The sequence below is a fragment of the Olea europaea genome, chromosome 1 (assembly GCF_002742605.1).
Source record: "Olea europaea var. sylvestris chromosome 1, O_europaea_v1, whole genome shotgun sequence".
In the NCBI taxonomy this organism is placed as follows: domain Eukaryota; kingdom Viridiplantae; phylum Streptophyta; class Magnoliopsida; order Lamiales; family Oleaceae; genus Olea; species Olea europaea.
In genome coordinates this window covers 29,985,933-30,058,021 of record NC_036237.1, presented here as the reverse complement: position 1 = coordinate 30,058,021, position 72,089 = coordinate 29,985,933, and the positions used below count along the sequence as shown (strand labels likewise).

General features: G+C 32.4%; 4 protein-coding genes and 2 long non-coding RNA genes across 8 annotated transcripts; 2 read left to right on the top strand and 4 right to left on the bottom strand.

The window, feature by feature from the left end:
- Positions 1 to 3,849: 3,849 nt before the first annotated feature.
- LOC111400494 (ABC transporter F family member 1) lies at positions 3,850 to 8,720 on the bottom strand. Of its 2 annotated transcripts, none has more exons than XM_023027908.1 (6): positions 8,577 to 8,720; positions 8,279 to 8,497; positions 6,762 to 6,835; positions 6,462 to 6,672; positions 6,140 to 6,374; positions 3,850 to 5,314 (listed from the first exon to the last, which is right to left on the bottom strand). In XM_023027908.1, exons 2-6 carry the CDS (start codon positions 8,495 to 8,497, stop codon positions 4,257 to 4,259), a joined length of 1,797 nt encoding a protein of 598 aa, XP_022883676.1. In that variant the 5' UTR covers positions 8,577 to 8,720; the 3' UTR covers positions 3,850 to 4,256. The 2 variants fall into 2 exon arrangements, with proteins under 2 accessions (XP_022883676.1, XP_022883681.1); XM_023027913.1 differs by lacking the exon at positions 8,577 to 8,720 and adding an exon at positions 6,951 to 7,010 and having other exon boundaries at positions 8,279 to 8,419.
- Positions 8,721 to 8,917: 197 nt separating this feature from the next.
- Positions 8,918 to 10,871, bottom strand: LOC111400504 (ABC transporter F family member 1-like). The gene is made up of 3 exons (XM_023027919.1): positions 10,728 to 10,871; positions 10,430 to 10,648; positions 8,918 to 8,986 (listed from the first exon to the last, which is right to left on the bottom strand). Exons 2-3 carry the CDS (start codon positions 10,646 to 10,648, stop codon positions 8,918 to 8,920), a joined length of 288 nt encoding a protein of 95 aa, XP_022883687.1. The 5' UTR covers positions 10,728 to 10,871.
- A 14,504-nt stretch (positions 10,872 to 25,375) lies between these two features.
- On the top strand, positions 25,376 to 28,144 carry LOC111400489. The gene is made up of 4 exons (XR_002703839.1): positions 25,376 to 27,334; positions 27,415 to 27,621; positions 27,725 to 27,906; positions 28,010 to 28,144. It is a non-coding gene; the product is annotated as an uncharacterized LOC111400489 (long non-coding RNA).
- A 2,423-nt stretch (positions 28,145 to 30,567) lies between these two features.
- Positions 30,568 to 31,218, bottom strand: LOC111407196 (heavy metal-associated isoprenylated plant protein 5-like). Its single transcript, XM_023036538.1, has 3 exons — positions 31,156 to 31,218; positions 30,990 to 31,048; positions 30,568 to 30,889 (listed from the first exon to the last, which is right to left on the bottom strand). The coding sequence occupies exons 1-3, from the start codon at positions 31,216 to 31,218 to the stop codon at positions 30,568 to 30,570; spliced, it is 444 nt and encodes a 147-aa protein (XP_022892306.1).
- A 31,240-nt stretch (positions 31,219 to 62,458) lies between these two features.
- LOC111400476 (lactoylglutathione lyase-like) lies at positions 62,459 to 67,924 on the bottom strand. Of its 2 annotated transcripts, XM_023027891.1 has the most exons (9): positions 67,781 to 67,924; positions 67,540 to 67,642; positions 67,387 to 67,448; positions 66,438 to 66,498; positions 66,201 to 66,280; positions 66,043 to 66,113; positions 64,993 to 65,082; positions 63,429 to 63,547; positions 62,459 to 62,685 (listed from the first exon to the last, which is right to left on the bottom strand). In XM_023027891.1, exons 2-8 carry the CDS (start codon positions 67,624 to 67,626, stop codon positions 63,450 to 63,452), a joined length of 549 nt encoding a protein of 182 aa, XP_022883659.1. In that variant the 5' UTR covers positions 67,627 to 67,642; positions 67,781 to 67,924; the 3' UTR covers positions 62,459 to 62,685; positions 63,429 to 63,449. The 2 variants fall into 2 exon arrangements, with proteins under 2 accessions (XP_022883659.1, XP_022883664.1); XM_023027896.1 differs by lacking the exons at positions 62,459 to 62,685; positions 67,781 to 67,924 and having other exon boundaries at positions 62,695 to 63,547; positions 67,540 to 67,635.
- Positions 66,505 to 67,300, top strand: LOC111400485. Its single transcript, XR_002703838.1, has 2 exons — positions 66,505 to 66,972; positions 67,229 to 67,300. It is a non-coding gene; the product is annotated as an uncharacterized LOC111400485 (long non-coding RNA).
- Positions 67,925 to 72,089: the final 4,165 nt, after the last annotated feature.

Sequence of the window (72,089 nt, the reverse complement as noted above, 5' to 3'; positions counted from 1 at the left end):
TCTGTTGATGTGTATCAACAGGTGGTATATGGAAGAAAACAGGGAATTCTCGCGCCATATTTTTTCTAAAAGTTAGGGACAATATTCACAAATATTTCTAAAAGGTAGGGACGTTATTAGCAAATATTTCTAAAAGATAGGGACTTTACTCGCCAAACTTTTTATAGGTAGGGATGTTTTAAGCCAAAATTATAACTACGTAGGGATTATTAGCGCAATATTTATTCAATTCCCAGAAGAAGTGAACATGACCCGTTCATCTTCACCAATAAGCCAAAATGGGTCATTCACCATTGAACTGATACATAGAACCGATTTATACTTTACAGCACCCATTTCCACTCGACCTCCTCAATTTACCCCATGGTCACAATAAGCATAAACTAGAAATAAACATCTAGCATTCGTCTATATAAATTGACCACCCTTTCAATGTATATCTTACTACATTTTTCCAAAAATCCAACATAAAAGCAGCAGTGATGGTTGGATTTCACCATTATATATGCTCTTTAATTAACAACATTTTTTTTCCCTAATTTAATGTAATAATTTATAGTATTTTCACACCCATTTTCCAACTGCTGTTATATATACTACGTAGAAGGCGGGAATAAGGGGTTCAATGGGTGAGACGATTTTACCCCTGCTGACTGGACAAAAATTGATTCTCTCTCTTTGATTAACGGTAAAATGGATGGCACTTGGACGGAAGTACTTTCATTGCAACGAAAGGTTGATTTGAGGGCAAAAATGCCAAAAAATGAAAGGTAGGGATATTTTCCATAATGAAACTGAAAGATAGAGACGTTTTGTGCCAATTGAATTGAAGTACATGCATCTTGAAATATACTTTTTCAAAATCAAAACTTGACAAGATTTTTCATGACCGCATCAAACTTCACCCACATGCACTGGTCTCCCAGATAAATATTCACCAAAGTCAGCCCACATACCCCGCACCCACCGCGTCTCCCGGCCCCGGGCGACCTATGTAGTCGAAGCTTACACATGAAGGAAATGCAAAGAGAAAATGGAAAAATATATGGCAAAAGTAATGCTCAAATTCAGTCTAAAATTTCATTTTAACATGGTCAACCCTCAGCCACAATCCAAGCTTCATGTTAAATTATCCAAATTTAGTTAAAAACTTGGTTATTCCTCATGTATAGTGAGGAATATACATTGATAATTACTTATTCATTTCATTCTATTTATTCAACGTGAATATTTCGTTATCACATTAGATATTTTATTTCATTCTATTTGACTAAGATAAAAAAAATTCACATATGATTTAATAAGTAAATTTATAATAAATATTTCTTATTGATTAAAACTAAAAATAAATGAGTTTTTTTAATATTTGTAAGCGATGCTACATGTTTAAATAAGCCCCTAATTGTTTCCAATTTTTCAGCCCAATTATAATCCATTTTCCAACCGTTGCTAGACTGTTAGCCACCATTGTTGACTTCTCTTACTAGGGGCCCCACATGCTAACAAAAAAGTGGCAAAATAAGAATTATTTTCTTCCAACAATTGGAAACAAACAGGGGCTATGCTTAAAAGTAAGAAAAAAGCTCTGTGTACAGAAGAAAAAATTTCCAGAATGTTTACAGGCTCTCACACGGGGGTGGTCCCATGTGAATATTTTATTGCAAAAAATAAATCATCCATCCCACTGTTGTGTGTTATCTGTAAAAGTTCTGTGAAGTTTTCCCATGTACCTGTAGATTGGTTCTAAAAGTAACTAATTTTTTTGTGTTTCAATGTATATTTTTATATGTGACTTTTTCGTACTTAGAAGTGAAAAAATACCTATTTTGATCACGAAATTAATGCTATTATCAAATTATTTCAGTATAAAATAATATTTGTTAAAAATCTTATTATTATTATTATTATTATTATTATTATTATTATTATTATTATTATTATTATTTTATAAATGAATTTCATTATAAGTATATCATTGAAGTGAGCTAAACATGGACTTTAATAAATCTAACTTTTTTAGACCCTCGATATTCCTTGTAGGTTTTCTACACACTGTGAACTTAGATTGTATTGATTATTGATATAAAAGACTGATGCCACATCAAATAGTATTTTAAAACAGACACATGCAATCATGTATTAGTTATTGTGTTTTGTTCAAAATTTTCAATTGTTTGAAATGATTAATTTTCAAAGTTCTTCAGAACTTGTGTGTCCTAAGAGTACTCATTACATTTTTAAAATTTTTAATGTATGTGTATATATCATTAATTTATTCATGTCCGTCTTGCTTTCATGCATCGAGAGAAAAACAACCTAAATCACCAGCTAAAAAGCTTAAAAAAGGGAACCATGACCATTTAACTTACCTTGCTACAATTCAAATCAGGCCTTTTTCAATAAAGCAAACAATTTGTTCTGACAACTTCGGACCAGATTAACTTTGGCCAATAGATAAAATGTTAGCGAAGACCAAGAGTCGACTTTGGAAGCAAAACACGAACTGATTTCCACTATTCCGGGTTCTTATTGAGCTAGGCTTCTCGACTTGCCTTCATAAATCAAAGTGTTGACGTGAGAGATACTCTAAGTCATAATGGGGAATGCCGGAGACGTCGCTCAAATGAAATGAGACCTGAATGATCTTGATCTTTGCTCCAATTCTCATGTGTTAAGATGCCATTGCCACCAAACCAGTGAAGGCCCATTACTATTCACCAAAGGTTAAGGCTTTCTCAGATAAGGCGGGATAAAACTTTAGTTTCCATTTTTATTTTTATTTTTATTTTTATTATTATTATTATTTTTTTTTTTGTGGAATATGAAAGCCTAAGAGAGCGAAGCTCTTTCTTTTTTTTGGCCGTGTTGTGGAGTGAATTCTATCGCACGTTAGTTAGAGATAGCAGTATTTTGCGGATTCTTGCCATCACTGGGAGTTTCATAATTTATTTTTTAAGCCGAACGATAGAGAATTACGTCAAGATAACTCCACCTTTGAAACTCAAAAAATACTCTTTCTTTATCCTATGTCGCGTATTAAATGTTTAGTGTCTTTTATATCATTGTGTTGAATATATTAAACCCGTAACATAGCAAGTTGGGGGAGTGGGGGCTCCTAGTAAATGAATGGATATTGAATTAAGCCACTCAAACAGGGAGTTTTGACTGCAAATATTGACAGAGTTGACGTAACGAATTGTGATTCGCCATTTTTTTTTTCAATGAATGCATGCCAAATGTTGTTTGTCAACATTTTCTGGCAAAATTCCCTATTTGAATAGCATGATTTTTTATAAAAGTTAATGGAATGCATGGTTCAAGTGGACTTTGATTTAAATTTTAATTAAATTTTTTAACGCTAGAAAACAGGGGCTAAATTCTAAAGGTATGCTAATAAAAAATTTGCAGTATCAATTTTTCTTTTAAAGTCAATTTTGCAGATTCATTTCTAGTGTCGGCTATTGTACTTTGAAGAAAAAATTAAAAATAAATAAATAAAACTCAAGTATCAATAACAATTTTGCAGTGGCAATACCACCGAGAAACAAATAATGTTAAAAATTGGACATGATATTTAATGAAAATATTTTAAAATAACAAGTTATTTCGTGTTTTATTATAAAAAAAAAAAGTAGCGAGGAACTGTAAGATTGAAGCTTCAAGCGAGATGAACTGTAATTTTGTTTGCAGCCACACAGAATTCAAGAAATTTTTTTGGAAATTAGTGTGTTCTGATAAAAAATTTTGAATTTTGAAGTAAAGTTATTGTAGATATCTTTGATAAACACTAAATTAAGGAACGATAGCACCAATACGAGACATCATCCAAATGCTTAACCTCACTGGTCATGTAATAAGATAAGTCGTTGATAAACTGTGATAATATTCAACAACAATCAAATTCATATAGAATATGTAAAATAAGTATGACTTGCTCCACAAAAAAATTATTCATTGGAGGCCGCCTTTTCTCAATAGGTCGTGAACAATGATAATAAGGTAAAATATAGAAAATCCGTAATAGAGGAAGTAAATGTGAACTCAGCTTGTAATTGGCTCACGACTTAAAGGCTCAGGCTCAAAAGAATGATGAAGAAGCTACAAACTCTTTCCCTCCCTCGGCTCTAGTCATAATCCACTTGCATAAAATATTGTAATTTTTGAAGATTCTTGATGCACTGCATCGGAATCTATAGCCAGGATAGCTAGCTGTATAGCTTAATTCTGATACAAGTCGACCCATCACATTATCCGATTCAATAAGACAAACCAGACCTTGCCTTCAAGTGCTCCTTGAATTTCATGATGTCACCCTCCCACCGAGTCACGGCCTGATTTTCACACACCCATATCTCCTCGGCCACCTGGTTTATGAGCCTAAAATCATGACTAACAAGAACCAGGCCACCATCCCATTCATTCAAAGCCTCAGCCAGGGAGTCAATTGTCTCGATATCCAAATGGTTAGTTGGCTCATCCAACAGCAGCATGTGTGGTTGCCTCCAAGCTAACCATGCAAAAATCACCCGGCTCCTCTGACCATCTGACAAGTTCTTCATGGGCATCACTTGAGCTTTACCGGTAAGCCCAAACCTCCCAACAGCTGCCCGCATCTTGTCTTCCTCATTACCAGGGTACTCTTTTATCATGAACTGTAGTGCAGATAATTCCACGTCAAGTTTCTCAGTCAAGTGCTGATGGAATTGAGCAATCCTCAGGTGGTTGTGACGCCGCACCATTCCATCAAGAGGAACTAAATCACCTGTCATCAGCTTCAGTAGCGTACTCTTCCCAGCCCCATTGGGTCCTACCAGTGCCACTCTTGAATCAAGGTCTACACCAAAATCAAGATTCTTGTAGATGAGATTATCAGGAGTGTAGCCAAAAGTTACTTCCACAAATTGAAGAACAGGAGGAGGCAGCTTCCCCACATCAACAAATCGGAAAACCAGAACCTTGTCCCTGGTCACTTTCTCTGTAAGCCCACCACGCTCCATCTTTGCCAGTGTTTTCTCTTTGCTCTGTGCTTGACGAGCTAGTTTGGCAGATCCATGACCAAAACGTGCAATATATTCCTTCATAGACGCTATCTGCTCCTGCTCCCACTTGTACTGTTTCATCTGGTTCTCTTCGAGTTCAGAACGTGTTTGAACATATTGGTCATAATTACCAGTGTAGATCTTCAACGACTTATTTTGCATATGGATGATATTAGTACAGACTCCATTTAAAAAATCCTGGGAATGTGAAACCACCACCAGAATTCGATCAAACTTCTTCAACATTTCCTCTAACCAGACACAAGCCTCTAAGTCTGCAATGGAGAGAAGTTTCTTGTCAACCGTCAACAGCAATAATTCAAGAACAATCGATTGTTAAAATATCTAGGCATTGACCATTATTGCATGAGAAGGTCTGATATATCAATTAGGAGATTTTGTGCTTTCTTTAATAAAACTTTCAACCAGTGAAAATTCAATTTTAATGATATATTTCATGAGACCCACAATTTTTATCAACTTATCAACGACATATTACATCAATTTTTATTAAAATCAGCTAAAACTTTAATAAAATCTTAGTCAAATAAACCCTATATGAAAATAATATGATTTTAAGATCATAATAAGATTATGCAATAAATAAATCAACTAGGTTCAATCTAATAAGGAAAGATAATACATTCACCTGCAATCTACTATTGTAATTTATATAAAGAAACGAATCAACAATAGATATCCCTCAATGCTGACCAGATTGGTATGGAAAATTTTACAACTCAAAAGGCTTACCAAGATATTTTTTGGGTTCATCAAAAGTCTATAATAAACAACAAAATAGTTGGGTTTACTATGTAATGGTCATGCCCATAGCAAGCGTAAAATCATCAACTATTTATCAGACATTTCAAATTCTAAAACCAAGTGACATCCACAATATGATCTACTGAACTGCAAATCCACCAATATAGACAAACTCTTTAACTCATTGCAATAAATATGCATTTATCTATTTCCCAAGGCAATCAGATGATATTATGAACCACAAATCCACCTATAAACTAACTTTTTAACTCATAACAATAAATATGCATGTTACTGATATCTCAAAGAAATCTGTATGGACTCAGCAAGCTTACCAAGATGATTGGTGGGTTCATCGAGCAACAATATGGTGGGGTTCATAAATAGTGCCCTTGCTAGAGCAATCCTCATTCTCCAACCACCAGAAAAATCTCGTGTTTTCTTCGCTTGCATCTTCTTGTTGAATCCAAGACCATATAAGATCTCAGCAGCACGCTTCTCGGCAGTTGATGCATCTAATGCATCCAAACGTTCATAAATGCGATCAAGTTGTTCTCCACCGCCATCCTCCTAAGAACAAAATAAATGCTAAATAAGCACTTCCCGAAATGCTTCCATTTCTAGAGCACTACCATTCGTTGGGTCAGATAGTCATACCTGTCCAGCCAAGGCTTCAACTTCTTTCTCCAATTTCAACCTTTCTTCATCACAACTTATAACGGCCTCAAGAGAAGACATGTCAGAAGCTTCGATCTCCCGAGTAAGATGAAAAATATCCATGTGCTCTGGAATGGGAAGTTCTCGGCACCCCATTGAAGAAAGAAGAGTAGACTTCCCACATCCATTTAGCCCAAGTAAACCATATCGTCTGAAAATAAGAAGTATTAAAAATAGACTAACATAGATTTAAAGTCATACCACAGTACATCATCCTGGTGTTGTGAAGTCGAAACGCACCTGCCGTAATTGAGTTCTAGTTCAGAATCAACAATAAGATCATGGCCATGGAAAGTGAGCGACAGAGATTCAATCTGCAAAAAGCATAAACCATAAATAAATCAAGATATCCTCATTTGAACAACAAAAACAACTGTAGGGATAATCTATAACAGTTAAAGTGACACAATATTTGATACACAAAATTACCTCCTATTCATGTATCCCAACAACGTAGGAGACATACCAAAGGCATCATATATGTTCACGCTGGCAGCCATAAGGTAAAGGTGAGATTTATGACCCAAGGAAAATAATCTAAGAGTTATATGCTGTGCATGGTTAAGACAGACAGCTATACGTCCCACGTTACCTTCATAGAAGTTAAGTTCCATATCCTTAAGACATGATAACATGAATTAATCAATCTTTTACAAAAATTAGATATTTATCAGTTGCTGTTTTCCTGACAACAAAACACACTTGTTTCTACAACTACAACCCATTGTTTTCCAGTTAATAAAATGATAATATTAACAATTCAATTTTACCAGTTAAAAATGGCCAAGAGGCTGATGCAAAAAGTTAAGCTACAAACGATAACTTTGCTTGTCTTGTGAGCATTCCAAAGCATCGGCTCTAAATGAGACTTTAAAAAATGATAATAGACATGAGAAACAAACAGATAAAAAAAACCCCAAGTGATAACTCAAAGATTCCAATTCTATGGGATACAGTAGAGGATGAGCAGGATTATCAAAACATAATAATTTCCACAAACTAACAAAAAATAGAATATAAACATTTGACTAATGAAAACCAATGTAACTTTATATAAAGACCAGATCTTGAAACCCCTAATAATTTCCCCAAAAAAATTAATCTATAATATATATATTAAAATATCAAATCAATGGACGATCATTTTTTGGACGATTTTAATCCCCTTACAATTCAATTATTTCAATAATACCCTACTTTTCGTTTTTCAATATAATAATAAATACAACATAATTATAGTGAAATTTGTGTTGATAAATCTCAATTAATTAACATTCACATTAACCTAGATTCAATGAATTTTTACTTGATGAATCTTGAATCACATGAATTTAGAGTCATTATATATGAATTTATTCATATTCATGTATCTAGAAATTTTAATGGATGTTTAAATTTATATATTAATAATTAAATTTTATGTATCAAATTTAATATAAAATCATTACTCATTTACAGTATTTCATCATTACAAAAAATTTTAATAATAGAAATTGAGTTTTGAAAATACAATTTTAGTATAATTTTCTTCCCATAAATTTCTATACTAAAATTTATTTTCTTTAATTCGTCCAAATCTCATCAAATCCTCCAACAAATTGGTACCAAATATTAATTTTACATCACTTATAAAGTATTTTAGAATAACATGCTACAAAACAACCAAGAAATCTAAAATAATAATAATAATAATAATAATAATAATAATAATAATAATAATAAAAGAACCAACGCTAAAATTGGATCTGAAAACTAACCCGAATATCTCTGGAAAGAGGATGCGAGCATAAGACTCCGGTACATGTCCGATCGGATATCAGAAGCGCTTCGACCTCGTTCGCCAAACTATCAACTTTACTTCCATTCTCAGCCGTCTTTGACGAGGATGAGGACGCCACCGCTGCCTTGCCACCTCTCTTGGCCGCCGCCGCCGCCTTCTTCTGCGCAGCCTTCTTCTTGCTCGCGTCCGACACCATCTGTAATTATATTACAAATATGTCCGTAATTAATAAATTGAAAAAGAAAAGAGTATGAAGAAGATTTTCGAAAATTTACCGTGAATTGACTAGGAGGGGGATCTAGGGTTTCGGAAATACGCAAGAACAGTTATTTACTTTTTCTCGTACAAAAAATTGGTAGTGTTCGAATGGAGCCAGAGTTTGAGGGTTTGGAAATATGTATACGGAATCGATGGTTCATTTTCCTTTTCATTATTAGATTAGTGTAGCTGTCTTGACTGATGGGCTCCTATTTTGAAGTGGATTTGGTTTTGAGCTGGGCTGTGTTTAGGTATGGGCTAGATATTCAAAATGGGCTAAGCCCAAAATCCATTTTCATCATGGAAATTACATGAATTAAGTAAGTGGAAATTACACTAAACCATAGTTTTAGTATTCTTAATTGAGTTCTAGTTCAGAATCAACAATAAGATCATGGCCATGGAAAGTGAGCGACAGAGATTCAATCTGCAAAAAGCATAAACCATAAATAAATCAAGATATCCTCATTTGAACAACAAAAACAACTGTAGGGATAATCTATAACAGTTAAAGTGACACAATATTTGATACACAAAATTACCTCCTATTCATGTATCCCAACAACGTAGGAGACATACCAAAGGCATCATATATGTTCACGCTGGCAGCCATAAGGTAAAGGTGAGATTTATGACCCAAGGAAAATAATCTAAGAGTTATATGCTGTGCATGGTTAAGACAGACAGCTATACATCCCACGTTACCTTCATAGAAGTTAAGTTCCATATCCTTAAGACATGATAACATGAATTAATCAATCTTTTACAAAAATTAGATATTTATCAGTTGCTGTTTTCCTGACAACAAAACACACTTGTTTCTACAACTACAACCCATTGTTTTCCAGTTAATAAAATGATAATATTAACAATTCAGTTTTACCAGTTAAAAATGGCCAAGAGGCTGATGCAAAAAGTTAAGCTACAAACGATAACTTTGCTTGTCTTGTGAGCATTCCAAAGCATCGGCTCTAAATGAGACTTTAAAAAATGATAATAGACATGAGAAACAAACAGATAAAAAAAACCCCAAGTGATAACTCAAAGATTCCAATTCTATGGGATACAGTAGAGGATGAGCAGGATTATCAAAACATAATAATTTCCACAAACTAACAAAAAATAGAATATAAACATTTGACTAATGAAAACCAATGTAACTTTATATAAAGACCAGATCTTGAAACCCCTAATAATTTCCCCAAAAAAATTAATCTATAATATATATATTAAAATATCAAATCAATGGACGATCATTTTTTGGACGATTTTAATCCCCTTACAATTCAATTATTTCAATAATACCCTACTTTTCGTTTTTCAATATAATAATAAATACAACATAATTATAGTGAAATTTGTGTTGATAAATCTCAATTAATTAACATTCACATTAACCTAGATTCAATGAATTTTTACTTGATGAATCTTGAATCACATGAATTTAGAGTCATTATATATGAATTTATTCATATTCATGTATCTAGAAATTTTAATGGATGTTTAAATTTATATATTAATAATTAAATTTTATGTATCAAATTTAATATAAAATCATTACTCATTTATAGTATTTCATCATTACAAAAAATTTTAATAATAGAAATTGAGTTTTGAGAATGCAATTTTAGTATAATTTTCTTCCCATAAATTTCTATACTAAAATTTTTTTTCTTTAATTCGTCCAAATCTCATCAAATCCTCCAACAAATTGGTACCAAATATTAATTTTACATCACTTATAAAGTATTTTAGAATAACATGCTACAAAACAACCAAGAAATCTAAAATAATAATAATAATAATAATAATAATAATAATAATAATAATAATAAAAGAACCAACGCTAAAATTGGATCTGAAAACTAACCCGAATATCTCTGGAAAGAGGATGCGAGCATAAGACTCCGGTACATGTCCGATCGGATATCAGAAGCGCTTCGACCTCGTTCGCCAAACTATCAACTTTACTTCCATTCTCAGCCGTCTTTGACGAGGATGAGGACGCCACCGCTGCCTTGCCACCTCTCTTGGCCGCCGCCGCCGCCTTCTTCTGCGCAGCCTTCTTCTTGCTCGCGTCCGACACCATCTGTAATTATATTACAAATATGTCCGTAATTAATAAATTGAAAAAGAAAAGAGTATGAAGAAGATTTTCGAAAATTTACCGTGAATTGACTAGGAGGGGGATCTAGGGTTTCGGAAATACGCAAGAACAGTTATTTACTTTTTCTCGTACAAAAAATTGGTAGTGTTCGAATGGAGCCAGAGTTTGAGGGTTTGGAAATATGTATACGGAATCGATGGTTCATTTTCCTTTTCATTATTAGATTAGTGTAGCTGTCTTGACTGATGGGCTCCTATTTTGAAGTGGATTTGGTTTTGAGCTGGGCTGTGTTTCGGTATGGGCTAGATATTCAAAATGGGCTAAGCCCAAAATCCATTTTCATCATGGAAATTACATGAATTAAGTAATTTCAAGATCTCAATTCAAATTTAAGAGTTATAAGTTTTTCTTTCAAAAATCAGATATAATTAAAATTATAAATATTAATAATAATATTTTAATTGGAAGTTTGTTATTTCAATAATCAGAAATTTTATTTTAATTAATACTTTTATAAATTAAATATTTTTACTAATTAACCCACCCAACAGATTTTCACACTAACCCTCATCCCTTTTCTCTTCATTCTCTCTCTCTCTCTATATCTTCCTTGTTGCCGGATGAAAGGAGGCAGTTTGGCAAGAATTTTCATGGCGAAGGTTGGCTACATTGAGGACGTCAGCGTCTGATGTGGGAGATCTACACGAGGCGGCACTGGCGTAGGCACAGGAGCTGTTAAAGATGAAGGCTATCCATATTACCCATTTGCCTCATCCATTCTCTCCCTTCGCCGATCGTCTATCCATTTCAGGAGCAATCGCCGGTGACCAGCAGCACAGAAGCAGTATCTCGAAACAGATCTACAACCGCGCGCAAAGTGTTGTTTCGTCGTCGCCCGCCCACCATCCATTTCAAGAGCTAATCGCAGAAGCAGTAGTTGCGATGCAAATCTATGACCGATGCTTGAAGTAGTGTTTCGTGTGGTGGTCGGCGATCGAGAAGAAACAGAGGTGTGTTGCAACGATGGGTATCGTGGCCTTCGGCTGATGATAATGAATCTGTAATTTTGGTTGTGTGTGGTGGTGGTGTGGTTGAGCGGATGTAATGGCAGTGGTGGTGGTGGTGGTTGATACTGGCGGTGGTGGTTGATACTGGCGGTGGTGGTTGATAAGGTGTCTGATTTAGGGATTTTTCTAGTGTGGGTTGTGGTGGTCGTGGGTGCGGTGTGGTGGTGGTCGTGTTGTGTGGTTCGATGGTTGTGGTTGTAGACGACGGTGGTCGTGGCAGTGGGTGAGGTATGGTTGTGGTGGTGAATTGCGATGGTTGTGGTGGTCGTGGCGATTTGATTGATTTTGTGAGAAATAATTGGACCCGTGACCTCGAAATTGTGATTGTAACCCCCACTTGTAACTCACAATTTGGGAGTCACAGTTGATCGTGGCGGTAGTTGTGATGGTTGAGGTGATTTAGTTGATTTGTGACTCACAATTGGATATGTGACCTAAAAATTGTGATCGTAACTCACAATTGGACACGTGACCTATAAATTGTGACTGTGAATCGTAAGTATTGACGTTAATTACAAATTATTTGGTTGACTATGACCATTAAGTTGGTTAATCTGTGACCAATAAATAATATGTGACCAATGAAAAAGATAAATTGTGACAGAAAAATAATGTGTGACCTAAAAAATTGTTAATTTGTGATCGATAATTTGATAATTTGTGACTGTATAATAAGCTGTGACTTGTAATATTTGTAATTTATGATCAATAAATAAATCGTGACTTATAAATTTTTCGATTTGTGACCGATGAACAAACTGTGATCCATAAAATTTTTGAATTGTGACTGTAAAATAATTTTTGACATAAAATTTCTAATTTGTGACCAAAAAATAATAAGTGGTTAATTAAATCATCAATTTTTTGGTTATTTGTGACCAATAAATTGGTTTGTGACTTGTAATTTATTAATTTGTGACCATAGAATTAATTGTGACCAATTATTTTGATATGATTTGTGACTAATCAATGAATTGTGACCTAAGAAATTTTTGATTTGTGGCCAACAAATTAGATGTGACCAATAACAATTTTGATTTCGTGACCTATAAAATTTTTAATTCGTGACCGAAAAATAATATGTGACCTATAAAATTTGCGTTTGTGACCTATAATTTATTGAGTTGTGACTGAAAAATTAATCTATGACCTATAAAATTTTTGATTCGTGATCAAAAATAATATGTGATCTATAAAATTTGTGTTTGTGACTTATAATTTATTGAGTTGTGACCGAAAAATTAATGTATAGATCTGTGACCTAAATATATTTAATTAATAAAATAATTAATTAACTAATTAAATTATAAATAATTTTTAATAAAAATCTAATTTTAGAAATTTGAAACTTGTTTTCTTGCTTTTGAAATGTGCCATAATTAATTTCTTAGTTATGAAATTTTCCCATTAAGTAATTTCAAGATCTCAATTCAAATTTAAGAGTTATAAGTTTTTCTTTCAAAAATCAGATATAATTAAAATTATAAATTTAATAATAATATTTTAAAAATTATTTTACATATTCACCCCACTACCATCTATCGTACAAAACCCTAATTATTTATTAATCCCTTCTTTCTCTCTTTGTAAAACCATAGCCGTCCCCCCCTCTCTCTCTCTCTACAACGGCTAAATAATGACAACGATTGTAGCTGAAGAGACAGGGACGATACCGAGCACGGAGCTACACTATGAATGCTGCTTAGCCATTGTGCGACGATGCAAGCAAGATGTGGCTATGTTTGCTGTTGCTTCAAATCAGTAATAGCAAATGCGCTGCCGCAGGTGAGACCACCGCTAGTTTAACCCGCTGACTCTTACCTCTTATTCCTTTATCGATTTAGCCCCATCGCACGTCGTGGTCGAGATTTGCTACGCTGTGGCTGGAATCTGTAGCTCTACGATCTAATGTGGGTTTTAGGTATGTTTTCCGTTGGTGGGTGGGGTTGTGGTGGTAGTGGTGCTCGTGGTGGTGGTTGTTTTGTTGGATCCAATGGTAGCAGAAGGTATGTTGGATTTGGTGTGGCTTTGGTTTTATTGGTGGCGGTGGCGGTGGCAATGGTGGTGATCTGTGGTGGTGGTGATGTTGATGTTAGCTACGGTGTTTGAAATGATGATTTTGCTGTCGTGAGGTGGTGGCAGTTCTATTGATGGTGGATTCTACAGTGACACAACTGGTGGTGTGACGAGGTAGTGGTCACAAGTGTTGGTGATAGTCACAAATGATTTTGTTGATTATGATCAATAAATTGGTTAATATGTGACAAATAAGTAATATGTGACAAATGAAATAGGTAAATTGCGGCCAATAATAAGGTGTGACCTAAAAAAATTGTTATTTGTGACCAATAATTTGATAATTTGCAACCTAAACATAATTTGTGGTCAATTAATTTGATATATGTGAGTTATAATATTTGCAATTGTGGCCGAAGTATAATATGTGTCCTATTAATTTGATAAATGTATGATCATGAAATAATCTTTGACTCATAAAATTTTCAATTGTGATCGAAGATTATTTATAACCAATTAATTTGATAATTTGTGACAAACTTGTATAAAATTGTGACATTATATTTAATTAATTATTTCAAAAAAATTTTAATAAATATTTGACTTTTGTTTTAAACATTTTATCTTAGTTTTGAAATGAGTTATAGTTAAATTATTAGTTATGAATTTTTCCTTTTTTCATTAGAGGAAATTACATAAACACAAGTATTCAAGTTTTTCAATTCAAAAATCAAGTATCAAAATTATTTAATCAAAAATCAAGTAATCATTCAATTTATTTAAAATTAAATTAATATATAAAACGACTCGCCTCACCCATCTAACCAACCCAATTTCATTCACAAACCAGCTCCCGTTTGAGCCACATTATTATAAAAATGAGAATGAAAAATATAATCGTTATGGACCCCACATAAGAGATAAAAAGTCAAATATGGTGGCTTGATGTGAGGGATAACGGTCATAGTTTTCATTTTAATGAGGAAATAATGGAGTTCAAATTATTTCCCAACATATTCCCTTTCTATCATCTCTTCGGTGCCAACAGGAGGACCGGCACCACTACAAGAGAATGGCGCCGACTATGAGGACCTTTGTTCCCAGGTTCCTCAACCCAGGAATGCTACGGTTGTGAAGACCTCTGCTTCCAGGTACGTCGCGTGACCTCTGCCCAATTTCGAAAACGCCGTCAAAAGAAATGACGTCATCGAAACACATCGTGTCGTGGTACTATGATGCGGCTATAGGTGTGGCGCCGTGCCGAAAGAAGAGATTACATTATGCGCTGCAGTCAATTGGATCTCGTTTTAGGCGTACGCAATGATGTCGCTACCAGTACAATTGATGCGATCTAATTTTTTATTGGGTTGTGCAGTGATTTTGTTGACAGTGTTTGTAGTTGGCGGTCGTGATGTTGGCAATGATGTTGGCTTCGTTCTAGACTTTGATCTAGTTTTGGGCTATGGTTTGGGATATGAGTTTTGGTGGAGGAGGAAAGTGAGGAGGCGGAAGTGGTGTAATGTTGGTGGTGGTTGTGGCGATGATTGATGAATTTGGATATGATTTTTTGGTGGTGTTTGGGTGGTCGATAGTGGTAGGTTGTTGTGGCTGTGTCTATATTGCTGGTGGTAGGGCTATGTTGGTGATGGTGGAGCTATTAGAGTATGTTGGTGGTGGTTGTCGCAATGGCCGTCGTCGTGGTGATATATGACCAACCATTTGATTATTTATGATGAACTATTTAATTGTGACCTAAAAATTTGATAATTTGTGATCAATTAATTTGAAGATCTGTAAATGACAAATAAATTGTGATATATAAATTTTTTAATTTGTGACTAATAAAATAAAATGTGACCTATCAATTTTTTTATTGTGACCATAAAATAATTTGTGATCAATTGATTTGATAATATGAAATCAATCAATAAATTGCGACTTACAAGTATGCACTTGTGATCATTAATTATATAATTGTGACCTTAATATATTTAATTTATAAAATATTTTCAATTAATTAGTTAATAACCGAATTTTGAAACTTGAAACCTGAAAATTAAATTATGCCATACTTAATGCCTGTCTTTGAATTTTTCCTTTTTCCTTTTTTTTTTTTTCATTATTGAAGGTGTAACAGTTTTAATTGATGGGCTCCAATTTTGACGTAGATTTAGATTTGGGCAGGGCTGTGTTAGGGTATGGACTAGATATCCAAAATGAGATAAGCCTAAAATCAATCGTTGCAAGGCACTTTTATAGTTCTCAAGTTTTGTGACATAAGAATAGATCTTACATCATTTTTGGTAGAGCCCAATCAACTATGTGAAAATTACCCCCACATTTACACCTACATTTCAATTGAAACTTAAAAAATGGATTAATATATGTGTACAAAATAATCTACTAAAAGTTTGACAACCTTAATCCATTGTAATTGAGACTCGATAATGGCACTGCGTTCGACGCTATGCAGCGATGATGGTCTTGGGATTTTAGGATGGCTTCTTCCTTCTCTGATCTGATCTGATCTGCTTAATCGAAATTTTGTGGTGATTTTTGTTGATGGTTTGGTGGTGTACAAATGGTGGTAGTTGTTTGCAGTTTTCAAATTGTGGTTGTTAATGGTGGCGGTGCAGATGGTTGTGGAGTTGTGGTAGTTTTTGTTGGTGGTTTGCAAATGGTGGTGGTAGTGGTGTAGGCAGTGGTGATGTTGGCGATTGTAGTACTCACAAATGGTGGTACGATGCTGCTGCTGAGGTGGCGCGACATTCCAATGTTGTCGATGGTGGAGTCGAGGTGGGTGGGATGAGATAAATAGTGTTTGTGACCAATAAATAATGTGACATACAAATGTAATATCACAACTAAATTTGTACAGTAAAACATTGATAAATGAATGTTCAATAAATTAATAATCTCGCTTAAATAATAAAATTCTTTTGTTTCAACTTGGGACTGTGTACAAAATTAATAACCCTGTTAGATGCCTAAGATAATAATTTTTAAATCCTTAAGGGCCAACTAATATAAGAAGTAATGACTATTTAAATTCGTAAGAGTTCATACTAAATACAAATTAACAATTTTTTAATTGGACAATTTTTTTATTTTTTATTTATTTTTCAATTCACCTCCTTTTCAAAATAGTCATCTGAAATCTTTTACTTTTTCTTTGCACCCAAATCAAACTCAACTGCATTCCTATATTTTTTACAATGCACACATATACATTTTGCCTTTTATTATTTTGTACAAAAAAATTATTTAAGGTTACGGCTGCTTGAAATGCCTCTTTTGAGAAAATAGTTGGTAAAACACAACTATCGTCTGAATCATAAATCATCATTGATAGATGTATTGAGAAAACCTTCAATAATTTTATTATTATTATTATTATTATTATTATTATTATTTTCAATATAAGGTTCCATCACCGTGTAATTTTCACCATATCATATTTCTACATCGTAAACTAGAAATAGCTTCACACAATCTATTAATTTCTTCATCTTTACTAACTTTTGATTCAATATTAATATCTTCATTTGACCAAATCTTGTAGAACTTTAACTCCTTTCAAACGAGACACCGTGGTAGAAAAAAGGTATGAAATTTGAAATAACTGGGGATCTTAAGTTAAAACTAATTAGTGTAGAAATTATATTTCATGTGTACATGAAATAACTTAAACAATAAATCTTCCAATATATTAAAATTTGAAGCCAATGCATAAACATTAATATTTTCTCTTTAATGTATGTATGTGTACATTTTTGTGTGCTCACAGATTAAATTTTGAATTTCACTACATTAAATATTTTATTTTATTTTTAAATTTTCTTATATATATTATGGTAAAATAATACATGTTATAAAAATATAAAATATTCTATAAATTAATAAATATTCGTTTATCGATAAATTAATATATTATTCATTTATCGACAAATTAATATACCATTTAAATATTAATTTTTATCAATTGGTGATCAATTAATTTAATAATTTGTAATGAGGAAATAACTTATAATCAATTAATTTGATAATTTGTGATCTACAAAATTTGTGATTTAAAATAATGTGCGATTGTTGCGTTTTTTCTATCACAGGTGTACGATATCATGACAAGTAATATAGTGAAACTTTCAGTCCAGATTATCATTCCCATGAGGACTATACTTTAATGCCTAATTTAATATTTCTAACTACTATTTGACAAAAGCAAACAAAGCATTTTGATTGTTGTTTTTGTTTTAAATACTTGAAAATATCAAAATTTCACACAAAGGTTGGTTAAAGATTCAAATATAGGATACATGTTAGAGCATAATAATTTCGTCTATTGATCACCTTTAAATCTCAATTCAAAATTCACGTCTTGTGTAGTGTTCAATTGAATTATTATATTGTATTCAAATTACACATCTCGAGAATGGAGCCTATTTAACTAATTTAATTCCATATTTCTATGGGAATCAAGCTTAGTTAAACAAAATACTAGTTCTAAAAATTCATTTAAAATTGTAGTAATTAATATAGTTATCTCTACATGTTATACTAATTTCTAACACCTTCTTCTCTTTAATTCTTCCATATGTTCACTACATACATAAGAAAATATAGTAACGGGTGAATTAAACAATTAGAATAGTAATATCTAGGGGTTTAGTATATTGACTTGATGTACGACTGAATTTCTGGATAATTGTTCAATACATACCAAAAAGCTCTCTTACAATCATCATCTCGTAACTGTATCACATTCTTTTTTCCCAGTGGTCTAATATTATTCTTGAAAATCGATAATTCTTTAATTTAATCAAATAGATACATCAAATCCAATGGCTGTGATGATGATATAAGTAACCAAACGGCATCACATAGACACATCAAATCCAATAAATTGACGCCTTTAATATACATAGCTAGTTATATACTCATAAACATAAACACATAGATACATCAAATCACCAACCAAAATAAATCATTTGTTTATGAATATACATATATACACTATCAAACAACTTGATGATGGGATACTTGAATTTACGAACTTACCTTGTTGCAATTTGAATTGAAGGAAGCTCTGTTATCCAAAACACTTTTATAGCCCCTACAAGTTATTTCAACTAATAGTCAAAACTTTTTATTCAATTAAGAAACAATACAATAACACATGAGGTCAAAAATAAACATGAGAATATAACTTTTCATTATGAATGATTGATACGAACAAACAGAAGGTGTGGAAGGGATATAAGTTACAGATGCACAGCATAGTTGTAATTCTCCGTCTACTAAGTTGTCCATATGAAGAAAACATAGCATGTCAAACAATTCAAGTTAAAAAAAAAAAAAAAAACAAAAAAAAAAAAAAAAAAAAAAAAAAAAAAAAAAAAAGGTCCATGAAAATATCTACTTTTCTACAGCGTTTCAACTCTGTTAAAAAAATGGGATTCATGATCGCTGTTCCAAAAATGAACTTTTGAACAATAACTTGCCCCATTCTTAAATTATGCATTAAATCCTTCTCGCTTTTTATTTTACGTGCATGAACATGGTTTAAAATCTATATACTAAAATTTATTGGATTCTAAAAGCCTTAAATCAGTGCCTAAATACCAGGAAAGAATTTTAAAAAAGGCATCAATAAGTCAAAATCCTGCCATTATTTGACCTCCTACTGAACGTGTAATAAAAACAATTGAACATTATATCAGCAAACTAAATCCAAGAACGAGGATAAACTGCTTCACTCATAGTCGAGTTATGCACATTTTCCAAACTGAATGACAGCCATTGGCATGAAATGGCTTAATCCACAATAAGTTCAAGCGATCGCTCTTTTAGAGCCACTGTCAAGAGCATATAAGCATCCATATGCAGAGGTGTTCGAGTATATTTATAGTCAACATGTTTTTTAGCTCGAAAATCAAATGCTTAATCGAAAAGTTGTCAATCATGAATATGATTTCTTCAAGAAGTCATGAATCTAGGCCAACATCAAATAACTTGTTATGAATCAATTCCGTAAAACGATAATCTAAATCTAATTCCCTTGTCCAGAATACAGAAATAAACACAAATTTTCATGTCATAATAAAGATACAACATTTCCCAAGATAAACAATTATCACAAGTTAAAGCATACTAACTAATTCAAACTTATGAACGTGGTTTGAGCCAAGCAGATGCAACAAAGAGAGTGAATGGATAATTTTCAGGAAAAATTTTTGGTGTCAAAGAAGAGGGGAAGATGGCAAATCATAGAGAGGGAATGACAATTTTGGGGAAAAACTTTGGAGGCAAAGAGAGTGAAATAAATTTGGGTGCAGGAGGAAATTGAATAATTCCAAAAGGATAAATATTAAACAAATTCCATTCTCTTTTGGAATAAACGTGGGTGAAGGAGGAAAAATTTAATATTTATCTCAATGAATAATTCAATTATCACTTTTGGAATTTGTTAATCCCAAAAAAATGTATTTTCTCTTTTTCTTTTTACTTATCTTTTAAACTCAAATAAATATTTTGTGGGGATTACAATTACAAATACTAAAATAGCAATTGGAAAATATTTCGTTAATTATTAGCCTATAAATATGTCAAATATTTTTGTTGGCAAAAGATATATTTGAATTAAGGAAATATTGTGAATGGAAGGAAATAAATTAAAAGGGAATAAAATGACACATCATTTACTCTTTTCACAAACTTTCCACCACAAGTTGAATGTCACCTTCAACGACTCTGTCTTATTAGTCGTTAAATGCCGAAAACTATTTTAGCGCCAAGTTGAAATTGAGGTTGTCATAAACCTCCAGTGACTAAAACATAATCTATCATTGAATGTTTGTAACGACCACTAAATAAATAATCATTAAGTATTGAGTTTTCCTTTAGTTTTAATAATAAGTTAAAATTAGTTATTGTTTTACTATATCAACGACAAAAAACAAATATTTTGACAGGAATATTTTATTTGGCACTCTCTCAGAATGACCAATATTAATTTGGTCCTTCAAAATATGGATTTAACAACCATTTTGTCGATCGTCATAGGATATTTCCAACTAATTTAAAATTCGATTATTCGTCATCCAATTTCTACGACGAAACGTATAATTTGGTCGTTGAAAATAATTTTTAACAACCAGATTGATTTGGTCGTTGAAATATTAGTTGTTAAATATCATTTTTTTTTTGTAGTGTTTGCTTTGAGTAAATCATCGGGCTTTGAATTGAGATGCAGAAAAGATGATGAATCTTGCACCAAATTCTCTTCTTGCCTTCAATATTGATTTCAAAACCTAGATCTTTAATTCTTTTTTTTTCCTTCATTTTGATTTTCTCTTGTGATCTCAAATTGTATCTTGTGCCTCTATTGTGTGGAATCCCTAAAAAGTGACATTCTTCTTGTCTTGATAGCTGCCATCACATTTTTTATTGTTATAGAATTTTTAGATGTTTTAAAAGGGTCAAAATCACATCCTGATCCTCATCAGAAGGCCACGAAGACAAAGAGGCGGCAATGGGGCACCATCTCGCGAGAATATTTCAGCACTGCACATCCTTTAGTATTTTTATCATAATATTCTATCCCGATATCTGATTGAGATGATTTAAATTATGTTGTAAAGATAACTCAAAGAGTAACAATTATTCTAGAGAATACTCAAAATAGATCTTTTCCAATTCGAACATTTACTAGGCTAAAAATGGGTTTCAATCTTCGACTAAACATTTGAAATAGCCTTATGCAGTTGAAAATTGTTTTGTGAAAATATTTTGGTCATATTTTACTCATTTTAACTTTTAATTACATCCAATTGGCTTCTAACATTCTCAAATCTTTATCGTGAGGTCTAACACAACTTTTGAGTATTTATAATTTAGTCCCCAAACTTTGAATAATTGTCAATTTTTGCTTTTTTCTTTCAATTCCACTTCCATTCATTGAGTTTCATCTAATAAATGAAATATATAATAAATTAGGTGAGATAGTTATGATGTAGCTCCGTGTCTTCTTGTGAGGGAAAAAGTTGTCTCTTTTCCTCCGGTGATCCTACAAAAAATAGGTTGGGGCTTCCTCCCCCATTTTACCTCCGGCGTCAGAATCAATAATCATTTTTAGATCAAAGATTTCAAAGAACAGCAACAATAACAGAGGAGATTATTTTTCTAGAAAAGAAAGATCCCTTTTACCGGACATGCTCATGGGGTATTTATAGACATCTGACATCACGTAATCACTGGCAGTTGCCATACACATGCCCTCATAAGTCTGGCATCACACAACGGTCGGGCAGTTATCATCCACGTGTCCTCTTAAGACCCGCCCACTCCTCAGACGATTTTTTCCACTTGTTCAGCGTTTACCTTCCGCCCACTACACAGATAGCAAGTTTTATGATAATCGTCAGAATGGTTATTGACCAGTTCCAATGATGTTCGGGTAATTCGGATAACAGCGGTCGGTCTGTGTGTGACGAGAGTCAGACTAGCATATCAATAAGCACTCTATTATGAAGAGCGTCGCCTGACATGCTAAAAGTTGTTTGTACCCTATGAGCTAGCGAAACGTGCCGTCGATCAAACTGGCACAACAGCATAGGCGCTACCCGACATAGCAGGGATCATCCGACATGGTGAGAGTTATCTTCTCTCCATCAGTCGTCCCAGTTCATTATTTGAATCACATAGTATCATTAGGCTATAATTATTCAAAAGAACTATTAAATGACTATATTTTTAAATCTAAATAAGTATATAAAATACACTTATCAACGACATATTAATTTGATAATTTGTCATCAATAGATAGATTATGATCTATAAAATTAATGATTTGTCATGAGAAATAATGTGTAACCAATTAATTTGACTATTAGTGATAGATAAAATAAGTTATGATTTATAAAATTTGTGAGTTGTAATTGTGGCATTCTCTGATGACTACAACATAACTGTGACAACAAACTGTATGATATTGTGACATTAATATATTTAATTAATAAAATTAATATTATGGCCTGATTTTCAAAACATTAAAACAAGTTTCTTAATTCAATAATGTTGTGTGTACATCCGAGTTGACACCCTGGATGACACTCCACACAGATGGGGATAAGGCCTTAGCCTAATAAAATAATCATGGCCCACCCCATGTATGTTGAGTGTCATCCAGGATATAAACCTGAATGTACACATAGCAGAACCGTTCTTAATTTTCAAATTCTATATTGCTATTCAGTCATTTTCCATATCTTCATAGACCCCACATGGGTTCTACCTCATGCAATCATGATGACTTGGAATCCCCCAAACGTTCCTTCTTATTTTATAATTAGGCCCCTATTTATTTCCTATTATTTGTTCATTAAAATGGATGATTGTTAATTACCATCACATTAAACTACTATATTTGAATTTCTATCTCTTATGTGGGGTCCGTAAAAACTATATTTTTCATTCTCACTTCTACATTAATGTAGTTTAAACGGGGCCTAAATCAAACACGCTTTCACTATACCTTGTAATTTAGACTACGGCATGTTTGGCCAAGAGGTAAACGAGTTTAGTTTTAAAATGAATAAGTTACTTATTTGACAATTACATGAGATTTACCTTTTACTTAAAAGAAGAAAAGAAGATAATTTATTATCTACATATATTTAGACACAAAAATTACTTAAAATGAATCTACTTTGTTATTTTAGGCTTTGCCAAACATGTTCTTGGTGATCAGAATGTTTACACCATCATACAGGTAAAATAATATTATTGCATGTAACACTTTATAATAAGTTGTGTTATATATACTTCTCATTCATTATTAGCGCTATATTGCTATTTGCTAGATCTTTATCTTCGTCTTGATCTCACAATATATTTTAAAATATAAAAAATATTAAATCATGAGTAGTTATCTAGCTTTACAGTATATTTTAAGGACGTTTGGTATACCGTGTTGCATATATGGAGGATCGAAATGGAAGGACTATATTAAGGTGAATTACGGGGTACTTTGAATATGATTTTTGATGTTACACCGTATTAAAAAAATATTAGTATTGATTTTATTTTTTTTCTTTTTTGATAAGTAAGATTAAAAAAAGTAAAATTTTGAACAGCCTTTTTTTTTTTTTTAATCTACTAACGTGTTTTGGACTATTTTTCTCTTACTCTTACATTAAAGCTAAAAAATTCCCTTTGCTTAAAAGTAATTCTTAAGTTTGAGATAAAATATGCGCAACTCTTTCTTAACTTTGTTTAACAATATATATATTAATTGCTTATAATTAATTTTACTTGTAAGTGATTTCTATTTGTATGTAAATTATTTATTCATAAGTAAATCTATTTATAAATGATAAGGGCCTGCAAAGGTGGTTTGGTCCAAGTATTTTAAGAGTCGGACCTAAACGATTCCATTGAGAATTACAAAAATGGAGCCATTGGTTCTACAAGAAAAATGGAATCGAATTATACCATAACATATTGGTTGTTGTTCAGATTTGTCCCTATGTTTTCCATTAAACCACAGGTTCTAGTACCATTCTTTATACTTCAAAAATAAGAAAAATATAATAATAATAATAATAATAATAATAATAATAATAATAATAATAATAATAATAATAATAATTAAAGTGTAAATCGTCACGTAAATGTTATTATTTCATTTTCACGCTTTATATTCTAAACAATAAAACTTTTAAAGATATTGAACATATATGCATTTATATAGAGTATGTATTTATAGCAATGTTTTGAAAATCGGACCGGACCCTCCGGTTCAATCGGGAAAATCGGGAACCAGTCTGAAATTCGGTCCGATTAGCTTTGAAAACCTTTTAATTAAAAAACCGTTTGAGAACCCATTGGACCAGCCGGTTTTTTATAAACCCGTAACACGCTACCGGTTAGAATAAAATTGTGAAAAGAAAGAAAAACCCTTATTCCCTGTTTCAATCGAAATCAAACTCCCGTCTTTCTCTCATTTTCACAGGCTGCATCAATAGAAGGTAAATTCCAAAATCCTCTACTTTGTTCTTCAATTAAATCTTGTTCTTCCATTAATGGACTTCTAAAACAGGTTGGTTTGTTTCTAAATACCTTGATTTTCATTGTGTTCTTTCTAATTAATTTAGGAATAAGAATTATTTACTTTTCATATATTTGTAGTTTTTGAATAACAATCTTCATATTTGATATGTGAAATTTATTGAAATTTGTATACATTTTTATTCCCTGCCAAATTTGGAGTTGCGTAGGTGTAATGTGCATTTGGAAGAGCAGAAACCCAACCTTTTCTCCACATAATTATGTTATATTGCCCTTTATTCATTTCTTGGATTATTGTTGACTTGTTTTGATGAGGTTTAACATAAGCTAAAATGCTTTCGTTAATGGTGGTTTCTTGGAATCTTACTACCCATAGGAAATACAAATTTGGTCTTCTAAAACGTTGGTGTCAAATATCTCAATGAAAGAAAAGTGAATAGTCCCTGTGCTTTTATTTGGAATTTTTTTTTCCATTTTTGTCAAAGGAGTACAATTTGTCGTTTGGAAGGTTGAAGGAATATTATGCTTGGTTTCTCTCAATAAGTTCCTTTTTACACTGTATCTAACAATTTATATAATTGTTAGTTAGATTCTGGGTTGTACTTGTGCCGTTGTGTAATCCCAAACTTATCCATCAATAAAGGAACTTGAGTTTTGTTCTCTTTTTCTCCTGCCTTACTGTTTCTTGGTTTGAAAATTTTACTGGTAATGGTACTATGTCTAACTATGGTTATTTTAATTTCTTTTACTTAGTAATTAGGATGGATGAAAATACTCAGTTTTCAGAAAGGCAATCTATAGGTTCCACACCTTCTAGCCATGCAAAGACTAATTCTGCATGGGAACACTTCTCGTCTAGTTGTGATGTTGACGGTAAAGTTTGTGATACTTGTCTTTATTGCAACAATAGCTTTAAAGGTAGGGGAATTAATAGAATGAAATACCATCTTGCTGGAATTAAAGGTCAAATATCTCAATGTAAGAAAGTTCATTTTGATGTTCGAATTAAATTTCAAGGAGTTCTTAATGATATATCTAAAAAAAACAAGATGCTAAAGAGGCTCATGATTGTATTTTTGGGAATGATTATATAGATTTAGAAATTGGAGGAGAGGAAATAGAAGAGGATATTCAAGAAATACATGTGTCTTTAGAAAAACGAAGTCAAGAAAAAGGGAAGAGGAAAGCAAATGACAACATTGAAACATATTTTGCTCCAAGGACTACTCCTGGATCTCAGCCTAGTATAAAGAGTGCTTTAGCTGGTAAACAAGCAATAAAGAGAGCTCATATGTCTTGGGCTAGGTGGTTTTATGATGCTTGCATTCCATTTAATGCTTTGCAATCACCTTATTTTCACCTTGCTTTAGATGCTACTGTTGCAATTGGTCCGGGATTTAAAGGTCCATCTTATAATGACATTCGTGTTAATTTGTTGAGAGATTCCAAGAAAGAATGTCAATTGCTTGTTGACACTTATCGAAGTCAGTGGATAAATAATGGATGTACAATTATGGCCGATGGTTGGACCAATCAAAGACATAGAACTTTATTAATTTTTTAGTATATTATTCTTCTGGGATCGTATTTATAAAATCTTATGATGCATCAGATGTAGTGAAAGAAGCTCAAACATTGTGTAATTTGTTTTCTGAGATAGTTGAATGGGTTGGACCTCATAATGTGGTTCATATGGTAACTGATAATGCCGCTAACTATGTGGCGGCAGGGAAATTATTGCACGACAAATATGATCACATTTTTTGGTCTCCTTGTGCTGCACATTATTTGAATCTTATTTTAAAAGATATTAGTAGTATGCGTCACGTACATTCCCTTGCATTACGTGCTTCGAAAATTACAATATTTGTGTACAATCACACAATTTTTTTTTTGTCTTGGTTGCAAAAAATACCTGAATGGAGAGAAATTGTACATCCAGCTGTGACTCGTTTTGCTACCACTTTTATTACATTGAAAATTATTTATGATCACAAACAAGCATTGCAGAGTTTGGCAATAATAGGCTTTCAAAAAGCGCAAACGGAAGACTCATGAGCTCTATTATCTTGGATAACAAGTTTTGGGAGGATTGCTTGATGGTCGTGAAAATTGTAGCTCCTATTATAAGATTGTTACGAATTGTAGATTCAGATGAAAAACCTTCATTAGGTTATATATATGGTGGCATGCATGGAGCACAAAAAGGAATCAAGAACATATTCTTAAATAAGAAGAGATTGTACAAACCTTACACTGATATGATTAAGGAGCGATGGGATAAACATGTTCGTCTTAACATACATGCAGCAGCTTATTTTTTTCAATCCTGCTTTCATTTATGAAGAAGGATTTTGTCAAAAAGTAGAAGTCATGCAAGCTCTATTCAATTTGCTTGAAATCAAAAGTATTTGTGGTGATGAGACAAAAGCAATGGGGGAGATAAGGATGTATCTATAACGTGAAGGGAGTTTTGGAAGGCAATCTGCATGTAATACTAGAAAATCATTACAACCTGGTGAGAAATTGTATTTAGTTATTTATTGTTTATTTTTAATAGTTCTTAGCGCTTGAAACTAATTTTATTAAATTATGCAGATGAATGGTGGAAATTGTGTGGATCTAGTGCTCCAACTTTGCAAAAGATAGCTGTTCGAATACTTGGTCAAACAGCTTCTTTTTCGGGATGTGAAAGGAATTGGAGTGTCTTTGAACGTATTCACACAAAAAAAAAAAAAATAGATTGGAGCATCAAAGACTCAATGATCTTGTCTATGTTACGTATAATTTGCGATTGAAGAATAGGTATATAATCTTAAACTTTTTACCATGTCAAGAGTTTATTATAATCACTCATTTATTTGATACATTTTCTTTATCTAACTACTACTCATTTACAACCTTATAGGCGTTATTATAAGAAGAGGTCTTACGATCCAATTGATTATGAGTGTATTGACAAGACAAACTTTTGGATAGAGGAAGAACTGCCACCACAGGATTTCGAGTACGAAGACTTAGATAATGCTATTTATGAAGAAAATGCAATTTCCAATGTTAATGATCATGAAATTGATGATAATGTTCAAGGTTCGTAAATAATCTTAACTTATTATTTTTATCTTTTTTTTTTTTTATTAATATTAGTCAAATATTTTTATCTAATATATTGTTACGCAATTTTGTATTTTAGATGACAATGAAAATAAGGATGAGATTAATACTCAAGAGATGGGAGATTTAGATACAATGGATGTTATTCATCGTTTTGGTGGTTCATGTGAACATGGAAGCGATCAAGGATTGAGGCTTATAGATGAAAATGATAAAGGCGAAATTTAACTATTTAATATTTTATGTTTAGTGCACTTTTTTGTTCCAATTATTACATTACATTTTTTGTATTGGTAATAGTTGATGTGAAACTCTTAAATTTTAGCTATTTAAGTTTTCATGATATTCACTTATTGACATTATTGTTTACTTTATATTATTGACTTAGTCAGTTATTTAACTTATTTTAAATTATATGATTGGATTGAGTAGCACTTGACTTAATTGATTGTTTTGTGATTTGATTTCAATATTTACTTTTCATTTTTTTCTCTTCTTTATAAGTGTATATTTTTCATTTTGATTTTATAAGTCACCGGTTCAATTCGAGTTCGACTCCGGTTCAACCTTTTAACCCTTGACCCTTTCTGTTTTTCGAGTAGGTGATCGGGTCGATTATTAAAACATGGATTTATAGAGAGATTATTAAAAATAAAAAATAGAACATAATCGAATTTTGATTTTGTAGCTAGGACTGACAACTAGATCAAAATTGTTGAGTTCTCTATTCTAAAATCCAGAATTGAACCGAATTCAACCAGAATTGTAGTTCTATCAAGTTTTGATTTGGGTAGGATGGTCTTAAGAAAAAATGTATTATTTTCTTGCATGTTTGGAAGCAATTTTTCACCCCAAAAAATCAATTATTTTTACTGTTATTTCACTATTTCAACTGTCATTTTTGACTTCTTCACACACAGGTGGGACTTATCTTTTTCTCTAATGATCAAAAAATCAATTTTTATAATTACTACCGAACAAGTCCTTAATCTATTTTAAAATGATGTTTGCACAAAACGTTTCCCAAGAGCCTTACGGTACATGATATTCTATGTCCTTGTTTGGATAAAAATATTTTTAGTTTATTTTGATAAAAGTTGGTGAAATGTGTAATTCAAAAGTTAATAAAGGTTGTCGATCTCATGAAATGTGTGTTTGAAAATTAATTTGAAAAAAATAAATTTAAAAAGTGATTTAGATAGGGACTAAATTTAACAGAGAAAAATATTATTTTCTCTCTGTGTCTTGGCTTTTTGTTAGAGTTTGCTACCTTGAACTTGTCTTACAATCATCTTAAATTTCTAAAATGATTATAATTTGTTATTTATTTATAATTATAAAGACTTATTTATTACGCAATATTAAATACTTACTCTATAGTGTGTAGAATTAATGTTAATGATTTAATTCACTAAGAAAACGAATGGTTCCAAAATGGCTAAGATTTGATTATTGTAGGGATTTATTTGTTTGTTTTTCTAAAATTAGGGCCTATTTGATTGGCCCCTTTTCCATGAAAAATGGAATTCAAATTATATTTTCCCACCATTTTTATGTGTTTGATTGCAAGAAATTTTCATGGAATTTGTTTCCAACTTTCTTCCATACATGTGGCATTTCCATGGTTTTGTGGATTTTGGTGAGAATTGATTTTCCACTTGATTTTTTTTTTTTTTGACAATTAGAACAAATTTTATCTCCAATTGTAACAACTTTTGTTCATTTAATTGACAATTTTTATGAAAAACATAACCAAATGAACACCAAAAGATAGAAAATTTCAATATTTTCTATTTGAAAAATTATATCAATCAAACACATTAATTAACAATTCCAAAGAAAATAAGTTCTAGACAATTAATTCAATTCCCTGAAATTTATTTTCCATCCACCTACATTTCATCATTGCAATCAAGCAGACACTTATAGTTTTTCCTTGTCATTTGGAAAGTATCCATCTCTTTTCGAGTAGACAAAGAAATTAGGCAACAACATGCTGCATGCATATGCCATAATGACATCATTTACATATTTTATGGTAATCATGTGCTCACACCTACATTTATCCTTCATTTGAAATGACTGGTTGATATCTTATAAGGAAAATTTTTTACATCAATTAATTATCAAAACATAAATCAATATATAAAAATTTTAAATACATCTTTTAATAAAATCGATCTTTTAAAATGAAATCTCAAAATTTAATGATTTCAGACACAATTAAGTTCAAACGAGTAATTCATCCGATTAGGATTCAAAAAACGAACACGTGAATTTTGTCAATTTAAACGAGCCACCATTTTATGGAAACATGTTAAAAAATAAACCTCGCATCGATTACTTATCGAAATATAGACTTATATAATAGGGTTTGAACTACTCCTATTAATAAAATGACTTTTTAAGATGTAACTCAGAATCTTAAAATGAGATGAGTTATGAGTCGACGTTGATCCGTAGCGTCAAACAAATTAATCAAATGCATCGAAACTAATGCAACGACTATAAGAAGAGGATACAAAATTAGAAAGATAACAAAACATAATTAATTCTATCGAAGCCTTAACACCTCATTAAAGAAACCTAATTACTTACCATTCTATTCTTTCATGTACAAATTTCCCTTCCTTTCCTTCACATAACACTACAAGCGTTTGGGTTCTCGTCACTAAATATTTGAGGCGCATGGTAGGGTCCATATCCTTGTGGATGGTATTGAAACTGCTCACCCAATTGACCCGACCCGTACATACACGGATATGGATTCCCCATCTGGACCATCTCTAACTTGTTCTCTCCACCAACCTCTTCCTTGCTGTTTCCACCATCCTTCTCCTTCTCACCACCACCATCACCACCTTCTTTGCTGCAACCCTTTCCCTTATCATCGTCAAACTTTCCCCTTATCACCACCGCCACCGCCTTCCTTTCTGGGAGGTAGAATTTCAACCTCTTTCTTCAAATGTTTCTTCAGAGACTTAGCTAGAACCTCCATGTCCATTGATCCAATCACTGTCATCAAATCCTTCTTTCTGTCTATTTTAGTATCTTCATACCCTATAATGCCGTCAATGTCTCCGTTAGAGGCTTCAATTTCAGTAAAATCCCTCTTTACCTTAAAAGAGAGAATCTGATGTTTACTATTCATTTTTGTCACACTGATTTTCGCATTAAATCGATTTGAAACGGGTTTGACAATAGTAAATTATTCCATTCAAATACACTATAGCAATTCTTCGCTCTCCATTTCACTGCTATGCCACTTCCACTGCAATATTTCTCCATTGCTTTGAATCTGACACTCTTTCTCCATTTTCTTGCGCTATTAACTATCAACCATATCCTATAGTTTTATTAGTAATAATATATTTTTAAATAATTTTCTCCATTACTTTGAATCTGACACTCTTTCTCAATTTTCTCACACCAACTATCAACAGTATCCTATAATTTTATTAGTAATAATATTTTTTGAAATAATTTTTTACATAAAAGTGATTCCTTTATTTTTAAATATCTACTTAAAAAGTTAAGTTAATATTTTTTTACTTAGAAGTAGCTTTTACAATCATAACTTTTTTTTTTTTTTACTTTTAAATAACTTTAAACGAATTTTTTTTACTTATATAAGTAAATTTTACATTTTAGAAATAATATTTATCTTATTATTAGTATTTTTTTAACTAATTTTTTACATAAAGTTATTTTTTACTTAGCACGGAGTGGAGAGATGAGAGTTGGTAGGAGGTATGAAAAGTTGCGTGTTACAGTAGAAAGAATTGTCTCTCTATTCCCCAAAAAAAAATTAAACAAAAAAAATATTAAAGTGTCTCCATGCATGAGGAAATACCTACGTAGAGCCTAAATATAAGAGTGGTTTGTAAGATTAGACCAAAAAATATAATCATTTGAAGAATAGCCTTTAAATAATAATCTTTCCAAAAACACCCTTCATAGAGAATTTGCAAACAAAGCCATTATAATGTATAAAAATCTTCAATTAGGTCCTCAGAAAAATATAGATCATAAATCTTTAATAAATTTAAACCCATTTATTATACAAAAATTTATAAATCTAAGAAATGCAACAAATAAAGAATTAAATTATTCAAAAGAAGATCTAAAAAGTTTCTTTACCGAATATTTAGATCCAAAATTAAAACATAAAAATGCATATATAGATAAAAGAGCAATCAAAACCAAAAATGATATACATAAATAATTCTTAACCTGGAAAGAAGAATTAAAAAGTTAAATATAATTATTGAAGAAAAAGTCTTAATAAAAGATAGTGAATTTTATAAATTCTATTGTGATATTTTAAATACTTATGAAGAATTTAATTGGCTCAAAAATCTTAACCCCTCCGCTGCACACTCCGAAGAAATGGTATCAGAGCCATGTTACGAACCTAAAATTATGATGAACATAATAGATGAAGAAAATATAATTGAAATTTTTTTGAAAAAAGTAGAAAAACATAAAAAACTTAGAGTGTGTTTGATTACATTTATTTTTCATGGAAAATATCAATTTTTCATCCAAATTCCTACTTGGAGTGTTTGATTGCTAATTTTTTCCATGGAAAACATTTTCCAACTTTTGAAAAGATGCCTAATTTTCCTTGTTTTTAAAGAAAACATTTTCCTTGGGTAGAGGTGGGTTTTATTTTCCACAAAATATGGAAAACATTTTATTTTCTAAGTCATATTTTCCATGCCAATCAAGCACACTCTTAGTTATCCCTATTTACCTAAAAACACCACAAATGAAAGTTTTGAGGATATATATAAAAGATTAGAAAATCTAGAACATAATATACAAGTAGTAAATGCTCTATTAGATAAAAAATTTTAAAGGAAAAGATAGGATTATAATTAATCTACCTCAAGATTTTAGAATAACTCAAAAAGAAAATAATAAAGGGAAAAAAATGAAGAAAAACAATATATAATTACAGATGTAGAAGAATTAGAACAAAAATTCTTAGAATCTACTGGTGAAGAGTATGATGAATATAAAAAACAGTTAGAAGAATTAACTGAAAAAATGAAAAATACAAAGATGAATATTAATCCATCATCAAGTAGAAATATAAAAATAGAATTTAGCAGTGATGAAGAATGTGATTACCCTTATGGTACTACAATACCTCTTAATGATGGTATTAATCAATATAGGAAGACACAGAAAAGATACATTGGAAATATAAGAAAACAATCCATAAAAGAAATAAATCCAATGAAATCTTATAGTGAACCAATCCACACAACATGAGTACGGTTAGATCTAGACTGTGTAGATAAAAATAAAGCTATTGAAACATGGATGAAAAGTACAGACTTAGCAGTACAATTTAATAAATGGGAAACATATACAGCTTTTGGATTTATAGAACATACATTCAGAGGAATTATTTCTGAATGATGGAGAAAGTTACCAAAAACTATAAAAGGAAGAATAAAGTATGGAGATAATAGAATTGAAGTATTAGATAATAGGAATACTTTAAATGATCAAAATATACATGAGCTATTAAAAAGGTTTGAAAAAATCTTGAGAACAGAATTTTTAGGAGATAAATATTTTAGGAGATAGATATGCTTCTAATGAAGAAGAAAGAAAATAAGATGAATATAATGAAGGAATGATAGCAATGAAAAATTTAAAGGTATGTGATATGTGTGAATTAGAAAGATACACATGTAAATTTGAGAAATTATAATATATATTAAACAAAGGAGATTATTAAGAAAATAAACCTATATTAAGGTCTTATTTTACTAAGTTACCATTCCCATGGGGAATTAAGTTATTAAAAGAATATGAAAAATTATTACCTCTAGAAGAAAAGGAAGGAGTAAAAATAGATAGTCTTGGAAGTAGAATTGAATTTACAAAAAGAATGATAGGCATGTGGTGCAGAGAAGCCTTAAAAAGTAAAAAAGCATATAAAATAAGAAAAAATTCTTTGTGTTGTTACAAAGATATAGGCCAAGTCGAACAATTTGGATGCCATAAGAAGAAATATAAATCATATAGGAAATATAAAAGAAAATTCAAAAACTACAAAAAAATTTAAGAAAATGAATTTTAAACCACAAAAAAAAATATTTCAAGAAAAGGAATTGGAATAAAAAATTTAAACCAAGAAATATTAAAAAATGTAGATGTTTCATCTGTAAGGAAGAAGGGCACATTGCCCCTCAATGTCATAAAAAGAAAGATAGACAGAATATAAAAACTCTTATAATTTATGAAAAATTTCAAGAAGATAGTGATATAGAACCAATTGAAAATTTTGGAGATCTAAGTAGTGAATGCAGTAGTATTTATGAATTAGATACATCCTCATCTGAGGAAGAATTTGAGGAAGTAGTATATATGAATCAAGAGATACAACAAGCAGAAATAGAAATTGGAACAACTGAAGAAGTTGAAGATTCAATAGAAGGTATAAATCAAGAAATTACCCTTGATATTAAAAAATACGCAGAAATTACTAAAAAAATATTAGACCTACAAGAAAAAGATGTATTCCATTAAGGATTTTTAGGAATATTATCAAGAGTAAATAAAATAATTGCAAGTATGAATTATAAAGAAATGTCTATCAACATAGAAGATACTATAGGAAAAGCGAGAATTCCTATAATCACAAAAGGATAGGTAAAACAAAAGTTATCCAAAATTCCAGAGAATGTAAGAAACAAATTAAAATGTATTCAAATAGGAGGAGTCCAGATAATGGTAAAAGGATTCTTTAGAGAATGTATGAACATACCGATTGAAATTTATTGCATGGACAACAGAATCCTACAAGATCCTATAGATGCTCTATTAGGAACAGTAGTATGAAACTTAATCTATCAGAAGATAATATTTACAGTAAAATCAAATTATGCAATATCATTAAATAATGAAAATATTGACCAAAGTTTTAATCTATATTATAGAATTGAAAACTTGAAAATGTTACGAAGAAGTAAGGCTGTTAGTATAAGCATAAAATCAATTTTTGCTTTTAGTACTAGCCATCTTAACAATTTAAGAAAAATAACTGATAATATTATTATACATAAAGATTTTGAGGAATTAGCACAATATATACCTCCTAGGAAATACCAAGAACATGAAGTCACTATACCAGAACAGATAATACTTGATTTCCACAAACAAGTTAGAGAAATTAATTCTGAACGAAAACTAATAAGAAGAAATAGTGTCAGCCTAGAAGGAGATAATCTGATTGCAAGATTTCCCCTAGACAAGACTCTAAGATAAGCAAACTTTAAAATATAAGTATTGCTGAACCATCAAGTTCGCAATATTACATCAAAACTAGATATGTAAATCAAGAAGGACATAAGAAGAATCTTCTTGTCCTCATAGATACTGGAGCAGATAAAAGTCATGTAAATGCTAAATTTGTTAACCATTTAATAGACTTTGAAATACCAAAACCATATATATTTAAGAATTATCTAAGCAATAATCTTGAAATAAAAAAATATGTAAAGTTTCCTCTTATACTTATAGGAAAAGATCAGAGAGAATATACTTAAGAAATAATACTATATAAGGATGAATTATATGGAGTTGATCGTTCACCTATTCTACTAGGAATGAATTTTCTTGAGAAATATAGTCCTTCTAAAATCTGCCAAAGATATTTAAAAATAACAGTTGATGATAACCCAATTATTATATCAAGAATAGATGAAAATATGAAATCATTGTTATCATGGAAAGAGTAATTAGTACTAATCCCATGAGTCCATATATTGAAATTACACTCAATATAAAAAGTTATTGTAGAATTAAATTTCATACTTACTTAGATACAGGAAGTACAATAAGTTTATGCTTACCAAATGTACTACCGTCTGAATACTGAAAATATAATTCAAAGAAGATTGTCACCGCTACAACAGCAGGTGGAAATAAGGTAATATACAGCAAATATGCTACGCAAGTACATTTTCTAGTTTCCTTTGCAGAAGTATTTGTTGATACAATATATATGTCAACCACAATTGGATGTGATATTTTATTAGGACAAAATTTCCTATTAAAATATACACCATTTACCCAATATATTGATAAATATATGTTCACAACTCCTTTGCACACAAAATATTTACACTAAATAAATAAAACTGTTACCATAGCATACACAAACATAAACCATCAGAGTTCCTCAACCCAGCGTGGTGGATGTTGGAGTACAGAAAAATTTAAACCAATTACAGTCTTAAAAATGACAACAGAAAATAGGTTAGAACAATTGAAAAAAAAAATTCTAAAACATATTCTGAAAATCCATTAGAAAAATGGAATATAGACAAAGTAAAGGCAAAAATAGAATTAATCAATTCACGCACTATAGTAAGAGTCAAACCTATGAAATATAGTGTTGATGATAAAAAATAATTTAAAGACCAGATAAAAGAACTTCTAAAAGCCAAACTAATTAGGTTTAGTAAAAGCCCATATAGCAGCCCAGCCTTCATGGTTAGAAAACATAGTGAAATAAAAAGAGGAAAAGTCAGAATGGTGATAAATTACAAAAAATTAAATGAAGTTACCAAATTTGATGGATACTACTTGCCAAATAAGGAAACCCTTATTAAACAAGTACAGAACAAAAATATATTTTCAAAATTTGATTGTAAGTCAGGGTTTTGGCAAATCATACTTACAGAAGAAAGTAAACTATTAACTGCATTTAGTACCCCCAATTCTTTAGGACAATACGAATGGAATGTAATGCCATTTGGGTTGAAAAATGCACCACGGATATTCCAAAGAAGAATGGATGAGATAATCAAACCAATTACTCATTTTTGTATTGCATATGTAGATGATTTACTTATTCATTCAAATAACATTGACGAACATATTGAATATTTTGAGAAATTTTGTTATATTATGAAGAAATATGGTATAACACTTTCTCAGAAGAAAGCTGAGATAGTTAAAACAAAAATATAATTTTTAGGGTTATTTATAAAAGAAAGAGAATTGCAATTGCAATCTCATATTGGAGAAAAACTTCAAGAATTTTCTGAAAAAATCAAAGATAAAAAACAATTACAAAACTTCCTTGGTATATTGAATTATGCTGGAGGATTCATTGAAAATTGTGCCAAATTAAAAAATTATTTTCTTTCAAAGTTAAGAAAAAATATAATGTGGTCCTGGGAAGAACAAGATTGTGAAAATATAAGGAAAGTAAAAGAAGAATTGAAGGTATTGCCCATAATTGTAATACCACAAGAAGAAGATTTCTTTATCCATGCTTCAGATTATTACTGGGGAGCAGTACTAAAGGTTAAAAAGAATCATAAAGAATATAAATGTGAAAAAGATTGTTCTTATCCAGAGATACTTGCAGGTTATACATAAGGAACATTCAAAGAAGTTGAAATAATATATGAGACAAATAGGAAAGAACTCATTGCTGTAAAAAGGGGAGCTCAAAAATATGAGAATTATTTATTACCAAAGAAGTTCTTGATTAGAATTGATAATACTCAAATTAAAGCATTTTTTAAAAAATAATGTTGATCCATCTACTACCAATAGATATATTATTAGGATACAAATTTGGTTTTCATATTTCAAATTTGATATTGAATATATAAAAGGTAAAACTAACTTTCTTTCTAATTATCTTAGCAGGGATGGAGCTAGAACAACTAAAGACGAAAGTCCAAACACTTAAAATAAAAGTTTCCTATTTGGAAACACAAATTCAAAATATCCAAGATAGCCTTCGAGGCAAAAATATTGCCCTTGAGATAGAATTAACTTGTACCAAATCTAGTATCCCTTTTGCAGGGACTTGTGAACACTAGCGCTCTCCCCGAGGCTAAAGGGAAAGAGAAGAAGGTAATAGGAACCCCTTCACAGGGAATACTTAAACCTATTACTAGTAATGAAGATACAAAAATTCTCATTAGGGAAAATATTCAAGATATCAAAAATGAAGGTAGCTCTTCACAGAGCCAAACTATATCTAAACTTTCTATTGAAAGAATAAATCCAAAAGATATTGTCAAGATATGTCATGAAGCAAAAATTCCCAGAAAAGATAACCATGAAGAAGTTATGTTCTTAATTGTTATTTTTAATGTTCTATCAGATTGGTATCTGAGATAGGAAAGTGGATGAAAACTCTCCACTATGCAAAATACAACAATATAAGCTTCTATTCAGGAGCACCAGCCAACTGGGTACGAATCTGCTTTGAGATAGGAAATATACTCTGTATATATCCCAACAAAGATCTCAAAGAAATAGCGCAGCTTCCAGTTAACATCAGGAAAGCTATTAAAAAATATACTGAAGTCGTCAAGACAACAAATATATACATCAGATTCCATTCAGTAACTATGGAATTGGATCCCGTTCTTGAATATATGCATCCATCGTTCCATGTTATCAAAATGGGACTTACAAACCAACATTTTTTACCAACCAGTCAAAAGGTTGTTAAAAATGAATATCAAGATATTTTACATATGATGCCCTATAGAAGAGCAAAATGGTACAAAGAAATATTTGAACATGTAACTCAGATAATTACTGAAAAAAAAAATATGGGTTTATCCATCTGAAAACCATATTATTTACTCCAATGCAAGGATGGTTACAAAAGAAGAAGATATTTGTTATCTCGACCATTTATTATCTGCAATTATCTCTAACCAAGTACATGAATCAGAAGATATGACAAAAGAACTGTGCAAATTATTCTAGAATTACAGTGATCACCATTGTGAATACTGCGTAGTTGAAGATATGCGTCAAGTATTTCTCAACAGTGAAGGATTCCTTGCAGAATTCTTTGATTCAAAAATGGAAAAGTGATGGTGACAAAAGTGGCCCTTTATCACTAATAAAGAAATTTATTAAAGAAAAACTGTGGTTACTAAAAGACAGAAGATGGTGCAAGAAAGTCCCCATAATTGTGACCACTTACCCACCAGTTGTCAAAAGTGGAAGATAAATTCAAAGATAAGGCAAATAATTTCAAAAGGAGAAGTCCACTTAGCAAGAGGATAATGGAGAAATCAGTGGAGATAAGATGATTATGCTACCCAACAAAGGAAGTGGGAAATACCTGTCAAGATAAGATTCCTAAAGGCTTCTATAAAAGGAGACAAGAAGGAAGAAAGAAGATATCTCGAAACAACTTATCTCTAAACACTCCGAAGAAACAGATCTCAAATATTTTGTAATCTATATACACTACTTGTATTCAGAAATATTAGATAGGGAGAAGATAGCAAAGCTTGTAATAAGGTAATCACTTATGGAGTTCTAAACTTCATAAGGTGAATACCAAAGGTATGTAAATATAGATTGTAAGCAAGTACTATTTCAGTTTATGAATATCAAAGTAAAGTTTGTTATGTTCAACAAAGCATTCATAAAAGGATTTCGTTAAGATTCTCATGATTTCTCGATAGTACAGATAGAGATTTTAAAAGATTTTCAAAACATTGATTTTGAATAGATGTTAGCCATACTAAAGTACCCGTCTTTGATAAGTGGTTTAGGGAAAAATGCAGTTTTCTAACAAAGTTGTAGCACCTTGTGTGTGAGTTATCTTTTAAAATTTTGTTCAAAGTGAGAACTTGATTCTGAAAAGAGTTTGGATATAGGTGAAAATAGAGACTCTGGATACTGTGAGATAGCGTCTGTGGCAACACGTCTAGTGTTCTAAAATGAGAAATGCAACCTTAATTGAAAAGCCTTTTGCTAAAGCAGTTGTGGACCAAAATGATTTCAAAAACATTTTAAATCTTTACTTGATTCAGAAGATTGATTAAGTACATGCAAAGCATCTATAAAAGCATACTGAAGGGAAAGTCTGTTTACTTCCATTTGATTACTGTTAAGTTATTTAATTGCTTTTATATATTTATGCTTTGATTAGTTTGATAAACAATTCACAAGCATCTACATCTACTTCTAATGATAATCTCATATTATACTTAGATGAGAAAGATGTTTCGTTTTTATTTAAATTAGCTGAGAAGTCTGAAGATATATTTCCTGTTGGTAAAGAGAAAATTGAAGAAATATATCAAGATATAGATTATTTTTGTAAGCATAATATAAGATTTGATTATGTAAGAACTAGCAGAGAAATAAGAAAGGTAGAAGATATTATAACTAAACATAGAGATATACAAGAAGAAATTTCAGAAGGATTAGTTCAAGGATATATAACTAAGGAAGATCAGCCTAAGATCTTTGAAGAATTATCAAGATACAAAAAATATTTAAAGGTGTTTGAAAGATTGAAAAATATAGATATAAGTCTTGATTAATAAGTCCTGAAAGATACATGATACATCTTGCAAATAATAAAAGTAAGGGTAAAATAGTATTTCCAATAAAAGAGGCCATTGTGGAAAATAGGATCAATAACCCGGTTATTTGGAAGAGTATCCCCTCCATGCATGAGAGCGACAAGGAAAGATAGATCTCTCCCTTTTTTTTATTTGTGCAAATTTCATTTTGATAAATCTGTTAGTGTAAAATGTACTTTAAAAATTAAATATATCTACATATCTACTTAAACATTTAAGTTAATATTTTTTTTACTTATAAGTAACCTTTACAATTATAAGTTTTTTTTTTTTTTTACTTTTAAATAACTTGAAGTAATTTTTTGGCAAAATTGTCGAGAAAAAATAATAAACATTAATAAAATAATTGATTTTTTAAAGAAAAGAAAAGACGAGTTATACGTATTTTTTAATACACGCGTTTGATATATGTTTAATTATTTTCGATATTCATTTAGACATTCGATGTGTCTATGATATAGTGCTTGAAATGAGTTTCAAGAGAATATAGAAAATTTATTGATTCGACTACCGTACAATCGTCAATGAATTTTTAAAGTTAACTTGTTATCGAGATTCTCGAACTAATAGTTTGAAAATGTTTATTTTGACGTCCCGTAACATTTGCTATGATTGACCGTTTTGTACACCGTTGACCAAAAAATGAAAACAATAACATAAATAAATAAAAAAATTTGTTTGAGAGCATTTGCTCCGTGCACAGAGCAATGTTTAGGAGGGATAGATCTCTCTCTCTTTTTTTTTTTTTTTTTTTTTAATACCAAATTTCATTTAGATAAATGTGTTAGTGTAAAATATATTTTAAAAATTAAATATATCTACGTAAAAATTTGATTTAATATTTTTTATTTATAAGTAGCTTTTATAATTATAAGTTTTTTTACTTTTAAATAACTTGAACTAATTTTTTGAGAAAATTGTCGAGAAAAAATAATAAACATTAATAAAATATTTGATTTTTTTAAGAAAAAAGAATAGTTATGCGCATTTTTTAACACACACGTTTGATGTACGTTTAATTATTTTCGATATTCACTTAGATCATTCGATGTGTCTATAATATAGTTCTCGAAATGAGATTCGAGAAAATTTAGAAGATTTATTTATTCGATTACCGTACAATTGTCGATAAGTTTTTAAAATTAGGTTGTTATCGAAATTCTAGAAATAATAGTTTGAAAATGCATATTTTGCCGCACTGTAACATTTGCTACGATTGGCCGTTTCACACACCATTAATGACGCGTAATACTATGGCGTGAGTACTTCAAAATGATATCAAAAATATAATATTTCGACTTCATTTTATATCCCATAACGAGCTCGAAAATGAAAACAAAAGCATAAGTAAAAAAAAAAAACCCTTTGAGCAATGCTCCGTGCATGAAGTAATGCGCATATTTTTCTTTTCTTTTCTTTTATTTCTAGTAAATTTTCTATTAATATTTAATTTAAAAAAATTACATATATCGAAATATTTAATTAAAAATGTTGAAGTTAATATCTTTTTTTACATATAAGTAGCTTTTACAATTATAAATTTTGTCATTACTTTTAAATAACTTAAAGTAATTTTTTATTTATAAGTAACTTTTTACATTCTAGATAATGTAATTTTTTTATTAATATTTGATTTAAAAAATAAATATATCTAAATATTTATATTTAAAATATTTTAAGTTAATTTTTTTTTATTTAGAAGTAGCTTTTGCAATTATAAGAGAATATGAGATTAATATTTTTTTTACCTGTAAGTAGTTTTTACAATTATCAATTTTTTATTACTTTTAAATAAGTTGTAATGATTTTTTACTTATAAGAAATTTTTTTACATTCTAGACAGTATAATCTTTTTATTAATATTTAATTTAAAAAACTAAATATATTTACATTTTTATACTTCAAAAATTTTAAATTAATATTTTTTTACTTATAAGTAGTTTATACAATTATAAGTTTGTTTTACTTTTAAATAAATTGAAGTGATTTTTTAAGTTATAAGTAACTTTTTATATTTTAGAAATAAGGAATCATTTTTATGTATTAAAAAAAAAAAAAACATATGTGGAGTGAGAAACACTTCGTGCAGTGTTTCTCACTTTTATGAATGGAGTGTGAATTTTCACTCCGTGCACGAAGTGTTTCCACTCCACATATTATTTTTCAAATTTTATTTAAAGTAATTTTTTATTAATATTTAATTTTTAAAAATTAAATATATTTAAATATTTACTTAAAAATGTTGAAGTTAATATTTTTTTACATATAAGTAGCTTTTAAAATTATAAGTTCTTTTTATTACTTTTAAATAACTTGAAGTGATTTTTTACTTATAAGTAACTTTTTACATTCTAAATAATGTAATAATATTTAATTTAAAAAACTAAATATATCTAAATATTTATACTTAAAAAATTTAAAGTTTATCTTTTTTATTTATAAGTAACTTTTGCAATTATAAGAGAATGAGTGATTAATATTTTTTTTACCTATAAGTAGTTTTTACAATTATAATTTTTTTTATTACTTTTAGATAACTTGAAGTGAATTTTTTTACTTATAATTAACTTTTTACATTCTAGATAGTGTAATCTTTTTATTAATATTAAGTTCAAAAAATTAAATATATCTAAATATTTATACTTAAAAAAATTTAAGTTCATTTTTTTTACTTATAAGTAGTTTTTACAATTATAAAAGGAAAGATTAATATTTAAAAAATTACTATAATTAAAATAAAAAAATATTTTTATTTACTATAAATTACTATATTTTTTTACTTATAAGTAGCTTTTGCAATTATAAGAATATGAGAGATTCATTTTTTTTTACCTATAAGTAGCTTTTACAATTATCAAATTTTTATTAGTTTAAATACGTTGAAGCGGTTTTTTTACTTATAAGTAACTTTTTTATTTTAGATAGTGTAATTTTTTATTAATATTTAATTTAAAAAATAAAAAACATCTAAATATTTATACTTAAAAATTTTACATTAATATTTTTTTACTTATAAGTAGCTTTTACAATTATAAAAGGAGTGATTAATATTTTTTTTTATCTATAAGTAGCTTTTACAATTATAAGTTTTTTTATTACTTCGAAATAACTTGAAGTGATTTTTTTTACTTATAAGTAACTTTTTACATTCTAAAAAAATTTACATTATACCACATAAATTTTTTTAACAAAATAATGTAAATTATATTGAGAAAATTGTCGAGAAAAAATAATAAACATTAATAAAATAATTATTTTTAAAGAAAAAAGACGAGTTAGATGCATTTTTTAATACACACGTTTTGATGTACGTTTAACTATTTTTGATATTTATTTAGATCATTCAATGTGTCTATGATAATGTTCTCGAAATAATCTTCAAGAGAATATAGAAGATTTATTGATTCGACTACCGTACAATTGTCGATGAATTTCTAAAGTTCGCTTGTTATCGAAATTCTCGAAATAATAGTTGGAAAATGCCTATTTTGACGCCCCGTAACATTTGTTATGATTGGCCGTTTCGGGCACCGTTGACATAAATGTCTTCCCAATTTTCAATTCATTTATGTCAGAAGATTTTCATATCACACACGCAATTGCATTCAATTTTTCTACGTGTGGGGTCCACTGTGTTGGGAAGTGGGATGCTCTATGTGATGGAAAAATTACATTTGCTTTCTCATTTTCATTTATGTTCTCTATTTTGGTTTTTCATTTCCTTTCTCGAAACAATAAAAAAGAGGCGAAAGAGACGAAAATTCCGCAATTTCTTTATCCTGCTGCGATTTGCATTGGCTTTCTTCATCTTATTGTGATTTCTATTCGATGGGTTGTGTTCTAACTTTCTTCAATTCGTCTTGTTGCGATTTTCAATGAGTTTTTTCATCTAATTCTGTTTTCTTCATCTTTTCATGTGTACAATTCTAAATTTGAGTTCGTGAAATCGACAAGTTGTGTGTGAATAATATACTGACACACAAAATACTCTTTGTATAAATGTAGTTTAGGAGTAAAATTAAACTGGGGCCTTCGTTGAAGAATATAAAAGATTGATGGTTAATCAATATCTACGAATTTACTGATGATAAATTTTTTTTTTTTTTTAGTTTTGCTGAACATATTTTAGTAGATAAAATCAAGACAGGGATTGCAATAGATGATAATGACCTGATTCTATTAATCTTGGTGTGGAGTTGGGCTCCGGTCTTGGAATATTTGATGCTCTCTTTGCATGTTTTTCCATGATTTTTGTCAGTGAGGTTAGTGAATGCATTTCTTTAGTACCATCTACTACTAAACTTATCTTGTTGAGCACTGTTCACGGGGTTTTTTTAATGCTCCACTTTTGATGGTTCATGGTATTCTCCAAGATGTTGAATATATTTCGAAGAGATACATACTCTACTTGTTTTACTAATTTGGATCTCACTTTAAATTCTGGAGTACATATTTTGGCTTATGAAATCCGAATTTCTTTCGGCAGATAATTAATTTAGTTTGTTGGGAGCTTTCATTGATTTTTCCTTGAATATTATCTAATGATGGTTTTGCTTTTGGATTGGAGATGAGACTTTTATAATAGTTGCTCTCATGGCAACGTGTCACCTCAAGTCATTCTACCATGGTGTCACAAGGTTATTTTCATTTTATTTCTTGAATATTTTTAAAACTTACTTTCATCGATGTTTTCTAGCAGTGTATTGCATTATAGAGCTAATTTGGATTGGGTTTCTGCAAGCATAGATGGACTGGCGGATATGAGACACATTTATTTGATAATAGTTGTAAAAGATAGGGGACGAACCATGAGAAAAAGGAAGGCAAGGTACTAAATAAAGTTTTCGCCATTAATTATTTAATTTTTTTTCTTTTTTTACTTATGCTATGACAAGATTCTTGGTTTTAATTCTTGTTTCTTTGTCTCTGTTTTTCTAATGTATATGATGGAACTGATTCAATCTCACAATTTATTTTGGTAATCAAACCCCTTTTTATTTCTTTAATATTTCAATTATTTGCATATTTTCCCATTTAAAATGATAGTACTATTCTTTTATTAAATTTGATCTAACTTTCAATTTTTAAGTGTAAAATAATGTAGGAGAACATGACAAGGAGGAAAAGGCTACTGCAGCTTATGATTTAGTAGCATTGAAAAACTACGGATTTGTCCCCAATTTTCTAGTTAGTTCTTCAATGTGAATGTTTAACCCTCTTGATCCTTTTGTCATGTCGACCAACGTTAATTATTTCAACACAAGGTACATTAATTTACATTCTATTCTCTTATAAAGAGCTATCAACAAGAAGATATATAGGATCATGCTCATTGACTGTCATTGAAACACAAGCTGTAGAAGAATTTTGCAGTTTTATTTAGATACAGAGAGCGCATTTGTTTTATCTATCTTGTATCCTCAAAATGTATAGATGGTACAACAATAAAAGTTCTTTGCCATTCTTAAACTCTAAATTCAGTATCGAACTTGGTTATCATTGGTGACTCAATCCATTTCACCATTAAAGCTTCTTACTAAAATTTGTAGAATTTAAAGGTGCTTCATTGGTGGCTTTATAGATCGTGCTTAGATAAAGAAACCCGTTCTGTTGAATTTATCTGTTTCACATATGAACTCAACATCTGGAACCTCTAATTCAGCTTTATCACAATCTCAATTAGATTTAAGCTGCATTTATAACAAATCTTAAATCTTCAAAAGTCAATAAAGTAATTATGTGTATGTGCATATAGTTCCAGTAGCAGAAAAAATCCTAACTAATAAAGACAATTGTCTTTTGTTTTAATTTAGGAAACAGAGAATCCAATTTTTCCACATTTTTTAAAATTAATTTTTCCTTTTTTTGTGATTCTAATTTTTTGAATTCTTTAATTTCAGATATAAAAATTTACTGGGATTCATATATGTCATAGGTGAGAGTACAAAATAATAATTTTTATATTTTACAAAAAAAAAAAAATGAGAACATACTCTAAGATAAATGCTAAAAATTATGTGGTTTTCATTCCTATGATTAACAGACAAAACAGAAATTAGGTTGAAGGCAAAAGCAAATGACAGTAAAAGATTTTCGATAATTTTTTTTCCTTTCTTGTGGGAGAAAAACTGAAATTTAGAGAGAAGCTAGATTTTTGGACAAGAGATGAAATTGGATACACGAGAACGTATTCTAGCCAAATTTATCTTATGTGACTGATGAATATTGAAGTAAGATATTTGTAGTTATGTTCTTATTGTTATTTTTCATAATTAAATAACAATACATGTGTTAATTTACTGGAACTTTTATTAGATTTTGTATTTTTATCAGATGTATACTTTCAAGTGAAGAATGATGAAGATGTCTTGTGAGCTCCAACTTTCAAGGAAACCATTGTGGTAAGAGCTAAAAATATACATAAGAGAATTGATTCGTGTGTAATTTTACTAGAAACATTAGCAACACAAACTTGAAAATATTGTTTATAGTTTAAACGCAATCTATTTTCTTTTTTTTAATTGCCTGGCAATTTCTTAGTCCGATTTATGTTTTCTCATATGTATAAGTATATGGTAAAGTTTCCTTGCTAATTGGTGGTGAGAAGGTATATGCTCATGGAGTGTCATATTTGCTTCTTGAAATGTTCTTTCTCCAGATTTTGTCGACTAGATTTTTTTAGTATTTTATTTATTCCTTGTTTTTTGTGCATGTTTTTCTTCTTTGATTCCAAAATCCACCACTAGACAACCCTATTGGTTTTCTTCTTGACTTCATAATTTTTTTCTTCTTATTTTAGTTAAATGTTCCATAGTGTAATAATATGGAATTAAGACACATTTTATGAATTACTTTACATTTATTCCTATATATTTGTGAAAAGCAGAGAATTATATCACATAATAATTTGGGAACCATGGTTTTTCTAGATATGAAAGCTCTCTTAGTTTACTATTGTAGTTTCACATGAAGAAAATCTTTCTGCAATTCACAAAATTTTCCGTTCGTTAAATATGTTTTACGTTTTATATCTTGCAACAATATATAACCTGAACCACAATGATTGAAGGGGTTAGATTGTTTAAACATGCTTCCCGGGAAATATTGTTCGATCACTTGGGTAATAAGATTTCATCAACCATTCTAGTTATTTTATTTGCACTGTGGAAGAACCTTTGGTTCCTGTCTTTTTATACTTCATATTTATCTGTCCATTGTTATGTTTTGTCACAGGGATGTCCTATCTCACAATATTTAGATGTACAAGTTTACTTGCGTATTCATAAACAAGTTTGTTTTAGAAGTAGATATTGATTCATTAGATTGCACATTAAGAGAATTCGGTCTCTGTGTTCCTTTCAAGTTTGTTTATCTAATCTCATATATTTTATTTGTTTCAACTTTGAAGAATGTCTTGATATTATAGTGGTTTTAATTTTATGAAAACACATTTAAGAAAATGTTGACACATAAAAATTCAGCCCAAATCGAACGACCCAAGGAATGAAGCCCAATTGGAGAATCCCCAAATCAGATAGCCCAAAGAACAAAACCCAATCAGACAATTCAAGATGAATGCCCAAATAGAGAAACCCATGAATGCGGTAACACCATCACCCAAGCTTGCAAGTCGCCCAGGATCTGAGCGAATGGAGTGTCATGCAGTTGCCCAGAACTACTACTCTATTCTCGCCCAAACCTTCGAGTCGCCCAAGGTCTTAACAAACATGAAGTGTTGTGGTTATTAAGAAGCGCAGTTATCAAAGCAGTTATTAAAGCAGCCTTATCACGTTCTACGATTCAAGGAATTCAATTGAAGACAGTTGAACAACAAAGAGTAATGGCAGCAGTTAGAAAAGGCAGTTCCATGACAAGTTGGTCATTACGAGGAAAGTGGGCAGTTATAGAACGATCAAGCAGTTTTTAGGCGGTTGATCACAAAGAAATCATCCAGGGAGTATAAAAGGAAGAAAAGACATAGAGCAAAGGACCCCGAATCAAAAAACTCTCCAACAGAGAACATGTAATTTTAAATTTCTTAGTTTAGATTTAAACACTTCTTTCAGTAACTCGTGTGCTTGCACCCCTTGGAGGTATTTGGTTTTTAATTTCCGATTGTAAAGTCATCGCTAATAAAGAACACCCCTTTTTGGGACTTTGTCTCAAGAGGTTTGTCCCTTACACAATCGTCTGATCCATTTTTAATTGTTAGCGACGAACCCGTGCGAAACAATTTGGCACACCCATTGGGACAGTGGTGTTTGGTGTTGAAAATACAAAAGGTGAAATAATATGCCTCAGAGATCCGATAAGGAAGCAGCAAGTCAGGGAGGAATCCAGTCTGTGATCGACCGATATGAAGAGCAGCATGCCTCTCCACGAACAGATGGACAGAATCAGAGCAATAACATTCGTTACGAACCAATGATAGATTTGAGTCCTCGAACTATGCATGCACTACTTGGAGAACTCACACAAGATGTCGTTGAACAGGTAAATCTTTGAAGTATTCATAATATGGAAAGATTTACCCAAAATGGGAATGCACATTATGACAACATGGCCAAACAACTAAACACTTTGAACGAAATAATGAATAAGTTAGTAGGCCAAATATGTCAACTGGTTATGCCTCTTGCAAACCACTTTCAAACTAGGACAATTGTGGGACATAATCCCTCAGTCCTAAATTCAAATCAAGGGATAGAACCACTTTCTGGTCCCTCTACTTCAAACCAAGGGGGTGGTGCAGTGCCAAATCAGAACAATGGTAGTGGTACGCCTAACTTGGGGGGTAATCCAAATGTAAGAGATAATGTCCTAAACAATGGACAGAATACCCCACGTGTTAATGAAGGAATAGATGTTCAGGCTAATGGTAATGGCCCTAATCATGAAAACTTTGTTGCCAATCAAGGATCAAACATCGGGTCTCATGCAAATCAACCGGTCAACCAACCTGTAGGAATTCCATATGACCCCAACATCATGTTGAGGAATCAGATTATGGAAATCGTACAGGATCAGATGGCTTTTGGGGTGCGTCCTGTCATTAGGCCGACTTACACAAAGCCATATCCTGATTGGGTAGACCAAGCATATCCATGGCCTAGGGGGTATAAAGTGCCAGAATTCTCACTGTTTACCGATTTAGGAGAGGTGTCTACTCTAGAACACATAGAGCGATTCACATTGCAAAGTGGTGATGTAACTGATTACCATAAAATGAGGCTTTTCCCTAGTTCATTAATAGGAGTAGCTTTCTCCTGGTTCATCAACTTGCCAGCAAACTCTGTTCAAACACGACAATAATTGGAACAATTATTCCACGCTCAGTTTTATAAAACTGAGTCTGAAGTCACTTTGGCTGATTTGGCGAATCTACGTCAAATACCGAACGAATGGGCAGAAAGTTTTCTCCAAAAGTTCAAGACGGCAAGAAACAAGTGTTTTGTACCTCTGCCCGAAAAAAAATTTGTCAAAATCGCTCAGGGCTGTTTGAGCTTTGATTTAAAAAAGAAATTCCAAGATAAGGAATTTTCTGACCTTTTCTAGTTGAGTGCGAATGTGATTAGGTATGAACGACTGATAAGAGAAGAAGGGCAGATGAAAAATTCTAGTAAAGGGACTTATTATAAAGACCCAAATTTTGATGTTCATACCATCAGCGACGAGTCATACGATCAAGCCGAAATATGTTTGGCCGAATTGGTCAAAGGAGACACGTATACTTGTCCTATAATGGCTAAGCCTAGACCATTGGGCAAAGATGAGCCCATGAAAGATGGAAACATAAAGGCTAGAACATTCTCGTTCGATGTAACCAAAGCTGACCTTATATTTGATAAATTATATAGGGATAAGCAGATAAAGCTGAGCGATAAGCATAAATTGCCAAACCTTGAACAAATTAAGGGTAAAAAATATTGTAAGTGGCATAATGCATGGTCACATTTGACTAACAATTGCTTGATTTTTCGCCATGTATTGCAGGATGCCATTAAATCAGGACGAATTACGTTCGACGATAAGAAGAAGATGGCAGTGGATGAAAATCCTTTTCCACAGCCACTTGGAGTGAACATGGTGACGTCTGGTTTCAAGAACAAGTTGCCAAAATTCAAGTTGGTCATAGATGATGGAGAAGAGGACCCTGGACCACATCCCAGTGTCTTTGAACGAATCAAGGGGAAAGAGCCAAAAAAGGACGAAGACGTCCTGTGTGCAAGATGTAAAAGAGAAGTAAACACGGAGAAACCAGGGAGATGACAGCATCCTATCGCCCTACTTTCTTCCCAAACACTCAGCCTGGTAGAGGGCGATGTACATCATTCTATAGAGGACCGCCTTTTGAGAGGCAGTTCAGGTCAGTAGATAATGGGAGAACATTCAGGCCGCAACCTCGCCAGCCAAATGTATGGCATTCGTTCCAGTATAATGCAGGAAGGGCAATACCCTTCGATGAGATTACTAGAACCCAACAAAGGCGTTTCCAACGAAACTATGGACGAATGATGAGACAGCAACAGGGAGTGCCACATCCTAAAGCGCCTAAACTACTCAAGGTAGCCAATCAAAATGTTCTCAAAGATAGTGAAGAGACCGGTACAGATGAATCAATGAAAGAACTGCCAGAAACTTCTTCTGGGAGATCAAAGTTTGAGCGAGACAAAAGGGATGGAGAAGATCCAGATCAACCCCTTACTATCCAGTTCGGTACGTTACCTCCTGTCGTGGCTAATAATTACTTACTGGCCAATAAATTCAAGAATAAAGAAAAAGAAGAAGAAGAAAGAGAGGACAACGAAGGAGAGGCTTGCGTGCTGGAATGTGAAGAAGGCCAGACTTCCAGAGAGGCCTACAACGATGAAGAAGACGACGAGATGACAGACATCGAAAAAGAAATCGACCTAGAAGCAGAAAGAAGGAGAGGAGTATCGCACAATACTCTGTTGAAACAACTACATCGAGAAGGAGTTCGCGAAATAGACTTGTTGGGAGAACCATCTGGGCGTCCTTTCGATTTCTACGTACTGTACGGGACGCCCAAAAGGAAGAAGAGAGTGCCTCGCTCTGAAAAGTATGAATCACCTCCAAAAATAATGTCTCCTCCCACTGGTTGGGTAACTGATGAGGAAGCATTAGAAAACAATAAGGAGGAAATTCAAGAGACAGAGGCTCAGCGCGATATGCTGCACGTCGACTTATCACAGGGGGATAATTCGATAGAAAACAAGCAGGAAGTAGAAATAGAGACTGCCGAAAAGGTTATTTTTAAACGGTCAGCCATGAAATTGACTAAACACTTGAAGCCATTGTACGTTAAAACTCTAGTTAACGGCATCCCTGTGGCAAAAGTGCTTGTCGATAATGGAGCAGCTATAAACACCATTCCATTTAGGATGATGAGGAAATTTGCAAAGACAGAGGGTGACATGATTCCAATAGAAGTCATCTTTACGAGTTTCAATGGAGGAGCAACTTCAACTAAGGGAGTTATGCCATTGGACATAACTATAGGGACAACTACTAGGACCACAGTTTTCTTTGTAATAGATGGTCCTACTAGTTACAATGTGTTACTAGGAAGAGATTGGATACACGAAAGTCGCTGTATACCCTCATCGCTCCATCAATGCCTGATTTTTTGGAATAATAAGGGCAAAGAAGAGGTGGTACAGGCCGATCATAGGCCTTTTGTCGTAGAAGCAAACTCGGTGGAAAAGTTCATGTACGAAGGAAACTATGAACCTGTCAGGGTAGTACAAGATGGGAAAGAAACTCAAGTTGTCGCGCAAAGCGAAGAGCCATTTTCAGTGGACGCACTCACTGAAATGTTCAGACAGATGAGGCCAAATATAGTGGCCCTAGAAGAGCCAGTAATTGGCAAAAAAATAATTAAGGAGTCTTGAATGAGTTCTAAGCAACAAGAGTAAACGACCGATATTCAAGCCTTCAAAGCCAAATTAATGGCTTTCAATAAGGAATGCAATGACAAGGCGAAAGAAGAGACAGCCCTGAAAGACAAATTAGCAGTATTCGAGTTAGAACAAAGCATTGGCCGAGAAGTCAACAAGGTGGACTGTTTAGAAGAAGAAGTACTTACAAGGGAACTGGATGACGAAGCGATGCGGATCATCAAACCTGGATACGCTCAAGCACAAGACCCGATGCGGATCATCAAACCTGGATACGCTCAAGCACAAGACCCTCTGATCAAAGTAAATATTGGCAATGAAGGAGAAGATCGTCCAACATTCATCAGCCAGATGCTCAATCAAGAGATTAGTGATAAATTAATCGCTTTGCTAAAGGAGTATAAAGATTGTTTTGCTTGGGAATATGAACAAATGTCTGGTTTAGATAGAGACTTGGTGGAACATAGGTTACCAACTAAGCCTAATTTTAAACCTCATAGGCAGCCTCCTAGACGTTTTGCTCCTAATGTACTCCCTGAGATTAAGAAAGAGATAGAGCGATTATTGAAAGCAGGCTTTATTAGAACAGCCAGGTATATCGAATGGTTGTCCAATATCGTACCAGTACTAAAAAAGAATGGTAAACTAAGGGTGTGCATAGACTTTAGAAATTTAAACATAGCTACACCTAAAGATGAGTATCCAATGCCCACGGTAGATTTTTTAGTAGACTCGACTGCTGGACACGTCAAGTATTCTTTCATGGATGGATATTTAGGATACAATCAAATTTATATAGCTGAAGAAGACATACACAAAACTGCCTTTAGATGCCCTGGGTCTCTAGGATGTTTTGAATGGGTGGTCATGCCTTTCGGCCTAAAAAATGCAGGAGCAACTTATCAAAGGACAATGAATTTAATCTTTCATGATATGATAGGCAAGTTTGTTGAAGTGTATGTAGATGACATAGTAGTCAAATCCATTAAAGAAGAGGACCATTTCGAACAGTTACGATGTTCATTTGAGCGAATGAAGCAACATAAGCTAAAGTTGAATCCCTTGAAATGTGCATTTGGTGTTAATGTAAGGAACTTTCTTGATTTCTTAGTACACAAAAGAGGGATTGAACTTGATAAAAATAAAGCGAAGGCCATTTTAGAGGCCAAACCACCTAGCAACAAAAAAAGAATTGCAAAGGTTTCTAGGCCAAGTAAACTTTTTAAGACACTTTATTTCTAACTGTGTGGGCGAACTAAAGTCTTTTCGCCGCTCTTAAAGCTGAAAAATCAGGACGAATTCGTTTGGAGAGAAGAACATGAAAAGGCTTTTGAAAGCTTGAAGACATATTTATCAAGTCCACTAGTGTTGGTATCACCAATCCAAAGACAGCCAATGAAAGTGTACGTATCGGCTGAAAAAGAATTAATAGCTGGAATAGTCGCATAGAAAGACAAATTTGGTGAAGAAAGGACAATTTACTACTTAAGTAAACGGTTAACAAAATGTGAATGTAATTACTCTGCTATCGAAAAATTATGTCTTGCATTGTATTCACATGTACAAAATTAAGGGCTTATTTACGGTCCGTAACCGTTTATTTAATTTCTAAAGTAAATTTAGTTAAGTATATGTTCTCGCGCCCTATTTTACACCAAAGGGTAGGCCTTTGGACATTAGCTTTATCAGAATTCGAGATACAATATATACCTCAAAAGGCAGTCAAAAATCAGGCTTTGGCAAACTTTCTAGCCGATCATCCATGCCTTGACATGCCTGAAGAAATTGAATTAGAAATCAATTCGTTCGAGCTAAAATCTTGGGTGTTGTATTTCGATGGGTCAAAAACCTTTAAAGGTGCAAGAATGGGAGTAGCATTGATTAATCCTTTAGGGATTTGCTACAAGTTCGCGTTCACTTTAGACAGGATGTGCACCAACAATCAGGCCGAATATGAAGCCTTAATCGTAGGCCTAGAACTAATGATAGATATGAGAGTAAAAAATGTGATCGTTAGGGGTGATTCTCAATTGGTAATTCACCAATTGATTGGTGATTTTAAATGTGAAAGTGATTCCATTATAAGTCAATATGAGATCGCCCAAGAATTGTTAGAAGAATTCGACCAAGTAGAACTTCAATGCGTTAATAGGATATATAACGACGTGGCAAATGAGTTGGCCCAAATGGCCTCGGGGTACTCAAAGGTTTTGAATTGGAAGTCTACTTGTGAGTATGGAACCATATTGCCCATGACTCAAAGAAGGGTGAGAAGGATTGAACTTCACTGCATACAAGATGGATATGGAATGGATTGGAGAACAGAGATTAAAATGTTCTTTAAAGAACCTGATGGAGGGATTAGTAGGAAAATGAAGCTGTGTTTGCTGAACTAAACACTAATAGATGAAGAGTTGTTTAAGAAATGCTCTGATGGTGTATTGCTAAAGTGTGTAAGTTTGCAAGAAGCCAGAACGATCATGGTTGAGGTGCACGAAGGGATATGTGGAGCTCATCAAGCTGGCCAAAGAATGAGATGGTTAATTATTAGGAGTGGATATTTTTGGCCAAAGATGGGAGAATTATGCGTTCAGTATGCAAAGAGTTGTTTAGCATGTCAAAAGCATGGTCCAATACAAAGGGCGCCAGCACAAGAGATGACACCTATTATTAAACATTGGCCGTTCAAGGGTTGGGCGATAGACCTGATAGGGAAGATTTATCCTCTATCGTCCAAGCAACATACTTTTGTTATAGTTGCAACCGACTATTTCACCAAGTGGGTAGAGGCGGTACCTTTGAAAGAGATCGCCCAAAAGAATGTTATAGAGTTTATCTGTGACCACATCATTTATAGGTTTGGAATTCCACAAACGTTGATGGTAGATCACGGAACATCGTTGAATGGGGATCAAGTGAACAAATTTTTGAGCGAGTTTGGGGTTAAATTAGTAAACTCTACACCATATTACGCTCAATCCAACGAACAAGCAGAATCTTCTAATAAGATTCTAAAAAATATCATCAGAAAGATGATAGATGAAAATGCCAGAAATTGGCACGAATGTCTGAATAAGGCCTTATGGGCTTATAGAACATCATCTCGCTCAAGTACCAAAATTACTCCTTTCCAACTTACTTATGGACAGGAGGCCGTTTTGCCTATGGAAATCAACGTGTAATCGATTAGAGTGTGCTTACAATATAAGTTAAATGATGATGAGTATACCGAATCACTAGTTCAAAATTTATTGGGGTTGGACGAAGTAAAGTTGGACGTCTTAGATAGATTGCAAGTTCAAAAACAAAGAATGACTAAGTTTTATAATAAAAAAGTCATAGCCAAGTCATTCAGCCTGGGCGAATTAGTTTGCAAAACGATATTCCTTTTGGATAACAAGGACCCAAAGTACGGGAAGTGGTCGCCCAATTGGGAAGGACCATACAAAGTAAACAGTGGGTTGCCCAATGGAACATATCATTTGGAAGATTTAGATGGCACTAAGCACGTGAGATTCATTAACGGCAAATATTTGAAAAAATATGCTCCTTCTTTATGGAAAAGTAAACAGATAAAAGCGTAATCAAAACATGTTGAACGATTAAGGATAACAAGGTCAGAGCGAAATACGTTCAAATAAAATCCTTTATTATCAAACGTTCATTACAAAGATGCAAAATACAAATAATAGATGCTCTACAAACTACAATTAAAAGTAAGCTAATCTCCGGGTCGATGGCCGAGTAAGAGGGTGGACTGACCTCGCACCACCTTCCTAAATGCATCGCTGCAATGGCAGGCAAAGAGTCTGAGAAGCACTCTCAGTAAGCAAGGTTGCCCGCAAGCATCCCAAAAATTACCTTCTATCATCGAACCCCTTGTAAAGAACAAAGAGACGATGGGAAAAATTTCGCTGCTAGCCAAAAAATATTTCCTATATCTCCCATACCAAAGGTGACATCAAGACAAGTAGTAAAATGGGCGGACCAAACAATCCATCTTTATAGAAGAAGAAGTTTTTGGATTGATTGTCAGAATGCCAAATAATGACAGCAAATTGGTTTTGAAGAAGAGAATGAAAATGAAGATGGAAGATGGAAAGTGCGAAGCATACGCGCATTTATAGGGGGTGGAGATGAAGAGACAGAATATGAGCAGCCACATTCTGCCTAGTAAATGGAATTAAGTAGCCCAAAGTTTTGGAAAAAGAGGTGGAAATATCAAGAGAAAATGTGCAAAATTTTTAGCACAAAGTAGTTAAATACTTGAAGGATTGGCGATTAAAAGACAAACGTCAAATAAATGCACAAGAAGTTAACATAGATGTTCATTAATGATGAACAAGGTTACAAAAGGAAAGTCAAATGCGAAATTTCAAAAAGAAAAGTTAAGGCGTTATATGTCTTAATTACAATCCGCCCCATACCGAACGAATTCTTTCCCTAAGTTTTTCCCAGTCCTCGTTCTTCCGGGAGGAAGTGATGTTCAATTCGGCCATGACATCATCATCAACTTCCAACTTCTTGTACTGCTCGACCAAAGACTTAGTTCGCTCAATTCCCTGGGAGGCGTTACGCTTTTTAGCAGCTATTCTCGCATTGCAATCGTCCATTTTGGCTTGAAGTTCCTTCATCTGAGCAGCCAAACTAGCCATCAAAGAGTCTTCAATCATGACTTCGGAAGAGATTTCTTTCAACTCGTCCTCAGCTTTGTTGATCTCTAGACGCAAAGACTCTTTTTTAGATACGGCGCGAAGATATTGAGTACTTTTGGCCTTCAGTTCAACATTCTTAGCCAGCAAGGAGAGGAACTCGGAATGGATAACTTTCAACGTCGCTTTAAAATCAGCAGGAAGATTGAGCGACGGAAGTGTCAGTGCTTGCTCCAACTTCGCATTCAAATGCTCAAACTTATCCTTATGTTTGGCAGCACTAGCCTTACCAATGTCCATATCCATGAAGGGCACGTACTCAAATATCGACTGCTTGAGGAACTTCATATCTTCCTCTGAAGAAGTAACAGGACGACCAGCTGGAGCAGGGTGAGATGTCTTGACTTGCCCCCAGGAAGCGAACAAGTCTCGGATGGAAAGCACAATCTTATCAACATCCTGCAAAGAAAATTGCCAATATTGAAGATTCTCACTACAACGAACAAGATGGAAATAAAAGTGAAGCAAAGATTACCTCATCAATAATCTTGGAAGATGGCATATCCTCAACCAAGTCTGCCACCTGTGGCTCCACCATTCGTGATGACTTCCCCTTGTCTGAGCGAGAAGATGTTGCCACAACGGGCAGACTCATGGGAGCATCTGCAGAACTCAAAAGCAACAAATCAGAAATCAATAGCACAAGCAAAGGTAAAATATCAAAAAACTGAATTACCTTCTACCTCGATATTTGGGGGTTGACGCCCTGGGAAGAAGGTGGTTCATCCATTAGTTGTGATGAGGATTCTGGGACTGAAGATGTCTTTTTAAGCGTAGTCCCTTCATTAGTCGGTATGGATGAAGTAGCTTCAGCGGAGGATGATGGAGCAGGAGCTGCTGATACCTAAGCCTTCAAAGGAGAGGCTGAACTTTTCTGAGAAGTCCAAATAAACCATCAGCACATAGAAAAGTTTCAAGTATGGAAAAATATGCTTGTGAGTAAACCAATTTAATTACCTTCCTCCTGATGATAAGAGGGGTGTCATCATCATCATCAACATCATCCTCCAGAATGGGAGATGCTGAGGCTGGCCGTTTGTGGCTCGAGGCACTTTTGACTGCAGTAGGCTTGGCAGGGAGAGAAGAAGATGGACGAGCAGACTGTTTAGCGCGACGAGGAGGAAAAGGACTCCGGATGGACAAAGGGGTGACTAAAACAGGAGGAGGGGAAGAAATGCGTGGCTGGTCCAGTGAATGAAAGTCACGATTGGCATCAGTCGCAAATAATCTGCGCTTCACTGACGGCCAGAATTGTTCAAAAAGGGGATGGATGGCACAGTTAGAATTGAAGGGGGCTAATGAAAAATGACTCGTCAAAAGAAGATTGCGAGCATTTATAACCTCTGCCTCCGCCTTATTAATGATATGGAAGTGGTCTATCAAATTCCTTGAATAGCAAGGAGGAACAGGCTAGGTTTGGCCAAAATCAAGTTCGTGAGCAAAAAATTGGGGAGCATATATTTCTACCCCAGCCTTGGCATTGGTCCCAGTCAAAATATCATGAAATAACTCCCTCCCGGTTAAAAACTGGATCCAAATGAGTAGAGAGGTGCTCACGTTGTCTATAGTGGAGGGAGGATGCACATAGTCTGGAGTCAAAAAGAGAGAAAAAGAAAAGAAAGAAGGGATTGAATCTAAAGAATAAAAGAATGAAAAAATGTCCCTTCTAGACATATTTACAGGGGCCAGGGGCTCAATGGCTAGCCCATAGCAGCTAGCAGAAGGACGAGAAAATGATGGAGCACCAAGCGATGGAAAATAGGATCTCAACCACATTTGAGTGAACCAAAAAGGTTTACTGCCAGTGGAAGATGCACCATTCTTCAATTGAGATTGAAGAGAAGTCATGCCTCTATAGAGGGCAGCCAAAAAGAAAGAACATAAATTCAGAGGCCTACCACGCGCCAATTCGTGCGCTATGGGTAAATAGCTCAGGGAGGGCTTTATGCTTGGTACACACAAAACATATTTACAAAGCCAAACCAAAAGAAAGGCCACTCGCTCAGTATGGGAAGGTTCAGCGCTCAAGTGGTTATGAAGGGTTTGCAGGCTTGAATAAGACTCGGTGAGGTTTTTACCAAACTTTGGGACGCCACCAGAAACCAAGATACCAGGAAAAATGGTATCGCCCAAAGGTGGCAAATTCACTAGGGCCCCAATATCCCTTAAAGTAATAGACATGGGGCCAAGAGGGAAAATAAATGTATTGTACTCAGAAGACCAAAAACTTAAAGCGATCGAAAAAAGTGCTGAATCAAAAGTAGGGGGTTGAAGAGAGATTTCTAACAAATTAGAAATCCTAACATTATCAAAAAGTGCCTTAGTAGGACCATGGTCCATAAGGCGAGCATGCCACCTACGGAAAACTACATCAAATTTAGGCCAAGTGCGAATACCTCTTTCTCGAAGTGGCCCCAGCGGCAGAGAGTTTAGAAATGGAGGGCCTTGAGTACAAGGAAACAGCTGGCCCACCGCCGCTTGTTCGACTGCCTCTGCATTGTTGAAGAAAGGACCTAGGTAGAACTCATTGAGTTCGACATTGGCAGGTGCGAGAAAGTTCGGAGTTATGTATGGACGATTAAGGAGTTTCTGAAAGACATCAAAAACTAAAGGAGTCGCCGATTGAGATTGTGAAGTAGCCATTAGGGACGAAACGGAGTTTTTCAGAGTTACGTAGCAGGAAAGCAAAGAGATGAACAGTAAATTGTGGGAGAGAAACGTGAAAAAGTGAGGCGTGATTTAATGGTGCAGTGAAATGACATATTTGGGGATTATAAGGGTTTGCAAAACGTCGCACCTTTTTAAGCTATGGAAGAAAACAATGATTGAAATTCTTGAAAATTTCGAATGTTGCTGGAAACACAAAGTGAATATGGCAAAATTTAATAATTGGTATTAATTCTGCCATATTGGGGGGTAATTGTTGACACATAAAAATTCAGCCCAAATCAAACGGCCCAAGGAATGAAGCCCAATTGGAGAATCCCCAAATCAGATAGCCCAAAGAACAAAGTCCAATCAGACAATTCAGGATGAACGCCCAAATAGGGAAACCCATGAACGCGGTAATACCATCGCCCAAACTTGCAAATCGCCCAGGATCTGAACGAACGGAGTGCCATGCAGTCGCCCAGAACTGCTACTCTATTCTCGCCCAAACTTTCGAGTCACCCAAGGTCTTAGCAAACGTGAAGTGTTGTGGTTATCAAGAAGTGCACTTATCAAAGCAGTTATTAAAGCAGCCCTATTATGTTCCACGATTCAAGGAATTCAATTGAAGACGATTGAACGACAAAAAGTAATATCAGCAGTTAGAAAAGGCAGTTCCATGACAAGTTGGCCATTACGAGGAAAGTGGAAGTTATAGAAAGATCAAACAGTTTTTAGGCGGTTGATCACAAAAAAATCATCCAGAGAGTATAAAAGGAAGAAAAAACATAGAGCAAAGGACCCCGAATAAAAAAACTCTCGAACAGAGAATATGTAATTTTAAATTTCTTAGTTTAGATTTAAACACTTCTTTCAGTAACTCGTGTGCTTGCGCCCCTTGGAGGTATTTTGTTTTTACTTTCCAATTGTAAAGTCATTGCCAATAAAAAACACCCATTTTTGGGACTTTGTCTCAAAATGTTTGTCCCTTACACAATCGTCTAATCCCTTTTTAATTGTTAGCGACAAACCCGCGCGAAACAAAAAACATATATTTTATCATTGAAATATCGTTTATCTCTTTATTTTCTTAGAATGTTTGTTTGAATGATTTAATTTTATTTTTCAGGTGTTACACCGTAAACTCTCCATCTACTCAATCATTCTATCACTTTCGATTGGTCCACCACAAATATACACTGATGGTTTTCATTTTTGAATGCACAGGTCTTGTTGTTAACCTAAGATGGTGAAGTGAATTCAATTCAAAAGTATTAAACTTCTATGAACCTTCGTTGTTGTAATTTTAAGATATAAAAGATGATGCTTACTTGGGTTGTAGATTAGAAAAATTAAACCATAAAACCCAATGTTTATTTCATTTCAACAAATTTTAAATTATGTACTTAAGGGTTGATTTCATTTAGTCTTGAGTTTATGTTGTTCTCTTAATTTCAAGGAAATCAGGCTATAAACTTTCAAGAATTGTCTTTAATTTTAAAGTGCTTTCTTATACATGTTTACTACGATATTATGTTTAATATCATGTGAAGTTTTACGTTCCACTATTTGCTAATCAAAGTTGAGATGTTGTAACTATATATATAATATAAAAATACATCCACAAAATTAAATGTTTGTGTTCTAACATGAAATTTTACGCTCCACTATTTGCTAATCAAAGTTGAGATGTTGTAACTAATATATATAATATAAAAATACATTAATCGGTCCAAAAATTAAATGTTATGTGTTCTAAAATAGTTTCTCCTTTCCAAAATCCCTTCTAAAATTGTAACAGTCATCGTGTAGCGCACAGTCCGCAACTAGTACACATCAATGTCAAAATAGCAAGAATATTGATGCTAATGGAGAGAACCATTTTGTCTCTTAAAGTGGTTGTTCTAAGTACCTAGATTTGACTATATACAAGAAAGAAAAGGATGTATTGCATAGATAGGATGTGTTGGATGAATAGTTAAGTATTACCACAATCTTGTCTAACAGGGAGATCAATACGTATAATTTAAAATATACGTCAATAAGTGGAGGTAACGTTGATTAAGGATAAGTTTAAGAATTGTATACTTAGATGGTGACTACATATTTTGATGTAGATTGAAGAGCCTCTCAAGCCCTCGACTGATTCTAACATAGATTATTTCTATAGAGCAAGTGAGAAGTAAGAGATATAGACAAAAACTAATATTACATGTACTCAATATTGAGTGATTTAATTGTTTTGTATCTTTAGATAAATCTAGAAAAGGATAAAATAGAATGTTTAAAAAGTGTTTTCATGTGAAGAAATATTCTATTTGTACAAAGAATTTGTATATATAGGTGTCATTCATTTGTCAAATTACCTGTACATATTACTTGTAGATGTTACCTGTACGTGTAGCAAAGTTATTCTATAAATTGGTCGATATGTTTTAACATTCTTATATTTTATTTATATATGGATATTATGCATCATTAAGTTTAGATTTGTGGCATAAATAACATTACTCTTTAAAAAATAATGATATCTGGTACCATTGATCCACAACATCAATTGAAGTGGCATTATGTAAAAAGTTCAATGATAAATAAAATTAAACGAGTAACTTAAAGTTATCTTTCATTAAGTGTATCACATAGCATCATTTAAACTGATTTTGTAGCAATTGATGTTAATCAAAATACAGCAAACTTTCTCCTGCACAAGGGATTTCTGGGATAAATGTTGTCCTAAGACTTTATCAGATTATAATCAGTATTATAATCTCGATTTGCAAAGCCTGAGTCACCGACTCTTTTTTCAACAGACTCATGCAGTAGAACTTCGTAAAATTATCAAGGCTTTTATACTAAAGAGTCACTCTTCGAATATGAGTAATGATATAAATCAACTAAGTTGCATTAGCAAAGTTGTTGGTCAATGATTACATATACAACAAACAACGAACTAAGTCCTATTTTCAATAATAACTTTATTACAAATCAGATACTCAAAAGTATCCTCCACCACCAAATGATATCTACTTCAGTAAGCAAAATTTTGAGTTGAAGAATTTTCTTAAATAACTGCAATTGCAGAAAATCCTGCAGCCAAAAGAATTAAAAAGTGAAAAGTTCCAGTTGCACATTAAGATAGTAATTTATCCCCTTAAACTGAGTAAACACACTCAACAAAAAGGAAAAAAGAAAAAAGGAATGCAAATACAAGCCTTTTGAACTCATCATGTCTACGGTCTACCCAAATATACTTCATTTTCCATAAAAATCAGAGATCTAACAATAAAATGCCAGAAGCTCTAGATAGTCCCCCAGGGAACCTAGTCATATAAAAAGGGAAAACCAACTAGATACTAAGTTTTATCTCATTTCTCAGGCGCAGGAGAGAGAAGATATGAGCTATAGATAGTAAACTAGTAGTATATTTCATGCCATTCGGTTGCAAGATTCATCGCAAACAAGTTTGAGGTTGGGACATGAAGTTTAAATTGATAAAAGTAAAACAGTTGTTTGTTTCAATTAATCATGTCTAGTTATCCAGACGAGAAAATTTTGAACTGAATTTTTTTTATTATTTATTTTTTTTCCCCCCGAGTGTTAACTGTCTGGCTTAAGCTGGACCCTGCAAGTGTCCGGGGTGGAACAAATGGACTTGGCATGATATAATGTGGTTGGTGTAAAATCTACTACAAAGTGGCATGATGCAGAAAGTGCCATACATAGTGCTAAAATGAAGATAAGTCAACCAAATATTTAAACTAAAGATAAGGTAACAAAACAAATTTAAGGCCCAAAATGACTCAAAACTGTCAAAATAAAAGAGATAATACCAGAATACTTGCAGCATACGATCAAGCAGACAGAGCTGTTGCCTTTCCGACTGTTTTGCTGTCAAATATTTCAATCCAGTAGCCATCGGGATCTTTAATGAATGCTATATTCTTCATACCTGCAATCAAATTGCATCAATTATGCACAGAACAGAGTGTTTTCCAAGATACTCAAACAATTTTTGTCAACAATCCTGAAATACTCTCTGGAAAACATATTTTGGCTTTAAATATCGAAATGTAACAAGTACTTTTTGGTGGAATTATACATAATATAGGACAGTAAATCTAGAGTTAGAGAGTAAATAGGTTTGAATGTCCAAACATCCAGCCATATCAATGAAGATCATCTTCGGGAAACCGATCATATATGATACTTTCTATAATAAACAAAATGGAAGAATAGAAAACGAGTAAGTTTATAGTGGTTCAGCATCGGAAGTTATGTCCACTGCAGATTTTTTAATGTAACAAAGAAGGAGATTACAAGGTATTCTTCCTACACCTTGTCATAAATGGCCTACTTGGATCATAGTGTAGGATAGATCAATCTGCAGTCGAGAGGTTAAAAGAATGTACAATTAGACTCCACAGTCCAACAATATTTTTCAGCCAACTAGTGATATGTAAGTGTAAAAATTTAGGGAAAGCTTAATTTTTGCTTAGAAGAGTCTGCATTAGTATATGCTTCAGTAAAATATTTGCACAAGATACTATCTGATCTCCTATTTTTGAAACTATCCTCATTGTGATTACCTTGATATATAATTCATCATTAGCTGTTCAGATTCAAGCTAGAATAATTTTTAATGGAGTTGCCTAATAGAAACAATCAATTCGCGGTCAATCAATAATGCAAGTCTGGAAAGACCAAACAAGGCACTCTATTTTCTATGTCCTGGGCTTAAAGTTAACATTGTACTTTTACATCAGAGAAAAAATGAAACACGGCAAACTTGTTAAGCCCCCGTTTAATTCTCATTCTTTGGCCCAAAAAATGAAAAATATGACCTTTATCCATCATATCAAATCACCATATTTGACTTTCTATATCTTGTATGGGTCCCATAACTACTATATTTTTCATTCTCATTCTTAAATCTATGGGAATCAAATGAGGCCTAATTGCCCAAAGATTTAGGCATTGTGCCTTGTCAAGTCGGGAATGGAAATACATCAATTATTCCAAGCTGAATCCAAGTGAAATAATTAATGATGATACCTTATCCTGATTATTTATACTGTCAATTCTGATTCATTCCATAGGATTATAAGTTGTATTAAAAAATTTATATTAGCTATCAGGAAGTTTCGTTAAAACTATCCCATTTGTATTTATTCCAGAATATCCTGAATATTACTGCAAATTATATTGTGACATTATCTTTCATTCAAGCAAATTTGTGATGGGAAGTTTTGAACCAAGACCTGATGCAAGAAATTCAAATTTTCAGACATAGAAGGGGAATGTAAATGAAACACCCATGAATGTGGAAGGTTTAAAACCAGATGTCAAAATAAAATTATACCAAATAAACTTCAGAAATTAAAAGGATTACGTTACCATCATTAGGTTTCTTTACAAATTCCACGTTCAAACTTTCAAATCTCTTGCACGCCTTGTTTACATTGTGTACAGTAATACCTATGTGCCCTGAAAGCATTATGAGACGTATTAGCCATTCAAATATCGTATAAGCTCAAATAACTCCTAGAAAGTAAAATTCATTTTGCAGAGAAATCATTATCGGTTCCAGTATCATATTAAAAAGGCAAGAAAAGAGAAACTGAAGAGATTTATCGCCTTTGATGCATAATTATCCAACAAAAACAAAGCTGTAGAACTCGATAGCATTTCTCATCGGATGTTGAAATTTACTGGGAACAAAGAAACTAATACAGGACGTTCACTTTACAATCAAGGTGGTTTGAATAATGAGAATCCTTCACATCAGGAAAATATAATACCTGTTCATCGATAAAACTGGTCAATGATACATGTATGTTATTCATTCCTATAATCCATCAATTTAAAAATTACTACACAAGCATAAGAAACTAAAATAAAAAACTATCTTAAAATGGTTTAATATTTTTTGGTGTAGGCGGCTACATTCTAAAACATAGTTAGGCAATCAATTTCTTACGAATAAATATGCAAAAAACACAGCATGGCACTGCCCCAAAAAAGGAAATCATATATAAAGGTGAATGACAGAGTCGATGAACTTGATCTAGGGACGCAGAAGTTTATCAAGTTGCAAGATTCTGTTTTCAACCACAATGTTTAAGAAGACCATAATGCAAGCACCAACACAACTTTCATCTCACGAAATGCAAAACCAGACAGCTCATAAGTCATGACATCTAACATTCAATATATAGCATTTAATAAGAAGTGGCACTTTAATAATCTCATGTTATAAATAAAATTCCATTTGAAAGTCACAAAGGGTGTGCACAATCCCGTAGAAAATTAGATATTTCATCAAAGTTGTCCCAAGTAAATAGGCATAAAAAAAGATACAGATACACTAGATTTTTAAACCTCACGAGCTATTTTACAAAAATAAGAATAAGAAAGAAGCATGTTCAATTAGAATGTTTTACTAACCATATCCCCGAGGTTCTGAGTTCCCAATATGGTAACCCCTAAAATCAGGATCATTCTCAGTACCCCATTCACTGTGACAAAAATCTAATAGTTAACATGAAAGAACCATATGGATGTGATTTTTAACTTTTTCTGCTCCTAAAAATGGAAGCTCTTACTGCGCAAGCTCAAGGGTAGCTTTCTGACCAAAAGTCCAATTAGTGCGCTCAACGGGATCATTTGGAGCTGAAGAAGTGTCCTGCACGACCCATATGTAAAAGGATTCAAAGAAACTCAAATCTTCCAATATCCTAATTTTCTCCACCATTTTCGAGTAGAACAAAAATATATGCATAAGCACACTAAACACATGTATGCGCAGAGATTAAAGCCTAGAATGATGTTTGATGTTTTACCTCATATCCCAAAAGATATACAGTAAGCTTGTAATCTGAAAAATCCAACCTCTTAAGCAACCTATGTTCCAGAAGGATATAATCATAAAAACTTAGTTCCACCTATTCAAGCAATAACATCAACAGGTTTATTGAACATAACAATTAATCTGCATGTCAAATTTAAATTTAAATAACTTGTTTATAAATAAGATTTTCAAATCATGCAAATCAAATAGAAGATTGCTTCGCGTGTGTGGTTGTTTTGGGAAAGGGTTGGAGTTGATACTTGAAATCCTGAAATGGGGTTCATTCTAACAACTTATTGAAACACATAGTTCAACATCATTATGTCATATTCCCCACCATTCGTAGTAAATAGGTCGAGACCACGAGAACTTTGGACATTTTAATCTTCTACATAAATACTTAAAAGAACTGAAAAGCTGTTGGAATTATAAATACTAGTGAATAAGACATATGAAACCAAAGTCTCAGTTTCATAACACTAAAATTCCAATGTCATAGTCCATTACAAATGCAGCGAAGTTACAAGGTAGTTAAATGCTCCCAGGGCACATCTTCAAGTAGTAAAAGGGGAAGGTGGAGAAATCCAACTTTGCTTGAGGCTGCTGCGTCAAGAGTTCGAATCCTGAAATATGGATTTGGCTATTGGGTAAGTACAAGTGTACAAGCAGCCTTCCACCCTATACTCTTATAGGCATAACCTGCGATTTACCTCTCTCACGATGCTTCAGGACAGGGGTGGTGGGAGATTCTTAACGTTAGGGTTTAACCTTTTAAGTTACAAGGTAGTTAAAGAATTCAAAAAGCAAAACCAAATGTATTGGCATAAGCATGACATCATAATTTTAGGAAAAAGTAAAAAAATAACTATAAGCAACATGAAAAACAAATTACAAATTGAATAATAAAGCAGCTCGTTGTTTCCAAAATTGAGAAGACTTACGACATGCCCATTACTCGAGTGTAGAAATCGAGACTGACTTTGGGGTCCTTTACTCGATAATTCTGAACACAACAAAAATGTGTGTTCCAATTATGAACAACAACAAAAATAACAATCCTAATTCCTAATAATGGAGGTCACTGAAGAGCTTACTGTTTGTTGCAAGAAGAAACCTATGGTCTCCTCATCAGGACTAGTGTGGAGGCCAGGGTTGTTGGAGGCTGACTCTTTGGATGCCATTGAAATACCTCAAAACCTGCCAAATAAAAAAAAAAAGGACGTTTGAGATTCAAAATCGATACGTACGAATATGGGTATTAGAAAACAAAAGTAAACGCATTTGAACAAAAATCAAGCCATAGATGAAAGGCCAAAGGGTTCAAGGATTTTGCACCTTTGATTTGATAGTGACAATCGTAGGGTGTGAAGACAACAGGGAGGAGGCTTTGCGAGTATAAATAACATGGAAGAGGAGGGAAAGTTCAATGTATCAGTCAGCAATGAAAATGAAGATGCCAGGGATAGATTGTTTATTGACCCAGAAAATTATTTATGTGATGATAAAGGTGTTACAATTTGACTCGACATCGAAGTATGACATGCTTGTTGACTTTTGTTTTCCTTATTATAGATCATTATTTGAATGATCTTTTACAGGATGATAAAATGTGTAGTTAAAAAGTTGTGGATCTCATAAAATGAGTAGTTAAAAATTAATCGTTGATTTTTACTTAAATTAAAATCTAAATATTATTTCTACCAAATACAAGTATAGTCACATAGAGAAGAGTTGCTTGATGTCTTGTTAGCTCATTGGACATTTTCGAGACTTGTAAAAGACGATCCTCAAAGCATACATGTTGCAAGGCTCGAAAAATAGGAACAAAATTTTTTATTCTACTAATGGCGAGTGATAGATAACTCACTCGATAGAATTTGCACAACCACTTTAGTAATATCTTTTTGAAGCACATTACTCCCGTCAATATTACGAGTTCAAATAAAACAAATCTAGAACCTTCAACATTATTTGTTCACAAGCATATACAAATTTTTTTTTCTTTTAAATCAAAGTAAGAAATGATAAATATAAAGAATAATAATAATGTACCTTGTTTATTATTGGAGAATGTTAAAATACAATATATATGAATTGGTCCAACTATGGTCCAGTGGTGCAAATGACAGGAGTGAAGTTATCTCACGTCTTGCTGGCAGCCACAGTATTGAGGTTCGATTACTGAGACATGAACTTGGACTATTTGTAGGTGCAGTGTACAGATAGCTCTTGTTCCCTGACCTGTTGGGACACATCCCGCGATTTACCTCCCTTACAAAACTCCAGAGACAAGGCGGTGGGGGTCCTCAAAGTTGAGGTTCAATCTTTATAATTCAAATGTATGGTATCATAATATAGTAGTCATTTTCGTGGATCAACTGAAGATTTCAGAAATTAGAAAGGCACAATTATTAGAACGCCCAAAAATATTAATATTTATTCATTTTACTTCCCTTTTAAATATCAAATTTCAAGCACTGCAAAATTGACCCAGTTTATTATACTTAACTATATGCCATCTTTATCTTTAAATAATAAATGTGTAAATGATTGACATATATAATTTAATATATATATCGCGCGTATATATATTGACTGTAATATTGTATGATATATTGATTGAATTGGAAATTTATTTTCAACAAGAGCAAAAAAATATTGCCGGAAAGCCTGAGAAAGAAGGGGGAAAAATCAATTTCGTTGACTGGGAGAAACTTATAATTTTATATAATTTAGTAAAAATTAAAAAACAATCGATCGAAGAATATAACTAGCTGTTGAAAAAATCAAAACAGTGACAAATCCTAAGAAAAAAGCTAAATATATTTCCACCAATATGCTAATTAACTACATTTTAATTATACTAAGTCCATGTTTGACAACCATTATTTGCAAATTCTTTTTTATACATATTCATTTTTAATCACAACTCCACACAATAAAACATTCTGTACGTAAATAAAAAAATTTTTTTACCACGCATTCTTTTAAAAATCATTATTCAAAACATTATTTTGACCAAATAATGACCATCAAACATGGCTAATCCCCATATGTTAGTGGGAATTAATATTAGCTTTTTGATAAATTTTGATAAAAATTGATGAAATATATTATTGAAAAGTTGTGGATTTCATAAAATATGTGATTAAAATTAATTGTTGACTTTAAATTAAATTAAAATCTAGGTTTTAATTCCTGTCAAACAGGTGATTACTTATGATCACTATTCGAACTTTTTTTATTATATTCTTATTCTCAAGATAAGAAAAGTTGTCTCTAATGATGATTTTTGTTCAAAAATTTCGTTAAGATAGAATAAAACATAGTTACCCCTCATATTTTTAAATAAATGCAAATTAAGACTAAATATTTAACCCTTATTTTATAGCGCGCTAACTATAATTTTGCATGAAAATTCACAATTAAGGACAATGTTTGGTAGCTAATGAAATGTTAAAGTTAAAAATGATAATAAACAAGTTATATAAATGTGACAATGAATTAAATTTAAGAATTTTTAATGTGATTAAAATATGGTATATTTATAAAAATAAGCCGTGTTATATAGAGAGTTATATGGACACCACAGTACTTATTTTCAAACTTTCATCAGTTTGCATATCACATTACTGATAACAATTGTCAAAATATTTTGCTTACATGCTTTAAATTAGGTAAAATATTTGTCGCACTTTTGTAATTATTGTTTTTGAAATATGATGGGTAAATATGAATTTTTATGCTCCCTAAGGATTTTTTGGACTAAAAGTCTAAAACCTTTAGCAGAGAGGAGATGACAATAAGCGGATCTTGAAGATCTTCAATGCAATCAAATTTTGGTGTATTACAAGTAGGAGCTTTGGTGTGTATAATCATCCACCAAAAAATAATAATAATAATAATAAAATAAATAGAAAAGAACCTACGACAATAAAAGGACTCAAATGCCCCTTGATATAATAATTAGTAAGAAATTAAAATAAATTGGAACCAATGAAATAAAGCAAATAAAATGGTCTAACACATTCTGCATCAATAATTATGTGCGTTATAATGAATTTCTATGACATGTCCAACAATTGTTCGGGAAGATAATCCGAAATATGCAAGGTTCAAAGTATAGAAGATTATTGGACAATGCTGGACCAACAGGGCCATGTGGCCTTGTTCACTCAAGGCGCTGAAATGGCGCCCTCCTCTTAGTCCATGACCCTGTCCAAACAGAATAATCCAAGATTATTACCACACTCAGATTGACAACAAAACATTTATTTCGTATACACACCTTTTGTCAATGATAAACTAATGAGAATTCACGCCAAACCTTTTGTCGTTCGGTGAATTGAAAGAAACAATCAATTGGTATGACAAAAGTCTAAAAGAAAAAAAGCAAATTTAAAATTACTTGATTTATGCTCGCATAAATAGTAAGTGTGTGTTTAATTACGAGCATGAAAATAATATAAATTCTAGACAATTCAATTACCCATAACTTATTTGGATGTATATTATTGATTAAATCTGTTTGATTGACTTAGTTTTCAATTTAAAAAATATTATACTTGTCCATTTTGAAAGTGAATTACTTGGAAAATAAAAATCAACATGCTAGGTTTTAATTTGTACTGGCTATTCTTTAAATAAAAGGATTATTATAAAAGAGTTGTAAAAATCAAGGAATCTTTTGAGATGTTGTGTAGATGAACTCTAAGTTTTTTGGTTCGAATATGGAACATGGAGAAAGAGATGTCGAAATTATGCTAAGATGTCGCTAAGATGATACTCGAACATCTAAAATAGAATCATTCTCGCCCTACAATCGCTCAAGCTACACACCAGTTGCTTGCCTGGTTCTAGCTCGATGCTCAAGCGACAGTGTTTTTCAAGAACTCTAGTTCATGATTTTCAAGAGTTTTATCTATCCTATACTACCCAAATATATCTCTACTATAAATACACAAGCCCCACTTCGTGAAAAGTGTCGTCGATAATTATTTTCTACCTTCATAACATTAATTGCAGATATAACAATACTACATCTCGAGATCAATCAACCACGAGTTGGAAAAAACATCAAAATCATATAATCAAAATACCTACTTTCTAAATATAATCAAGAAGGGACTTTCTCAATAGATTTTAGAGGTTGTTGAAGATTGAGAGAGGTTGGACTAGAAGTGCAGAAAAAGTACAAGAACAAGGAGTTCTTGGTAATTAATATAAAATAGGCAATTCCAAAAGATTGGGAGCAAGTGTGAGTGAAGTTCATTCTAGCGGGTCTTGGAAAATGTAGAAATTAGATTGGGGAGTCCATTGGATTTTCTAAGGTGGATCATATTGTAAGTTCCTATTGTCTACCTGACTTGTTCCCATAGTTTTTAATCTTGTAAAAGATTTTCTCTGTCAACAAATCTCGTGTTATTTACTGATTTATTTACTATTGTGTCAATTCAACATATGATAAAAATGAATTGATTGACTAAACATATAGAACAATTAAAAGATGACTTGGTGCTTTTAATTAATAATTTTAATTTTGCGCAATTCAATTACTGGCCCTAGTTTTCGAGATGAGTAGTTCATTATCCGTCCAATCATATTTTGATTACACTAACTATGCCTATTGGAAAATTAGAATGAT

What these genes read in the sequence shown, in the direction of transcription:
- LOC111400494 (XM_023027908.1), bottom strand. Translation starts at nt 8,497, where the DNA reads ATGGTGTCGGACGCGAGCAAGAAGAAGGCTGCGCAGAAGAAGGCGGCG. An exon ending in CTCTTTCCAGAGATATTCGG is followed by an intron (nt 6,836 to 8,278) that starts GTTAGTTTTCAG and finishes TGCTTTTTGCAG; the next exon opens with ATTGAATCTCTGTCGCTCAC. An exon ending in CTAGAACTCAATTACGGCAG is followed by an intron (nt 6,673 to 6,761) that starts GTGCGTTTCGAC and finishes TCTTATTTTCAG; the next exon opens with ACGATATGGTTTACTTGGGC.
- LOC111400504 (XM_023027919.1), bottom strand. Translation starts at nt 10,648, where the DNA reads ATGGTGTCGGACGCGAGCAAGAAGAAGGCTGCGCAGAAGAAGGCGGCG. An exon ending in CTCTTTCCAGAGATATTCGG is followed by an intron (nt 8,987 to 10,429) that starts GTTAGTTTTCAG and finishes TGCTTTTTGCAG; the next exon opens with ATTGAATCTCTGTCGCTCAC.
- LOC111407196 (XM_023036538.1), bottom strand. Translation starts at nt 31,218, where the DNA reads ATGGAGAAATATTGCAGTGGAAGTGGCATAGCAGTGAAATGGAGAGCG. An exon ending in GAGCGAAGAATTGCTATAGT is followed by an intron (nt 31,049 to 31,155) that starts GTATTTGAATGG and finishes CTCTCTTTTAAG; the next exon opens with GTAAAGAGGGATTTTACTGA. An exon ending in GACATTGACGGCATTATAGG is followed by an intron (nt 30,890 to 30,989) that starts GTATGAAGATAC and finishes AAACATTTGAAG; the next exon opens with AAAGAGGTTGAAATTCTACC.
- LOC111400476 (XM_023027891.1), bottom strand. Translation starts at nt 67,626, where the DNA reads ATGGCATCCAAAGAGTCAGCCTCCAACAACCCTGGCCTCCACACTAGT. An exon ending in TATATCTTTTGGGATATGAG is followed by an intron (nt 66,281 to 66,437) that starts GTAAAACATCAA and finishes TGGGTCGTGCAG; the next exon opens with GACACTTCTTCAGCTCCAAA. An exon ending in GCTACCCTTGAGCTTGCGCA is followed by an intron (nt 66,114 to 66,200) that starts GTAAGAGCTTCC and finishes TTTTTGTCACAG; the next exon opens with TGAATGGGGTACTGAGAATG.